The sequence below is a fragment of the Tenrec ecaudatus genome, chromosome 9 (assembly GCF_050624435.1).
Source record: "Tenrec ecaudatus isolate mTenEca1 chromosome 9, mTenEca1.hap1, whole genome shotgun sequence".
In the NCBI taxonomy this organism is placed as follows: Eukaryota; Metazoa; Chordata; class Mammalia; order Afrosoricida; family Tenrecidae; genus Tenrec; species Tenrec ecaudatus.
In genome coordinates this window covers 48,817,872-48,889,960 of record NC_134538.1, presented here as the reverse complement: position 1 = coordinate 48,889,960, position 72,089 = coordinate 48,817,872, and the positions used below count along the sequence as shown (strand labels likewise).

Genomic DNA, 72,089 nt, shown 5'->3' with positions numbered 1-72,089 from the left:
ATTTAGATAAAGAGGATCTGTTGAAACATGGACCAAAACAAAGAAAGAATTCACCAGCATTCATAAGAAAGAGCTTGGTCTGCTCTAGATTCTCTTTGCTCAGCCATTCAGTAGAAGAGCGATGAGTGACCGGCATCTATTGATTGATTTATATGCCAATCTTATTCCAAGAAAGATTTAGGTTAGCTAACCTGCAGCTATTCCTAGTCTATCCCTCATTTTCGGGTCCAGGAGCTTCCTAAGGGAGTCATTGGCAGCCTTTCGATTGAACCTTTGGCACTAGGTCCCACAGAAAGCTCTTCATGCGCTAATGAATCATGGGATGTGAGGATTTTCTTTAAAGCATCCTTGTCCCTTAAGTCTTCCAGACAAACACAGTCAAGACTGTAAAAATAAATAAATAAGCTCAAAGGGAAAAAAGAACGCACATCTATTTTTTAAAAATCCGCAGCACAAAAGAATGTGTCCGAACCCAAAGGAAAGACAATTTTAAAAAGTCAATCACACCGGTCAATGAACAGATCAGCGTCAAAGGAGAACGCAATGACATCACATCCACAGTAGCAGAAATTCAGTCTTCATTAAAAGCGATACAAGCAGAGTGAAAACTACAGAAAATCTATTCATTTAAATGGATGATGAATGCAGAAGAAAGCAATCAAGTATTCGAAATGAAGCAAAAGATGTAAAAACAAGCAAAGGATTTAAAGAACAGGGCACTGAATTGACTGCCAACTTTCCAGTGAAATATTCCTGAGAAGGAAGTAACTGGTTTCAAACCGTTGCCACTGTTCCCAGAATTCAGAGGGGGAAGGAAGAGGCAGCCTAACATGGGAAATCAAGAAGATTTACCTGATGTCAGATAAGATCCCCAAAAGGAAAGACTATTAGCACATGTCCCGTATTTTCCAATATCAAGGGGGGAGATCCCTGAGTGGCACAAATATTTGGCCTTCACCTACTAATGGGAGGATTGGCAGTTGGAGACTTCCCAGAGGTTCCGTCAAAGAGTCCTGGAGATCTGCTCCTGCCAAGATTACAGCCAAGAAACCTACGTGCACGGTGCAGTTCTAACCGACACCGTATGGAATTGCCATGAGTCAGAATTGACTCGATGGCAATGAGTTTTAAGCTAATAATTGGGGTTGAGGAAAGGTCATATTCAAAGTAAAGGCAAGCTTGCGTCAGCTATCTCTTTTGAAAGAATGTTTAAAGAAAAAGGTGTAAAGTCTAAAATCCACCAAGACATAAATGTGACAGCCAAGAATTCCATTCCCAGCTACATATGTGGGCTCTTCATATATGAGGGCAACAGAAAGACATTCTCAGATTTGGGAGACTGGAAAACATCCATGAGCTCAATGCTCTGTATGGAGAGGTACTTTGAAGCGAATTCAAATCAGGGGACATGGGGGGGGGGGTGTAGGGGAGAGTGAGGGGATTTGGGAAGCAAACAGTTAATGCAAGAGAGAGCAGGGAGCATTAGCACTGATTGTGATAATGTAAACACACTCTTTTTAAATGTGATTTAACTATAGAAGTATATAATTTGTGAATATTATCAAGAAAACTACTAAAAAAACCAAGAAGTAAAACTTGACCAATGGTTACCACGTGTGAAGGAGGAAGAGTTTTGCTCAGAGGCCATTGAATTTATGTTAATGCTGGTGGAATAATATGGAAAAGGATATAAAAAAAATGGTTGTACAATACAGAGCATAATCAATGCACCGAATTATACATGTAGAAGTTGTTGAATAGAGAATATTTTGTTGTGTATATTTTTGCCACAATTTTAAAGAATTAATTACATGAATAACAAGGAGTATAAGGAGGAAGAAAATGGTCTAAAATTGATCGGTGGTAAGATTGTTTAACTCTTTTTTTTTTTTTGGTGATCCAAATGGGTTTTTCTTAAGGAGAGAAGGTGATAGAGAAGAGAGGAGAGGAGAAGAGAAAGAGGGGAGAGAGGGGGGAGGGGGAAAGAAAGGATTGAGAGAGAGAGACCACAGCAAAAGAGCTGTTTAACTCTTATTGATATGATTTCATTAGTGAATTGTATGACACGTGGATGAAATGCCAATAAAACTGTTTTTAAAAAGAATTCAAACCATTGGGGTCATAAATAGGCAATGAGGGGTTGAAAAAGAAACAGTGATTGTCATTGAAATTAAGCTGTGGAGATAAGTATAAAATTCTACCTAAAGTTTTTACAAATAACAGGGGAAGATTGGCATTGATGTCTAAGACATTAACACAGACTGTGAAGCGAGGGGTAAAAAACATTTTGCGGGAATAAACGGGGGGTTGTACTGAAGTACACCACCTCTAAATGGTGTCCAGTGATCCCCTTATGAAAACCCCCTCCTCTTCAGTCGGGGCTGGGTCTGCGGCTGTCCTCTAACAAATCACACACAGCAGAGGCGAGGGGATGTCAGTTCTGACACGGACCTCCTCTTCGTCGCCATCCCTTGCTCCTCCCTGCTCTCTCCCTGGCTTGCTCCAGGGAGGCACTGCCATCTTGAGAGAGGCCCACAGAACAAGAAACTGATATCGCTGGCAAGCAGCCAGCCAGGACCTAAGGCTGCCAGCAACCATGTGAGTGAACTTGGAAGTAGAGCTTCTGAGGCCTGCCAGCAGCCACATGAATAAGCTTGGAAGACAATCATCCCCCGATTGAATCTTGAGATGTCCACAGCCCCAGCCAGCATCTTGATGGTAGCTTTATTAGAGACCCTGAGCAGAGGACCCCGTTCTGTGAGATATTAAATGTTTGGCTTTTTAAAGTCACTAAGTTTATAGATTAATTTTTTTACAAGGCAAAAAAAAATAGATAACAAATATATTTACTGTGCAATTAGGAGCCAGGTTGGCACAGTGGATTAAGCACCAGACTGCTAACTAAAAGGTTATCAGTTCAAACCCACCAGAAGCTCTGCTCTGCTTCTGTACGAGAGCCTTGTGGAACAGTTCTACTCTGTGCTATAAGTCTGTTATGGGTTGAAATCAACTTGACAGCAGTGAGTGTTGGGGATATGATACAGTGATAGTTTAAATTGTAGAAGAAGGAAAAAGAAGAAGGAAGCCAAGAAGAAGGGGACACAATTTCTTTTTTCCTGTGAAAGTGAATAAAAAGCTTTGATTAAGTACAAAAGGCCCAAACCCATTGTTGACAAGTCAATCCAGACTCATGGTGATCTTACAGGACAGAGTAGAATTGCCCCCAGAGGGTTTCTGTTTAGTTTGGGTTAATTAGAAAACCAAATCCAGGGACACTCATGTATGTGTAAGAAAGAGCTTTACATCAAAAAGTACTTGTATAGTAAGAAAATGTCCCAGTCCACTCCGGTCCAGCTCAAGCCCCTAAGTCATACATCAGTCCATAAATCCACAAAGACTCACACAGCACATGCAATGATGCAAGAAGCAGGAAGACCACAGGCCAGTGGGTACAAAGTCTTGTGGATCCAGTGGCAGTGGAAGCATCTCCAGGGCTCTCACAGGTCTCAGTGCGGCTCCATGTGGCTTGTCAACAGGAAGGTGAAAGCAGAGAGAGAGAGTGTGCCCCAACTGCCTGGAGAAAGCGAGGAAGTTCCCAGAATCCTCATGAGGAGGCCACCCTCCAAGGAGGCAGCATCAGGCTGGGACCTCATTGACAGGACAGATGCCAAGTTATCAAGTTGACATGGAATCATGTAACCACTGCAGCAGATTCCCTCATCTTGCTCTCAAGAAGTGGCTGGTGGGTTCAAACAGCCAACCTCTTACTTAGCAGTTGAGTACTTATGAGTTGTGCCACCGTAACTCCTAATTAAGTATAAAACAAAACAGTGTCAAGTGTTTTAGGAAAATTACTACATGTAGCTCATGACTTAAAACTGGGTTCCTAGGGAGAACCGATCTTGGAGATCTATGTGTAACCTCCTCTCTGGGAGATGGGCAATGGGGAGGTGGGTGAGGGGAGACGCCAGGGAGTGTAAGATAAGATATAATAATTATTTATAAACTATCAAGGGACCAGGGGGAAGGGGGGAGCGGGGAGGGATGGGGAGGGGGAAAAAAGGGAAACCGAGCTGATTCCAGGAACCCAAGTGGAAGGTGGATTATGAGAATGACAAGTGCAACGAATGTGTAAGGGTGCTTTGCTCAATGGATGTATGTACGGATTGTGATAAGAGCATTATGAGCCCCAATAAAAAGATTTATTAAAACAAAAAACTAGGTTCTGCTCTGACAACAACTCTGTCTTATATTAATTGAATGCTCCCCATTAAATTTTTCTCATTATTATTGCCCTTTATTATCAGCATCTTTAGGAATCTGACCGTTTGTCTGAAGGGGCTGCATAAGAATGAAAACATACGCACATTACACGCTGCAACACTGCATGTGGTATGACTTGAGTCCATATTACTAATAATGTACCCCAAAAAAAGAACAGTCATAAATATTGGAGACATAACTAAAATGTGTCCTCAGAGCAGGAGTACCTACACTAGGATTGACAAAATGGTGATTTACTTCCAAATAGTAAACAGAATCTATTTCATGAATCTACGGGAAAAACAGAAAAATGACATTGAGAACGTGTATGATGAAATAGTTGAAGTGTAAGCAAATGTAACAACTAGACCAGGTACTATTTTCGGGTGGGGGGGGAAGGAATCTCAGGTTAATTTAAAGCATGGAAACCAACAATATTTACACACTCAGTGAGCAAAATACCTGCTGAGCACCTACTGGGATAATTAGTGAACAGGTGGAGAACACAAATAGACAATGACAACACAAGACAGTTAGGGAAATACAAAAGCTGATTGGGTGTAGCCAGCAGCAAAAGAGGAACCACTCCTTCAGGCAGCCTAACACACACACACAGACACACACACACATCTCAGAGGGCAAGTCAAAAAGTATTGCTGCTGGGCTCCAGCTCCCGCATGCCCACGTTTCTCCTAAACAAACCGTGTTGAAACGTGTCCGGAATCACTGGGTGGCTTCCGAGCAGCTCCCTCAGTAGTGGTAGACTTGCCTTGGCCTCGTTAGGGCACCTTCAGAAACAAAAAGGTCCGATCAGAATAGTATCTTCTGAGGAAATCGACTGAGGCTGTTAAATTCCTGGCAGAGGAGTCTGCTCAGGTGCTAGTGACGGGTTTTCAGAATTTCAAAGGGGTGATCTTGATAGATATTCTTGGAGATCCCCAATGATCACAGGCGTATTAGAAAGGTGTTTTGAGAGCACTGAAAACTGCACTGGTGGTGTGCCAAAGAAATTTTTTTTTTTCCAGTTTGACAAAGCACCTGCTCCTTTATTGAGGACTGTCTTTTGAGAATTTCCTTGGGAAGCCTCACCCTGTTCATTTTACAGCCCTGATTCTGCCCTTTCATACTTTTTTGTTCTCAAAACTCAAAGAACATTTTAAGAGAACAGGGTTTGAGTCCCTCAAGGAAGCCAAAACTGCCCTTATGAAATGATGGAAATAGAAAGTGCAGACTTCTTTGGACAAGGCTTAGAGAGATAGAAACACTACCTTCAGAAATGTATAGATCTAGGTATGACATTTAGCAAAACAATAACTCCATTTTGATATTTTTGTTCAATAAAATGTTTGATAACTTTGTAGTAGTACTTTTTATTTACTTCCATACACACATATGCATATATACAAACATACAATATGTTTGAGCCCGCTGTTGCAGCCACTGTGTCAGTCCATCGTATTGAGGGCCTGCCTCCTTTTTCGCTGCCTCCACTTTACTGATTGTGACGGTCTCCTCTAGGGACCAGTCTCTCCTGAAAACGTGTCCAGAGTGTGTGAGGCAAAGTCTTGCTATCCTTGCTTCTAAGGAGCACTCTGGCATTTTGGTAAGCACCAAAAAAAAAGAGGGATATGAATAATATGATTTTAAGGTACAATTCATATATTATACTTTAAAATCAGAAACACAAATTATTTTCGTATGAGATCCTCTAAATAATATTGGCCATAATCTCTGTCACAACGTATGAAGGGAGCAGTAACAAAGAAAATCTAAGACAAATATAAAAAGCAACAACATGTTAATAAACTGGAAAGCCTTATAAGACACCCAGTTCAAAGAAAAATATGAATAATATAAGAACAGAAGTTATAGATTAATGATTACCAAAATATTTTATCAGAATAGTTTGGAAAAGTGGCTTAAAATACACTCAGGATTAAATTTATAGCCAGAAGTGATTAATAAAAAAATATCTCAACACTCAACTTCAACTTTGATTAAAGTTATTGAACTTTAAAATAGAAGTTATTTTAAATTAAGTAGCAGGAATAAATGAAAATATAGATGACTATCTGGAAATCTTAACATATCTAAGATGTTTTCCATGGTAGAAGAACTATTCCAGAACACTGGGGGCAATGGGAAGCTATCAATTGACTTTATAAATGAGATATGCCTATAGGCTTGAAATATTTTTGGCTTCCCTATGCAAACATAGGATGATTTTCCTTGTAGTCCTTCAACCATCCTTTGTTGCGCAGCAAGGCGGGGCACAAATGATAAGTAAATCGCTGTGTTTAGTGGGTTACACATTAAACTGCTAACTACAAGGTTAGCAGTTCAAAATCACTAGCCACTCCACGGGAGAAAAAGGAGGCTTTCTACTCCCAGTCTCAGAAACCCATACAGGCAGTTCTACCCGGTTCTACAGGGTCAGTAAGAATCGACTTGATGGAAAAATAGGCTCCGAGTGTCATGGGAAAGAAACTCATGAAATAACCATTTAAATGTGGTAAATGAATTAAGAAATAGATTCTCAGAGTATGGCACAGAGTGGATATCGGCTTGTTAGGGGGGAACAGAGCTGTCAGAAAACTGACTCCCAGAACGAAGTCGAACAAGTCTAACGGCAGAGTAGTTGTTGGCAGCGAGGCTCCACGTAGAGGGTGAGGCTGTTCTGGCACAAGAGATGGGGTTGATGCATGGAGGCAGGTAATGGTCAGGTGCTTCCAGAATATTAGTCTGCGCCTCTCTGGTCTCCCAGTCTGGGACGAGGCCTGCTTTCTTCATATTGACTTCACAGCGTCTATGCCCAGCAGGTAGATGTGGGGATCCTCAGCGTATAGTCGTAGTTGAAATCATCTAGCCAATGAGATCGCCCAGGCTGAGAGTGAAATATAAGAAAAAGCAGGGGGCGGCCCCAGACAGAACCTGCCGAACATGAGAGGGCGGGTGGAAAAGAGGAGCCCGCGAAGGAAATGGAAAATGAGCAGTGGAGAGGAATGAGGAGAGCCAGGAGCTGGAGCAGTGAGGGAAATCAAGGAAGGGGCGGAGCTGCAGAGAGAGTCAGTCTGATAACACAGCAGAGAGGATCAGAGGAACTTCAAACTTATTTTAATGGCATTAATCGTCCCTCGGGTGCTTGAATGAATAAACCCACTGCCACCCTGTCAATTCGACTCTGTCCCTAGAGGGTGGAGCAGAACTGCTCCCTAGGGTCCCCAGGGCTGTCAATCTTTACAGGGGCAGACAGCTTCATCTTTCTCCTGCTCAATGAATAAAGGGAGTGGTTAAAATCTTCCTGAGGCCTGATTGGAAAGACATCTGATATCTTTTCAAGGCACCTCAAGATGCTGGTCCTGTCACTGTATCCTGGCCCGTTTGCCAACAGTTCACTGGTTCCCCCTCTTTTCAAACAGTGGTCTCGGTGTTTCGACTCAGGAAGGAAACCAGCGCACGTGCACACCAGTACACACACACACACACACACACGTTAAGTCCTGACCATAATGTGACTTTTTCCACAGACTCCATAGGATGACAGAAGCGTTAATTAGCCTTCCGCAGAGCCGAACCTCACTGTTGTCCTTAGATGAAAATGAAATCATCGCCCCTAAACCCTATTTTCAGGGCTGGGCTCAAGCTTAAGGAGGAGGGTAGTGACATGGTTCTGCCCCCGCCCTTCCACTGGACCAACATTTCAAAGCTTAAAAACGTGTGGTAAATCTAACCAAAGATAAAGATTTGCAGGTGTTTTTTTCATAGAAGTCAGCATGGCAGATGTAGCTGAAACGTGCTTCTAAGCAATGGGAACATCTGTAACCCATTAGAGGTGTCCGAGGAGGGAAAGTGAGAGAGGAGGCCCGGGCAGGAAGCCTGCGCTGCAGAAGCACAAGCGTGAGGAGGTGTGTGGACCCTTCTATCAGGATCTGAGGATGCCGAGCTTCCACGAAAAAGGTTACCATTCCAGGGGTAAACTGACATCTCCGCCAAATACTCTAGTGCCGCCCCCCCCACGCCCCCACCTTGCTTTCGATCAAGTTATGTTTGAAACGTCAGTGTCTCCTCTTCATCCAAGCACACCTACATGTTTTAGTATTTAAGACTTGGCAGCCACCGCAGATAAGGAGGACACACCCCTCTGTGAGTGCGAGGACTCTCCTTTCCCAGAGCTCAGGGCGAGCGATCCATGTCCCGACTTGGCTTCTGCACACTCCCGTGGAACAAAGCGAGACTGTCACCGTGGGCATTACTTGGAGGTTACTCACTGGCCGCTGTGCACCCTGGTTCAGACTCCCAAGGAAACCACTAGCTTTTATGAAAGCGTTTGTAGCCAAGGCTGTTGCGAAACCCTCAGGGCTGTGAACGTGACTCTGAGGCGTGTGATTCCAAGGGCACTGGGCTATGGTACTCAGCAGGGTCTGCGCTCGCTCGGGGCATGCTGCTGGCCTCGGTTTGGAAGTCTCCCACTGAGCGTCAGCCACCGGGCCCAAGTTGAGCACCATATGTGACCAGCGTGCGCCTGAAATTAGTTTTCTGCCAGAGTAGAGGAGAGATCTGTTTCCTGTAATGTCTCTTCCTTGCTTGCTGGCCTCTTGATAAGCCATTAATGCGGGGGCATTTTGTTAATTACTAAATTCCTGGTGACAGACAAAGCTGGCCTGTTAAAACTTGTGCTGTAATTTGAGGAGTAAGAGCCACACCTCTGGGAAACACTGGTATCAAACTGATTTGGTGCCGGAGACACGGTGTTAGAAGCCACAGTTGGACAAAGTGGACTTCCAAGTGCAGTTAGCAATTACATTTTTAGAAGTCTTCAATTACGCCATTTAACAAGAAGGTCGTTTTAAGAGGCTACAAGTCAGGAATGTGCATTTAAATCTCTTCATTTACAGATTTATGGGTGATGCCCAAATATGAGACAGTTATTATGGACAGAAGCCCCAATGTGTTCGATACAGCAAAAGTCAACCATTCCCATGCACCAAATTCTCAAAGCCCAAGGACAAGAATCCTCTGCAAACAAACAAACGAACAAACAACAAAGTATGTGGTCAGTACATTTCTGGAGACTGTCAACTGTTGAGGGGGAAATCATGACGATGGCATCAGGGTACACTAGTTGGGAGAATTTCTATGCTTGGAGTTTGGGGATTAAGAGGCTCTAGCACTAAGGCCACACTTAGAAGGAATAAAGACTGTTGGGACAGAGGACAATGCTGTTTTATCTGTCCTCCAGCTCAGAACAAACTGAGCATTTTCCCACAGCCTACAAGCTTTTGATTGAAAAGAATCAAACATCCATCCATCTCAAGCTGACGTAAATGATCAAAGTGGTTGCTTTGCCCTTAAATCTAAAAAGGCCAACGTTGTTTGTTTTGTGATCCAGTGAATTTGGATCAGAACTTCAGCTGGGTTTCTCTGCAGTTCTCTACCCTTCTCCATGTATCCGCTCCATCCCTAGTCTAGTTCTCCTTCATCGGTCACAGCACCCTCCAGTGACAGGGAGTACATGTTTCCTCCACACCTATGAGGAGAAGTTGGTGCTCCTTAATCATCAAACACCAGTCCTGGGTTTTAAGCTGGTTCCACCACTTTAGAACCAGCCCCTGGTGGCTCAGTGGGTTCATCTTTGAACTGCTGCCCGCAGTTCAAACCCACCAGCCAGTCCCTGTGAGAAAGAAGAGGCCGTCTGTTTTTGTAAAGATTTACAACTTCAGAAACCCTATGGGGTGGTTCCACTCTGTTCCACAGAGTCACTATAGTCAAATTCTACTCCAGGGCTCGGGCAGGGGATGAAATCCACCTCTCAGTCCTCTGCGAGCTGATTGGCTCAAACCTGGGTTACCTGGACCAACCACCTCTGGAACTGGGGCTGAGAGGCTACCGCAACAAAGAACAGGGCCGCTAAACTCAGTAAGGGATGAGCGCTAGCTGAGGAGGCAATCACGGCATGGACCCTGGTTGCTATTTTTTTTTATCCAGTATCAGAGATAAAATTTGTCAAAAGGTATAAGATGGTTTTACTTTTTCCCAAAAGTTCAAAAACTTCAAAGCAGCTGTTTTTTTAGTCAAGGTTTGGCTTAAGGATATGTTTCAAAGTTCTATATCAACTTTAAAATCCACCCTTCGCTTTCCAATTTCCAAAAGCATTATGGTTGGATTTGGAACTCCCAGTACAGCAGTTCAAATATTTTAGTCTTGAACTTGGAATACAAAAGTAAAATAACAAGACTGTGTTAGAGTTGGTTCCGACCCATGGACCCCACATGGGACAGCGTAGAACTGCTCCATGAGGGTCCCTGGGCTGTCAAATCACTAACTTTGGGGCAAGCAGAACTCACCCACTGAGATCAGGCTGATTCTGACTCATAGCAACCCTGCCTAAGGTTGCCAAAACTGTGATCCTGCACAGGCTCAGACAACCTCCTCTTTCTTCTACAGTGCAGCCGGTAGGTTAAACTTTGAAGTCTGCAGCCCAAAGCTTCATCCACAGCACCGCCAGGACTCCTTTTAAGTTAGGAGTCAAATACAAACCATTTGTGGCCACCCAAGGACCTTGACTTGGGACAATGGGTCATTCGATTTACAGAAGACACATATATTCCAAGTTTTACAGACTTTCTTCTGAAACGTGATCAGCAACCTTATCAAACAGACTGCTTATCACCGACCACTTGTCAAACAGAACGTGTCCTGGCCCAAACTTATCAAACAGAACCTGACCTGGCCTCATAAAACAGACTCCAAGTGCACGAATTGGCTGCAAGATGCCTATCTCAGGTACACCTTTTCAGCCAGCATTTCTTCCGCCTTGAATGAGAAATAGAGTTCCTGGACTTCAGCAATGTAACTGAAGCACCAAATGAAGTATCTGGGGACGAGTGCACCTGTGTTGCTTGCTACCCAGTGCCTCTTCAAGGAGAGGATTTGCCACTGGGAAGGCAAGTCACAGTCTTCCTGTGGCCCCGTCAATTGTGAGAGCCCGTGGAGGACACACTCAACCCCACATGTACAAAAACAATGAGCGCCAAGCCAGCAGGATTTTCTCCAAGGATCTCACTTGAAAGAATCCTTCTAAGCCCTCAACGTGTGTGCACATCGGAATGAATATTCTTGCCTGATGGCAGAGGGGCCCGCTGAGGCTCACGAGTTGTGTTCCTGGCAGATGCCTGCAGGGAGGCAGCTCGGCCAGGGTTTGTTTTCCACTTGGAACTTTATTTCTCTGTCTTCCTCGCCGACAGCCCTCTCACTTCACTTCTTTGATATTTGGCAGTTCGGGCCACCAAAACCCAAATTTCTAGGCCACGTGAATTCCTCCCTGCAAAGTGAGACTCTCGGGAGCATTTTGGTCACTTCAGGCACACCCTGGCCTTGTGCGAGGGAGTGGGGGGACTGAAAAAAGGGTGAAGGTAGATATAGCAGGGTCGTTCTGTTAGCCCAGCCCTTGGCCACCCTTTGGAATGTCCTCATCTCCCCTCCCTCCACAGGGAGCAGCCCTGGGGCTGCAGGGGAGAAGTTGCGACACCTGGGCCAGGCCTGTAGCAGGCTGGCCTGCACCCCAGCGGGCAGGCAGCTGCGTGGGGGGGCCAGCTGGCCCAAATGAAGCTTAGTCAGGCTCCAACGCTGAGCTGAGCTGCAGATGTGCCCAGACCTGCCGCCACCAGGTGTCTGTGTCTGAGCCGGGAGGTGACGGCACAAAAGTGACTCTTGGCTCCTGGTGTTTCCCTTCCACTGTCCTCAGAGGAATGTGGGGGACTCAGGCGAGGCCACCTCACAAGGCTTCTGAGGGCTGCAGTTCTCTTCCCACTCCACTATGTCAGATGTCTCTGCCTGCCCTGCCTCTTTGGTTCTCACCCAGTCCTCCTGCCAATAGCCTTAGGCCTGGCCCCTCCTCCCGGCCACCAGTGAGTGGGCTCAGGTGGGAGGCAGCTGCCTCCTCAGGCAGGTTACCTGCCTGTCTGCCCCACTGTAATAGGATGATGTTCTCATCATTAGTGCCCAGACCTCCACAGCTAAATGTGTCAGGGATTTTGTTTTTCCCTCTTAATGCAGTGACATCATAATTGTATGGTGTGTGTGTGTGTGTGTGTGTGTGTGTGTGTGTGAAAAACTTCTTATGAGAATTAGTTTCCTAAGAAACAGTTATTCTGTACTTAACAGAAGTATTGACAACTGGAGTAAGCCTTCCAGGATGTGGATACTGGGATGGTTTATTAGTCGCAATATGACTTTTGAGAATTGTTTAAAATTCTGGAGGCCTGTGAGTCATCCTCCACCAGGAATGCACCTCTCCAAATGTTTCTTGCACCCCTCCTAGGTACCATAAGCCTTGGCCCCAAGAAGACATCACTATTTATAACAGAGGGTGCGAATTAGCAGCATGTTGGCCAGATTCAGCCCATGAACATATTTCGTTTGACTCACACTGTATTTATCAAACATTTTGAATTAGTTGCCAACTTTCAAGTATCAGAATCGTTCCAGCTTCTCTTAAAAACTCAGGAAATCTGGCAAAAGTGGGCCCACCTTCTTGGATTATGCCAGGCCAAGTAACAACTGCCACTTTGGCAGGGCACTGGCTCTGGGTTCACTCAGCGCCCACCTGTCCCATGGCCCCATGACGCCACCTTCCTGACACTTCAGCATTTGCTGGTGACCCTATGGATAAGCCTCACTCAGAGTCTCCATCCTAACCAAGCCCCTCACCTCAAAAGAGCTGATCCTTGGACCCCTTAGGAACAGAATACAGGGCTTTTGTTATTTTGTGTCCTGCCAGTTTTTCTCCTTTTTATTAAGAATTTTTAAAATCCCTGGTAACTAGGTTAGCAGTTCAAACCCAGCCAGCAGTTCCACAGGTGCAAGACCTAGCAATTTGCTCCTGTAAGACTGTTACCACTATGGGGTACATCTACCCTGTCACCTGGGGTCTCTAAGAGTGGAAATCCCTTGATAGCACTTCACAACGATGTAAAGTCAGGGGAAAAGGTAGATTCTTTGGGTTGTTCACTAAAAGGGGGAACTTGGTACAAGAGGGAAATGGCAAGGCTAAGGCAGAGAAGCAAAGAGGGGGGGCTGTGAGAGCTGGGCAGTCCCTTGGGGATGCCCCCATTTACCAGATGCAGAAACAAAGGCCCGGAGGGAAGGCGCTATTGAGGTGCCGGTGCTAGCCTGTAGGAGAGCAGGAGGATGGCCTGGATGGTCTGGACCCAGCCAGCACGACCATCTTTTCTACATGCAGGGCTGTTTCCTCTGTCCCTGTTTCTGCTTACATGTTTACAAGGAACGGCAAAAAAAAAAAAAAAGAAAAAAGCCCATCCAATGAGAGAGCGAGAGAAGGATTGATTTCCAAAGCTGCACTGTGACATCAGATACATGTTTCTAAGTGAACTGTGGCAGGTGACAGAGTAGGGCCGCCTCACAGGGTTTTCAAGGTCATTGTCTTGATGGGAGCCGAGCGCCAGGCTCTCCTCTTCTGGAGCAGCTGGTTGGGTCCCAATGGCCAACCTTTCTGTTAGCAGCCAAATGCTTACCTGATGTGCCGACAGGGGTCCTTAAATGAGCCCCCGAAAGGTTACGTAGCAATCTTTCATTTTTATTTTATTATTTTTTTATCAATCTTTCATTAAGGCTCCCGGTTCCCTCCACGTGGGTCAAAGTTGTCATAGACGAAGAAATGTAGCTGATGATCCTGGGGAGGAGAGAGGAGGGAATGTAAGGTCAGGCAGCCTGCTTCCACATTTTCAAACAATGTAGAGCTGAAATTCTGCTGGTGTTTGTAACCAGGGGCAGAGTTTAAAATACACTGGTCCCAGTATTCATTGCTAGTGGAAATGCTAAAATAAATATAATTTATTTGCAACAAACACCAAGAGACCAACCAAAGTCTTCAGGTTAAAGGAAGGGAAGTGTGTTCTTGCCTGGGATTTAGAAATGTTGGTGTATTTATAAGAAGTATGTGTGGCCAATCAATAAAACTGTAACCAAGGATTCCACTAGTAATAAGCCAAATCAGTCTTAGGCACAGCAACAGAAAGGAACAAAGACTATCTTTAGCCTTACCAACCTGGTGAAGGGCTGGGTTTCATACCTTGTTTTTATAGATGGAAACACTAGAGCCAAGAAAGTTAATTTCCTCAGCCAGCTTCCACTCACTGGGAACTGGCTAAGCCCACGCCATTCTAAATCTAAAACCTGACCCGTCTGCTTCAACTCACAGTACAGAAGCCACTAAGATGTGCATTGAGTGAAGGCAAACACACATCACCACCAGGCTCAGAATGCACAAGTACCAGGAGGAAGGCACAAACAAGCATGAGGGGTCAGGAGGGCAAACAAAAGCTCGGAGTTGATGAGTTCTAAGAGGACATGACATTTGGGTAAGTCCTTAAAGGATGTTCAAACAGGCAGAACAAAGAGGCAGGAGCAAGAACAAAAGACCCAAACCCCGGTGAGCAGAGGAATCAAAGGTAAGCTATACAGGCATGTGTCCACTAACATTCATGATGCAGCCCATGAAACAGGACGGTATGTGGTTTGGGAATGATGCAAACAACCATGTCGTACATACACAGCCCGATCCTGCTTTTTCTTACACTTTTCTTGAAGCAAAGGAGCTTCGTGCCTGAGTAGTGTGGAACTGGCTGCGAGCGATTCCGTTTGGGATTTGGTCCTCCATCCACCTCACTAGCCATTTCTCCACATTTGATGTAAGTAGGTCCCTCTAGCAAGGCTGTTAGGCTTGAAGGTTTTGAGCGAAGTCGAGCCTTACTTTAGCCTTTAAGAGCTCGGAGACTAATTTCTGGTTTTGAGAATTGCCAAATCTAACAGGCTTAAATCGAAGGCAACAGCATTCTCTGATTGCCCACCTCCATGTGGCCGAATAACCTTTTGTTTCACTTCCAGATAGATACTTCTCCTATGCAGCTGCTATACCTGATTTACACCTGGTTTTGCTGCTGTTTGGGCGCCCTGATTCACTTCGTGGTTATCTTTTTGGAGGGGGGAAACTAAACAAAGAGATAAAGCTACACCAACCAAGAGATGCACAATACAGGAAATTGGAATCTGCTGCCTACGTCATATTATAGTTATATGATAGTAAGTATAGTATAGTACATACATAAGCCAGTAGCAGGTATTTATGTCTATTGAGATGTCTGTATGCTTATATATGTACTGTACCATTATCCATCTGGCAACACACTCACTTGGTGTATAAGAAACATGAAATACACATGTTGTATGCAGGAAGCCGTTTTGTTCCCTACATCCTGTTTTCCGATAGGATTTCTCAATTCTATTACAACCTTATGGCACCATGGATTTCCACGCAGTCAGACTTTATCCAAACAAACATTATGTAGTATATGGTTTTATTTGGGCTTGAAGTTCACAGAGCAAAGCCTGAAATTAACCTGTCACTCACATGACCGCATGTGCTAGAGAGCTCTGCAGGGTCTGGACTTTCACCAGGGCTTTCTTCCCTGGTGCTGCCAGGTGGGTTTAAAACATGGACCTTTAGGTTTGTGCCATCGAGGGACCATGATGAATGTGCCCCACACCTGTTAAGGCAGGGCAGGGTCCTTCACATGAAGCCAGATGGCTCTGTGGACTCGGTCACACGAGACACTCACACTTTCCTATTCATACACTGGCTGACAGCGAGCCCCTGCGCTGTTCCGTTCTCATAGATTATGAAAGGAGAGACTCTGGTTCCTGTTCAAGGATTTCTATCTGTAGCAAGGCAGGTAGAAGGAACGAACGGGAAGAGGGGCGTGCAGGGCTTCCAGGTCCAGGCTTGAGAGAATCCTCGTAGGGAACGTTGAAAGGGGAGGCGAGCGGTCTGATTCACATCGGGCTCTGCGTTTGCCCTGCCCCAGGGGAGCGGAAAAGCTGGGTCCTCCTTCAACAGCTGTGGGCGATCTCTGTCAGCTCTGGAAGTGAAGGATCCCGCTGTCACCAGCCTGCGGCTCCGGGCAGGCCCCTCCCCGTGTGCTCCGGAGGGCTCCGTACTGGTTTCGTTCCCCAGCACATTTGGTGGATCTGATCCTTGGCACCCACTAAGGACAGTGAAATCAATCCCGCTTTACGACCGAGGCTCAGAGTGCAAAGCCACTTGTCTGGTAAAGTGGTAACGCTGGGACTGTAACGCACTGGAGTGTGTGTGTGTGAGTGTGTGTGTGTGCGCGCGCGCGTGTGCGTGCAAGTTTCCCACATCCTGGGACACTTCCTCCTCGGGGAACAAGGGGCTGCGGTGACCAGGGTGGCACCCCGAGAGCCAAGGCAGGGAAGGCACACTTCCCCCTTGAGACGAGCGCCAGAGAACTTCAGAGCGTTTTGCTCGTCCCCGGGGAGAGGCAAACACCGACACGTCTGGCGCTTTTACCAACAAGTGCCTTCAAGCCCGGCGGGGGCAGACACCTCCGCGCCGGCCGCCGGCGAGGTCTCCGCTGTCTGCGGGGGCAATGGCCTCGCATCAGCTGCGCTGATTTAATGCTCATTGGGCCGCCGGGGCGGGCGGCGTCTCTCCCGGGCGGCGCAGCAGCGCCCGGGGCGGCGGGCGACGCGACAGCCCAGGAGGGGGAGGGGAGGGGAGGGGAGAGGAGGGCAGGCAGGAGGGGGAGGGGAGGGGGCGTCCCCCCCCCCGGGGCGCAGGGGGCGGGCGTGCGGGCACACGCGGTGCGCGGCGAGCGGGGGCGGCCACCGCGCGGCGCGGCCCGGACGCCCCGGGAGCCGCCCACTTGGCCGCGTCGGGCCCCGACGGCCTGAGCTTGGCTGCGGGGCGGACGCGGGGCGGCCCGGGCCGGGGGAACGCGCCGGTAGCCCCGGCAGTGCAGCGGCCGCAGGATGGCGGAGGTAAGCGCGCCCTCTCCTCGGCGCGGGGCGCCGCCGGGAACCGGGGTGGCTGGGGGGCCACCTGCGGCAGCGAGCGTGGCGTCCAACGTGAGACGCCGCCGTAAGGACGGCGAGAAGGGCCGCCGCGTCGGGGTCGGACGGTCGCCCGCGATCCCTCAGAGCCCGGGCGGCGGGCGCGCGTCTGCCTGCGCCCCGAGCGCGCCGAGCCGCCTCCGCCCTCGCCCCGTGGAGCCCGCGCACCGCCGAGGATGTCCCCGGCCCCCGGCCTTGTTTGTCTGTCTGTCCGTTTGCTTTTCAACGCCAGCGCTCCGCCGCTAACACGGCAGACGCGGACCGGCTCTGCCCGCCATTCGCTTCCTGGGGCGCGGCGCGGGGGGCCGCGGCTGGCGGCGTCTCGGGTCTCCCGGCGCCCCTCGCAGTCGGGCGCGGCCATCGGAAGGCGTCCCGGAGCGAGCGGCGGCCGCGGGGTCGGGGCGTGCGCCCGCCCGGGGTGAGGAAGGCGGGAAAGCGCCGGACGGGGGTGGACCCGAGGGGGGTCCGCTGGGGAGAAGGCGACCCAGAAGCCGGGCAAAAGCAAGGCGTGGGTGGCGTTGCCAAGGCTTGCCCGACCACGGACGGGAAGCGAGCGGGTGACGGTGCCCGGCGATTCTGGGGAGCCCAGTGCCCGAGGGGCGCCCCCAGCCCGCGGTTTAAGCGCCATCCCCTGCGCGCCTCGGCGGTTCCCAGGGGCGACGCGACCCCCCGGGCTGCGGCTGGAAGCGGGGGTCCCCTTCGATCCCCGCCCCGGGCGCCGGCGGCCAGACCCCGAGCAGCCGGGCTGCGGGGCTGTGCGCCCGCGCGCGGGGATGCGCCCGCCAGATGTGCGCAGAGTGGAGAGGTGAGGGCAGGAGGAGATCTGATATTAATCAGTGCGTAGCTCCGAGCCAAACTTTCTCAAATGCGGTGTAGGAACACGTTCTTCTCATTCAAGGCATCTCTGTGGCCGTGGGGCCGCCACCGGTTGAAGTTTGACAGTTAAATGGAACGCCAACTAGCAGCCTTAATGGTGTGAGGAAGCTTGTCTGCGTATCAGACACTCACACTCGGGGGTTCGAAGTGTCCCCTGGTTTTATGGCGGGGCTCACCGCGGCCCTTGGAAGACGGCATTTAAATGGGGCCAGACGCCTGGTCTTCGCCAGGCCTCTGCTGTTAACACTTAGGGGCCCGAAGGAAGCCTCCCGGGCGTCCCAGGAATCCCCCTCAGAGGTGGGGAGAGTGTGTGTGCGCGCGCGGGCGCGCGCGCGCGTGTATTTTAAAGGGTAAATATATGTTGTTACTGCAGCATTAGGACTTTAGATCTGGCAACAGGAAAAAAATACATTCCCATCAGAGAAACAAGGTTTTGGTGAAACAATACATTAATTTTTTTTTTAGCAGATTATCCTTTTGTTTGCTGTGACCTTTCATTCCTTGTGTGTTTGAATGTGCTTTTAGATTTCGGGAGAGATTGCATAAGGTGTCTTATAGATTGCTTCATTTGCAAGGACAAGCTGTGTGTTAAAAGTTTTGTTCAGTCATAGATTGGCTTCTCGATGGCCTCTTCTCAAATTTATTGATAGTATTAAAACCTCATTAAAATTATTTATGTCAAAATAATTTTATATCATATAAAAGATGATCACTCCAAATGCTGCAAATTGCTCTGGATTTGATTTTTTGTTCTAAGGAGGTGTGACAAGATGACCACCACTTTTTGCAATGAGGGAATTTTGATGAAAATCCTTATTCTTTTGGGAAGACTTTCACATAAAGATTAGGGGTCACCATTCGAAATTATGCCTCTAATAAATTTGCTAACTTCATTTTCACCAAGAAAGTAAGAACTGTATCAACTCAACTTTGTGTTGGCTGAAGATGTCCCTGTTCTCGTTAAAGGCTGAGAAGTGGTGAAATGATCATTTAGCATCCGTGCTGCTCATACCGGGGATCTCATAACTGTGTTCCCACATTTACATAATTCAGTATATCATCTGTACCTGTGCAGCCCCTTCGGTCTATTAAAATTTAGTGACATATTCCTCCAGTCAGAAAGTGGTGGATTTGGCCATTGATATCCTCTTGGCTGTAAAACAACTGTTTGTGTGCCTGGTTATAATTCACATTAGAACTGCAACCAACATGGAAGAATGCCATGGAAGCATATGGTTTACGGAGCAAGTGTTTGTTTTGCTTTATTTTTTACATCTCCCCCCAATACGTTCCATGCCGCAATGAGACCTGCAACTGAGTTTAGGCTCACAATCTGTACCTCCCAACCAGTATTACCCATTTGTCGAGAATCAAACCTGGTGGATGAGGAAAACCCATGTAGACTTCCCAGTGGAGCAAATAACAACTGCCCCTTCATCACACTCTTGTCATTTATGAATGACATGAATGTCATTTATGAATAAATATAAGCAAACTATTTTTTAAGCTCAGTTCATTAGTAAAATTCAACAACAGTGCGGGGCGCAGACTAGACTGTCTTTTAGCTTTGACGTAAGACTTCAGAAGTTATTTTCACAGTGGCCATTGAAAGAGTTGCCCTGAAGGCTCCCCAAGGTAAATTACTTGCAGGAGGAGCGGAGCTTCACCCTGGGTTGAGTTTTCTCCTTCACAGATGTCATTTAGAGTGAGTTACTTTTGCCAGAAACAGCCATTTTAAAAAAGAAATACCGTACCTAAGGTGAAATATCGTTACTGACTCACCCGTGTTTTGGAAAAGGGGATGCAGGGAGTTGACCATTTATTCTCTAAGTTTCCTCATAGTGAGTATATTAATGCGAACCTTTTATCCTTGTATAGTATTTGGTTCTTTATTTTTATGACTTACGAAGTGATAGTAAGCAAAGATAGGGCATTTTTCCAAAAAAAGAGCATCTAAAAATTTTTTTAATCTCTTTACACCTGAAAGTCTTTCCTCTTATCTTATCCTTTGAAGTCCTTTTTCCTAATTTTGGAAATTCCAAGCTTTGGGTGCGGCCCCATTTCTCTGAACAAACACATGCTGATTTTTAGCTCAAGAGGGTTCTAAACAGCGACAAGACCAGCTTTGCTCTGATCCAATTTGGGACGTTTGCATACTCTCAATAGTTAGAAGCCAATGGGCTGTCACTGTTCTTGCACATATGGACTTGTTGTTACAAACCCAGCCGAGCATATCACAAGGTGTGTGTGTGTGTGTGTGTGTAAGTGTGTAAGAGAGCGCGTTTCACTTGGTTGATATGAGGCAAAAGAGAAATGAAGAAATAAAACAAAAAGGGCAAGTCCAAATGGCCCGTTGTGGTGGAAAATGATTATCTCAGACAAATGTCAATTCCGTCTTTCTAACTTGATTTTCCTTCATATTGCTATATTATTTTGATCAGCTTTCTCTTGCAAATGATGTGCCATATAGTCAAACATCAAAGTTATTTTCCAGCTGTATGTCTGTAGCCCTCTGATTGCTTATGTTATTCATCATGAAGGTAATATTTTTATTCCATGAATTCTTAACATTTCATGTGTATACTAATCAGAGTTTTTAGACCATGATCAGAATGACATCGTAACGAAGCCTAATCTTTTTAAAAAACAGTTTTGAAAATCGACTTCTCAGGAAATCCCTAAAAGAAATAGGAATTTTTACTTAGAAATGTTCACAATTTTATCATTATTTTGCGTTGGTAACAATAGCAAAGTCGCTTTGCATGTGTAACTGACCACTTTAAATTATCTTAAAGTGTTCATGCCTTGTTTATTTTTTCTGTTTTTCTCTCCATATTGATTCAACTATACTATTCAGAAGTTCCCTACCGGTATAATTAACAATTAACATTTCTGTTATCAAAAGTTTCTGAGAATTAACCTCTTAGGTTTACTAAACTTAAAACTAAAGGGGGGGAAAATCAATGATATTTATAGTTCTATATTGTTACTTTTTAAAAACAAATGTTTGGTTTGGTTTCAAAGCTAATATTTGCATGCTTTTCTATTTTCCATTTTCAGAAATGATACCTTAAAGGGGAAAAAAGGCACAGATGTTCAATTATTTTGGCACAGAGTTTATACTTTGATTTATAGAGATCAAAAGGATGACTATTTTCCCCATTGCCCTCTTTGAAGCTAATAGCAAGAGAACACTGCAAGTATGTCAGGCATACTTTCTACTCACAGGTAGATTCAGTCCAACATCTGCCACCTGTAGGGCTTCCCACCTGGCCTTTCCCTCCCAGAGCCTCTCTTGACATGCTCAGTCCTCTTTGACCTTTCCAATCAAGCCTATGTTACATCGAGGAACCAGATTCTGCCTGCTCTCCTTTAGTGGCTTTTATGAAGGTGAGTCAAAAAAAATTACTACTGGGGGGGGGGTTCCAGTTCATATATCATGGGTTTATTCCAAATAAAATGTATTAAACAGGCCTCTGTGATCCGTGGATGGCTGCAACCAAGCAAGTTCTCTAAGGAATATGAGGGGCTTTCCATTATCTTTTAATTCCATTTTTCTATAATCTTGTCTTAGTCTTTTTAGAGTGCTCAGGGGAAAAAAAAAGTCCAATCAGCATCTGAGAGGACCCACCATTGGTAGGGACCACTGGGTTGGTTGGGACTCATCTGTCCCTATGTAGAATAAAGTGAAACACCTTTCAGTCCAGGCAATCTTCACAATTACTCTTGTGTTTGAGCCCATTGTTGCAACCACAGCGTCAGTCAGTCTCTCGTTCAGGGCCTCCCTCTTTTTCACCAGCCTTCCACTGAACAAAGCACCGTGTCCTCCTTGAGGGACTGGTCACTGCTGGCAACATGTCCAAAGCACGTGAGACAAAGGAGCAGTCTGGTTGTACTTCCTCCAAGACAAGTGTGTTTGTTCTTTGGGCAGTCCACGATACTTTCAGTATTCTTTGTCAACACCATCGTTCAAATGCATATGTTGTCCTTCACCCATCCTTATTCGGTATCCAGCTTTCATCTGCATACGAGCCGATTGAAAATACCAGGGCTTAGTTCAGACATCCCTTACTCCTCGAAGTCACATCTCTGCTTCTCAGCACTTTAAAGAGGCCTGGTGCAGCAGATGTACTCACTGCAATGAGAGGACCAATTGGGCCTGTTAAATTTGTAAAACAGGTCATCTCAGAAGACGGCGGCAACTGTATTTTAGGCATTTCCAAGGGGTAATCGACAGCTTTTCATGAAGGACACAGGACCATCCCCGAGTCTTTACTGGGAGGAAGATTTTAGAAATGGGCAGAAGGGTTGTCCCCTATCTAGACAACACACTGACCTATTCTTGAAGGGTAGCAAGGGCTGACCCATGAGGCTTCCATTGGAAAACCCTTCAGAATTCATTTAGTTTCCCAAATGGGAGCATTTTAAGGGAACATGATTTGAGTCCCTTGGGGATACTGCAATTCATTTTGATACCGAGTGACTTGAACAACCCAGCCTTCTATACGGAAGAGTTCCAGAGATGGAATTGAGGGTGCATTGAGGAGGGTATTTTAGAAACACTAGCTTCACATTTTGATACATTTGTCTTAATAAAGGCTTCTATGATTTTTGTAACAATTTTTTACTTACCCTCAAATATGTTACTAACAGTAAGTGGATTCTGAGGCTCCCTAAGCCAGTGGTTCTCAACCTTCCTAATGCCATGACCCTTCCATACAGTTCCTCATGTTGTGTCGACCCCCTGACCTTAAAATTATTTCAGTACTACATCACTGTAATTTTGCTACTGTTACAAATAGGATGACCCCGTGAAAGGGGATGTATCCCCCAAAGGGGTGGAGACCCATAGGTTGAGAAACGCTGCCCTAAGCCCTCTCAGCTCTGCTTATGGTAAACAACATCACCCACTGTTCAGAACCCCAATAGATTCATAGCCATGTACCCACTCCCTTCTCTGCAAGTTGCCTTTCAAGGTCGGCACTCCCAGGGCCAGTAACAGCTGCTTTATGACCCAGCCTGCTCTGCTGACACACTTTTTGTCCCATGGCGAGTCTCATTGTGCCTGGGAGTTATGGCATGTCCTGCACACACTTCGAAAGGTGTGTCTGCTTCCTCCTGAGCGAAGCCTCCCTCCTCAGGTGTCTCTGTTAGTCATCTCAGTCCAACGGGAATTTCTGAGAAATGGGCATTCTTGGTGTTTCCTGAGATTTTTTTTTAATGGAAAGTAACAAGCCATCAGGATGATAATAAAGCCAGTGATGTGTGATTTGCAGGTTCAACAATGACCAACTTTCACACTGTCCGGTTTCAGCTACAATCCTTAGCCCGTTCCCTCCACTGTTGCCAATACAGAATTACTTTAGCTCAAACCCTCAGCAAAATTGTATGTAAGTATTGTAATATGTACCTCTGAAAGATGAAAGACTTACTGTACAACAAAAACGCCTAAATACAACCTCGCATATACCACATAGTGCCTAAAATTGTTTACCATCGCTCTTTAATGTCATTCAGTGTCCAGCATGTGATCACATTGCTTTGGTTCATAAATGTTGCTTTGTGCAAATCAGAATCCAAGGACGACTTTTACAGTATCTCTTTTAACCTGTACTTCTATTGCTCTCCCTTTTTTCTTGCAATTTGTTGGGAAAGCTGAGTCATTCGTTCAGTCTGGAGTTTGATGATTTTATCTTTGTGGTGTCATTTAAGTTCATTTGCCCCCGTAGTGTCTGTAAATGAGTTGATCGAGATTCAGGATCGAACGCTGGGGTGGGGGTGTGGGGGAAGGCTAACATATGTGTTGGTGTGTGTGTCCTTCTGTCCAGAGGCAGTAGGTCTCATTCTCTGTTAGCAACTACAGAACGGTGGTATTCTAATGGCTCTTGTTTAGTCACTGGGATAACCGTATCCTTACCCAGAACTACAGTTTGTATTAAAAAGGATTCATGTCGGATTATTACCCTTTATCAGGTTTCAGAATAATTAATTGGGCTCCAACCATTGTCTGAAGGTAACCGATGCGTTTTGAATTTGTTTCAAGTATATTTTGGATTCCTAAATTTTAATACTGTAACTGACTCCTGCTAATTTTTATTAACTATATCGTCAGCTTGGTTGTTTTTAACATGTCAAGTTGTATGACTTTTATTCTCTAATAAAGCCAGGTGCTCCCCTGGGGCAGATACTAGAAATTATTCATATTTGCATCCCCATGAGGTTTCCCATAGTTCCGGGACATGGTAATCAAAGGCACTAAACAAGTTGTTATACAGCTGAATCCAACTGAGTCAGCCCCATTCTGTCAGAGGACAATTGTGCCCCATAGAGTTTTCTATGGTAGTGATAATCTTTCAGAAGGCGATCCTCAGGCCATCCTGCCAGGGTAGTGCTGGTTAGACTCCAGCAGCCAACCTTTCCTAGGTTAGCAGCCAAGTACTTAACCAGGGACTTCTTAGTAGTACAGGGGAAATGCTTTTAAAAACAATCAAAAGGCAAAAAGATAAAGAAAAGGTGTGACATAAACAACTCTCCTTATGGAGTGGGAAGATGATGCCAGGGGGTGCTGAAGGCCTGGCCCACGTATAAGTTTCTCTAGGTGGGCTTTAGTCCAGCGCTGCCAGGAGCAGATGAGTCACGCACACATAAGGCCCTCATGTGTTTCCTTCTCTCTTCTCTCGTGGCCGTATTGCTCCTTTATCAAGTCCTTGGTTGTACCTCTGTGTGTTTGTGTCTATGAAAAATGCAGTGGAAAACCTAAAAAAGTGAAAAGGTAGTGGGAATTTAGAAGAGAGGAGACAACTGGGGAAACACCAAAAATTCCATTCAAATAAGAAAAGTAGTATGTAGGGAAAGTATCTAAAGAGGAAGAGGAACTTCAGAGAACCCTGCCCTTGAATGATGGTGTTCCCTGACGCTGGCGGTGAAGCTCGATAGCCTAGGATGGAATGACAACTTCCCCCAGGGGCAGAGAAACCAGCCTTCTCTGCTGTAGCTGCTTTGAGAGGTGCAGTGGTTCAGCACTCAGCTGCGAAGGGAAAGGTCAGTATTTTGAACCCACTAGCCTGCTCAGTCGGTCTGCTGCTGTAGAGATTCACAGCCTTGGAAACCGGTTGCGGTTGCTATGTGGCAGTTCTGCACTACATTATAAGTTGAAATCGCTCAACAGCAACAAGGTTTCATTGTTGTTGCTTGCTTTTGCCTTACACATCCTAATTGACATCCTTTTGAAAGGACCACAGACTGGCATTCATGAGCTTTACAAATAAGTCATTTGCCATGTGATTTTCATGTTGCAAGATCTGTGCATCAACTGTAAACTGCATTTGGCCACTAGGAAAAATCACGTAACTAAAACCACTGTCATTTAAAGTCACTTCTAACTCGTACTGACACTCTATAGGACAGAGTAGAACTGCTAGTAGTGTTCCAGAGACCGTAAATCTTTATGGGCGCAAACCTCATCTTTCTTCTGTTGGGCAGCTGGTGGGTTTGAACTGCCAACTTTGGGGTTAGCAGCTCAACTCATAACCCACTGTACCGTCATAGCTCCACTAATAAAAGAGCTCTTAAATAGCAGTCACCAGCTTCTCTACTCATCCATCCTTAGGACATGACTTCCAACTCCAGGTCCCCTGTGGTCACAAAAGGGTTTCTGAACACCATTCTACTTCTTATTCTAAGCTCCCACTTACAAGGCACTTTGTCTAAAGCTCCACACAACTTCTGCCTATCTGCTACTGGCCAGCACTTAACGAACTAGCTACTGCTAGAGGTCTAGCAATTAAACCGCTTTCACGGAGATGGACCTGGAAGAAGAATTCTGGAACAGCTGTTATTAGTATGCATGGTGCAACTCTCATTTATTCAGGCATTCATTTATTCTTTGCAACAAAATTGAGAGAAGGCTAACCAAGGAGCAGGCACAGTGCAAGCCACGAGACATCGATTTGGAATTTCCGTTGTTATCCTTGTCTCTTTCAGAAACGACTCACTGTGTAGCAACTTGTATGGAGTAATTTACCATAGATGTTTTCCATAGCTCTGCAAAAGCAGACCACCAGAGTCCAAAGGACCTAAAAACAAAGTATTATGTTCCCGATAGCAATTAAACCATCTCATTATGCTAATTGGGTTCTCCAGATGTGTGTTTCCTCATTAATGTAGCTCTGAGGGAGCAGGAGCAGGTATACAACCCATTTTACTACCTCCCACTGGAGGGCAAAGCGCCTGGTGACAATGAGTTCAATGATAACATAGGGCTGCTAACCGAAAGTCAGAGGTTCAAACCCGCTAGCCACTTAGAGAAAGATGAGACAGTCTCTCCATAAAGATTACAGCTTGGACACCCTATGGAACAGCTGACTTTGCCTCGATTGGGTCAATTTGAGAATCAACTCAACGGCAGCGAACTTGGCTTTGGTTTGAGCATTGGAAGGGTGTCCAGCATAGTGAGAGGGAAGGATCTTAGGCTCTCCAGGTCTACCACCAAAGGAATCTTTACAAACAGGCAAATCATATGCATTTCACACCTTCTTAAGCTTATCTTTGATAACATAATATCCATACCCCTCTTCCTGCCACTCAAAGCCCTAGCTGGCATAGCAGTACCCTCACCAACTCTACTCCAGCTACACTGGCCTCTTCTCTCTTTCCTGCCTGCCCTAACCTCTTCTTGCCTCACGGCCTTTGCACTTGGCTGTGCCCTCCACAGGAAACACCGTCTTCTCCAGGTCTTCCCATGACTGACTCTCTGCCATTCTCTTTACCCTGCTGTGAGTTAGTAATTACTCAAAATTATGAAAGATTTGTAATGCTGCCTCCTCAGAAGTCTCCCATGGTGACCGTAGATAAGATATATTTATTCCTACCCTACCCTCCACGCCACCCAGTGGCTTGGCTTTGGGTTTAGTTCTTTCATAGCATGCCCGTGACTCCGAAATGATCTTGTTTGTTCCCTATCTTCCTCTTGAGTGTATTCTTGAGGGAGGGGTCTCATCTGTGTGGTTCCACAGCTAACTCCTTGAGTGTAGGAAAACGCTTGCTTCCCAAATACTCAGCAACTGCGCATTCAATGAATGATAATCCTGCCCCATGTGGAAGGTAATGCCTACCTTCAAGGTTCCTGAAGGGATTGTTAGTGTCGAATATTGTTATTGCCAGATACAGCCCACCTCTGGTATTCAATATCCAGGTTTAAGACCACCCTGACAGCCTGTAAGAAAGAAGAGGCTTTCTAAAGTTCCTATAACGATTTACAGTCTCAACAACTGTATAAGGTCACTGTGAGTTAGAATCAACTCTGTGGCAGTGGATTCCCTTTGGGCTTTTGACAACCTGTAAATTCCTCAGTTGCTTATCTATGAAATGGGGATCATTTTACACAACTGGGATGATTATAAAAAAGAAAACAAAATATGAGACGCTTCGAACAAAAAATTTATGGAAAAATAGAGTGAACACATAATGGAATTGATCCATGAATGTTTGAAATGCCTTCATGTCTATGCATTGCTTAGCATGGTCCCGCACACAGAAAGTACTCTAAAAAACCTTACAAATGGTAACCTTGGGCAAGTTACAAACCTTACACAAATTTTAGGTTTCCTCAGAATAATCACCATCTCACAGCAGAATGTGAGAACTAAGTGAGATCACCTCTTGAACACAAGCACCAACCATCACACTGAAAGGCAGCTCCATCACACTCCCTGCTGGCCCACAGAACTTTATGTGAAGAGAGAAATGGTCTCTCTCTGTCCTGGGTGGGTGGCTAATAAGCACTTGTGTGTGATCAGTGTGACCCAAGAACTTTTTTAATTTGATCTGATTGTAATCATTAGGTAGCCACTTGTGACCAGTGGCTACCATCTTACAAAGTACAATCTCAGCGACTTGATACCCATTTCAATTTTGTGCCTGAGCCACATCATAACTGGCTCCCATCAGGTCTGTGTGATGAATCTTTAGGAATCCCCAAGTTCTAGAATTTTCCATTTCTCCGTCCACCTCTTATAGAATTGCTGCTAAGTGTTCCAACTCTCAGCAGCCCTATGGAACAGAGTAGAACTGCCCCCATGGGGTTTCCAAGGGCTTACAGAAGCAGATTGCCAGATCTTCTCTCCCCCAGAGCTGCTAGTAGATTCCAACCACTGACCTTTGGGGTTTGTAGTTGAGCACTTTAACCACTGTGTCACCAGGTGTCCTATCTAGCCCCCCAAGAAAATCTCCCTGAATTCATCTCCAGTGATAAGAAATATATGCATGTGCTAGACATGGAAACATCTTTGAAGTGCATGATTTTTATTCTCAAGTTCAATACCACCACCACCCCTTTCTAACAGAGGATGTCTGTGCGTCTGCCCCACTGCTAGGGATACAAGAACCCCATGACATCATCTCCCCAAGCTGAAGGTAGGACAGGCCTGTTCTGAGAATTGACCAGGGACCAGCAAATTTACCTAAAAACCAGCTCCTAACTTTCTAGCCCAGGACTGCAAATCAGTGAATCATCCAGAGCATACTAGGCGTGTCAATAAAACTTTTGGATGAATGAATGAGCAAACGATTATTAGCTATAGAAAATCCAACCAGAATTTTGAATGTTGATTTGTAACCTGTCAAAGTGGCTGATAACAATTTAAACAATAGTCTCATTAGGATGAGTGGATGAAAAGCAATGATCACGTCTTGATGAGTTTTGAGTGTCGTAAACATCTGCTTTATGTTTCTGAAGAATGGAACCAGTATTGGGGTACTAAAGGAAAGGATGGAAGTTTTTAAAAAGAGTTTTCCTTTTTGATTAGATGAGTACTTTTCATCCTGTAATTAGAATTTCTTGGTTTGATTTCACCTTCGATGTTTTCATTTGTGTTCAGATAATGGTGCTATAATTTTACTACCTCATGGAATTCTGAGACAGGTGGAAAAATCGAGACGCCCTATAGGGAGCTTTCCCTGACACTGTCATTAGGTTTTTGTTTTTTTAGTTCATAAATAAATTGCTGTGAGATTATATCCATAGATGTTTAATAAGCTTTATTAAACTTTATTCATATAGGTTCATGTAGAGCCCCATGAGTGTGGTTAACAATGCAGCATTTATATGTTGGAATTATAGATAACATTTCTTAAAATTCTCCCTCCAAACCAAAAGCTGCCAGAACTGTGAATGGTCAGGTTTGCTCAGTAGTTATCATGCTACTGAGTTTTGCTATTTGACAGTACCTGGAGACTTTTTTTGTGTGTGACTGGTGGCATCTGGTGGGTAGAAGACAGGGTTGCTGTTAAGCATCTCTCAGACACAGGACAGCCCCCATAAATGTCAGTAGTACTGAGGACGAGAGACTCTGGAGTCATGCAGAAGCAAGCTTCGAATCGCGCCTCCTACATGTGCTGTGCTGGACCTGAGGTAGGGCCTTCCCACCTACTGCCCCGGAGGCTTTTCTGAGCCGGTGACCCTGTAGGCCAGCGTAGAACTGCACACCGGGGTTTCTGAGACGGCATCTTTATGAGAGCAGCCAGCCTTCTCTTTCTCCTCAGCACCGGCTTTTAGGTCCAAACTGAGCAGCCCCAGTGTGTGCCTCTCTCCACCACTAGGAGTCCTGTCTAAGGTAGGGTCACGCAGGAGATCCTGGGATTTCGCATGATCCCAGGAGCCTTTTAAGTAGTCTTCAGGGAGTGGAGGAGCTGTGTGCTCAGGGACAGTCCTTCCTCTGATTGAGTAGGTCTCGTTTTCCAGGAAATGGCATGGGAATTCGTCATGCAGAGTTCCAGCATCTTTCTTTCAAAGAGCTAATGGCCAAGGGTTCATGAGGGAGGGGGAGCGGGGCAGGAGGGGGAAATGAGGAGCTGATGTCAGGGGCTTGGGTGGAGAGCAAAAGTTTTGAGAATGATGAGGGCAGCGAATGTACAAATGTGCTTTACACAATTGATGTATGTATGGATTTTGATAGGAGTTGTTTGAGTCCCTAATAAAATGATTTTTTAAAATAATAAAGAGAAGAAGCAGAGGCTGGGGGGGAGAGCTAATGGCATCTAGGGGGTCATATTACATGCTAAAAATTTCTCTTTTTGAAAAAAATTATGAAATGTTAATACCATGCCACACACTGTATGTCTGTTTATGTATGTGTGTATAGCTGTGCTTGATACATAAAAGTAATTTTCTCACCCCTACCTCCCCCCACCCAAGAACTAATTTTCAACCCTTTGTGGGTGGTTTTGCCCCTTTGGTACTGCACATTACTAGAGTAATAGTGCTGTGTAGTATGACTTTATAGAGAGCAAAAAACCTCCTAACACCTCACCCACACACACTGTCTTAAATCACAGTTCTCCACCACCTACAAAATATGTGTCTAGTTACCTCTATGACCCACCTCCACCTAAAATCAAGTTGTAAAAGATAAATCATATGGTTTTTAAGGTTACTTTAAGCACTTTCACTGACATACCATTCACATATCATACATTTCGATAGTTCAATCACATTCATAAGAGTTGTGCAACCCATCCCTTCCAGAAGGGTCGCGAGGAGGAGATGAGCCCGTCGGGGTGCAGTAGAGCACCGATGAAACATACAACTTTCCTCTGGTTCTTTAATGCTTCCCCCACCACCCCCACTATCATGACCCCAGTTCTACCCTACAAATCCGGCTAGACCAGAGCATGTACACTGCTACAGATAAGAGTTGGAAACACAGGGAATCCACGGCAGATAAACCCCTCAGGACCAATAATGAGAGTAGAGATACCAGGAGGGGGACAGGAAGGGGAAGGTTGGGGAGAAAGGGGAAACCGATCAAAATGATCTGCATATAACCCCCTCCCTGGGGATAGACAACAAAAAGTGGGTAAAGAGAGACATCGGTCAATGTAAGACATAAAATAAAAAAATGTATAAATTAACAAGCGTTCATGAGGAAAGGGAAAAATGAGGAACTGATACTAAGGGCTCAAAGAAAAAGAATATTTTGAGAATGATGATGGCAACAAATGTGCTTGACACGATGGATGGATGGATGATGAGTTGTATGAGCCCCCAGTAAAGTGATTTTTAAAAAGAAGTTGTGCAGGCATTACCACTATCAATTCCAGGATGTTTCTCCTTCCGTGTACTCGCTGTTAGCTCCCCGTGTCCCACCCGTCTCCCCTGCCACGTCCCTTTGAACTATTCATCCTGTTGTCTTTACATGTGGTTTACCTATCCTGGGTTTCATGTACCAAATTGTGTGGAGTTTAACCTGTATTTAAATTAAGCATTGTAGTTCCATGCTGTCGAGTCAGCCTGTAAAAAAGAAATTGAGAAACACTGCCTTAAATTCCAGGAAAAAATGTCAGAATTCCGAGAGTTGACTTGAATAGCAGAGTGACTGCCACATAGACCCATGTATCTAGACAGTGTATGTATATTGAAAAATCCTGAGTCCGCTGCCATCAAGTTGATTTCAACCCAAAGTGACCCTGTAAGACTAACTGGAACTGCTCCTTAGAGTTTCCGAGGCTGTAAATCTCTGCGGGAGCCTCTCTCCCATGGAGTAGCTGGTGGGCTCGCCCTAGCCCAGTACTTAACCCAGGATGCCACTCGGATTCCTTACAGAAGTGTACATACATATACAAATGTGTTAAAAATACGTGAACATATGATTATGTCTCAGTCTATACGTGGTATTATATGTGTTTTGAATGGAAACTAACGAGTAAAAATAAAATCAGATTGCCAGATGTTTTCCAAAAGTACGCCACTTTCCAATCCCACCAGCAGCCGTTTTCTAAGTGAAGACAGGTTACATGCTCCTCAGAGTCCCCAGCCAGATTCCCCCCTTCCCTGTGTGCTCCACAAGGCCACACAATCCCTGAACTGGCAGACTGCGGCTGAAACCCTTCATTGTAGGGCTTCCCCAGCCCCTCCTTGACACACACAGGCATTCTCCTGTTGCCAGACTCTCCTGAATCATGCATTCCTCGAAGGGCCTCTTCCCAGGCCGCCCAGCCGCTGCTGACAGAGCTCTGAGAAAGCATTTCTCGGTGCTGCTAGGCTTCATCCCCCGTTTGAGAGAAAGGCCGCCTTCAAAGCAGTTGTGGTGCTCTCTCAATACAGGGCCTCGGTGCACAGTGATCACCTGTTTTCTAGTTCAGATCGATGTTTGTGTATGCAACCATAACCAAACCCAGCCCTGTGATGTGTGTTTGGGGCATCTGTGCAGGGTGATCCAGCCAGCATGTGTTTCACACAGTCCAGTGAATAGAGTTGGAGAGCCATCCTCAGTGTAGTCAGTCAGCTATTACTAATTCTAATCCGTGGCAACACGGTGTGTGTCAGAGTAGAAATGCTCTGTAGAGCTCTCAAAAGCTGTGGTCTTTGTAAAGCACCCTGGTGGCATGGAGGGTTAAGTGTTGGAATGCTAACCTCAAGGTTGGTGGTTCAAACCTGCCAGCCACTCCATGGAAATAAAAGAGATGAGAGGTTATCTGTGCCTGTGAAGATTCACAGCCTTGGAAACTGTATGGAGCAGTTCTAGTCTGACCTATAGGATGGCCTTGAAGTGGAACCAACTTGCCGGCAGTGGGTGGGTTTATGATCTTTATGTAAAATTGCCAGACCTTTCTTTGGAGGTGCCCCTGGATGGACTCAAGCCTCCAACCTTTGGGCTATCAGTCAATCCTGTTACGGCTGTACCACCCAAAGACTCCAGTTAGCCATTGAACAAACAACAAACAAACCAGAAGCCTTCCAGCAGATTCTGACTCATGGTGACTGCGCATGTGGAACTGTGTGAAAGTTTCAGACTGTGAGCTTTTGGCGGCTGCTTGCCAGGCCTCTCTTCTGCGTTACCCGTGACTGGGTTTGAAGCACCAGCCTTTCAGTCGGGGGAGCATTTAGCCAGTGGTACCATCCAAGGACTCCGAGCTAGCCGTTACATGTCTTGTGATCTATTTAGATCGTCAGACTCACCGACATTGCTGGGGGAGGGGTAAGAACTCCCTCGTGTGGGTTACTGTCAGTTCGGGTGGTCTTTCCTTTGACTTGTTCTACCATGGCTTGCTTAGACGGGTGAGGACTGCTGTTTCTATCACCTTAAAGGTCTGGTACAATGGGACCGTTCACCCTTTCTGTGCACTTACTGACAGAGCCCAGTCTTCATTCCGCTTGTAAGCTTTCCTTTGATAATAAAAAGGCCCAGCACTTTGAGTCATTCTCACAGGTCGAGTGAGTGTGTGTGCATCTTCACCGTCTCCCGATGCCGGGCAGGCCGCTCGGCTTCCCAGGGCAAAATCCACCCCTGTGGGCCTGGCACACAGCGGGCAGGAGTTGCTCCGCGCCATTGCGGACTGGGGGACCGCGGGCATAGTGTGGATGCAGTGCGTGCCCACACCACTTCGAGCCCGGCACTAACTGCTCTCTTTCTTTCGCAGGCTATAGGCTGCACTCGGAACTGCAGTTGCCCAAGCTTCCAGCCAGGGAAAATAAATCACCGGCAGTGTGAGCAGTGCAGACACGGATGGGTGGCCCATGGTAACGCTGCTCTCTCTCTCTCCCCTCTCTTGGCTTGTACAGTTCCCGCCGTGCACTTCTAGCTACGCAGGGCCTGATTTATTATTGAAGCTCGGCAGCTAACATGTCTAAGTGACTGCCTTGTGCCAGGTAAACAGGCCCAGTGTTTTACATGTTATCATTGTTAATCTCACCAATCTTGTGGTGTTTCATTAGCTCTGATCTAAAGATACCAAACAGGTACCTCAGCCGCTGCTGTTTTACTGGCCCAGGGCTACCAGGGAAAATACAGAACATCCGGTTCAATTATCCTTTCAGATGAAACAATGAACGGCTTTTAGTATAAGCATATGCCACATTCCGATATTCAGGTTTAAATCTGACCGTCTCTGACACCAGCCACATGGCTCCTTAGTACTTAAAACTAAAGCTAACAGAAGAAGTGACTTTATTACTTTCATTAACATGGATATAAATTCACATCATCTTATGTGGCTTAGGACTGTTGTATTGGGTTCACCCACAAGCATGTCAGACCCTCTAGCCCACGCTCTTGACCTCCAGCCTGCGGTCTTCCTGATAGCCTAGCCTCTTGATTATCCACCGGCTCCCTGTGCTTTTCTCCCCTCTACTGTTTCCCAACTAATGGCCAGCCCACTGCTTGAGAGATGCCACATTCAAGGGGAAAATACAGCATCCAGTCTAGTACATGAATCTTAGCAGCGCCTGTGAATGACCTAATAGATATTAAATATTAGTCATATGCATGTTTGTGCCTTTTTTGTTGTTATTGTTGGGAGAGGCCCCTGAACGTTAGCTATCGTCTGCATCTTAATCTATGTCTTGTTTGGTGCTTCTCTTTCATGTGTAGCCTTTCAAATTATATTTCTTCTTTTTGATGTTTTAGCCCTGAGTAAGCTGAGGATCCCCCCTGTGTATCCAGCAAGCCAGGTGGAGATTGTCCAGTCCAATGTGGTGTTTGATATTAGCAGCCTTATGCTCTACGGAACCCAGGCCATCCCCGTTCGCCTGAAAATCCTCCTCGACCGGCTCTTCAGTGTACTGAAGCAAGATGAGGTCCTTCAGATCCTCCACGCCTTGGACTGGACCCTTCAGGATTACATTCGTGGATACGTGCTGCAGGTACAGGGGCTGTTCCCCTAGAACTTCTTATGAAGGCCCTGTCCAGGTGACTTAGGGAGCCCAGTTGCTGACCAGGACAGCCACCATTGGTTGTCCTTCCCTTTAATACTGCTTTTAGTGACTTGAACCCCTACCTCATCTTCTGGAGGGAAGCCCATGCTTGACCCAAGACTTCTGTGAAACTTCAGAGCGTGGGAGCTTTTTTATGGTCTCCGCTCCGGGCTTTACAAAGCCAGCTCTTCCACAGAGAGCCACAGACTGGCTCCCTCTCAGGGGCTGCCTCTTTTCCATGTTTGTTCCAAATGACCTACTAACACAGACTTCCTGGGGTGGTGCAAAAGGTGGTTGATACTGGAAGGTTGACGGTTTCATTCTACCTAGAGAAGCACTGTTTTTGGTTTTTTGGCTAAAAATTAGCTATGAAAAATCTGGAGTCCTACTCTGGCATATGCACCATGGAATCGACTCATTGGCAACTATTGTCTGAGAGCTAGGGAACCCAGACACTGTAGCAAATTATATCGAGGGTTTGGAGAACCTACCTCTTCTTTCTCCCATGGAACAGCTGGTGGGTTCGAACTGCTGACCTTTTGAGGTAAGCCGCTCATCCCTCTCCTCATGACTCCACCAGGGCTCCTCATACCATTAAGATGAGCACCGATGACAAACATTAACTAACAGATATCCTCACCTGGGCTCTTTCCATATCACCCTTCATCCTCAGTCATCTTATGAGCTAACACATATATGATCCCTGTTTTCAGGTTAAAGAAAACAGGCTCAATGCTTGAAATATTGCAGGAAGTCACTCAGCTAGTAGGAGACGGGCCCAGAATCAGAACCCACTTTTTCCTGGCTCTAAAAACCCATAGTCTTTCCCTGGGAACATGTCTGCAGCAAACATAAGTGAGTGCAGGGCCCCCAGCAGCTAGAAACCACCTTTTATGTAGAGTAGCATTATGATCTTACATTATGACACGGATCAATATTTAATGATCCTGATAATCTTGCTTTCCAGTGTTAGGATTAAAAATATGGAATCAATTACCTTCAACCTCGATTGCATGAAAAATGTATGATGCTACATTCCTCATCATCTTTGAAACTCTTACATGCACTGTGAAAATTCTCAGTAGGCCATCAAGTACATGTCCTGTGATAAAATATTTATTGTAGTTTTCAGGGAAAGTTAGACCTGGCTAGAGTCTGAAAGATCTGCAACACTCCAGTGTAATTACAGCTCTGCTTTGTGAAGCGGGCCGCTGATCGATACAGGTTCATTTGTTTTCTGATGTGAGTTGCTTAGGGAGATTATTAGACGTGTGCAGCAAATGAACACTTGAGCCAGAGCTAGACCCGACTGCTCGGTTTATGCTCTTTCGGTAAAGAGGTTACTGCCATTCAGGTTACACATATTTTCATGCTAGGTAGAACACAAAGTCACGGTGGTGGTGCAGGTGGTGAAGCGCTCAGTTGCTAATGCAAAGGTAAGCTGTGTAAGCCCACCGATGCTGCTCCTTGGGAAAAAGGTGTGGCAGCCTGCTTTCAGAAAGGTGTTAGCCTGGAGCCACCCCAATGGGGCAAGACTCCCTGTCCTATGGAGTTGCTCTTGAGTTGGAATGGACTCAATGGTGCAAAGCAACACAGCTCAATCGATTTGAAATTCGGTAGACAGTAAGTACCACATTCCTCTAAGTGGGACCTAAGAAATAAATCATTTCATTTCTCTCATTTGGATGACATGGAGGGCCACCACTTTACCTCCATGCAGCTTCCTCTCCTGATAGAGTTTCTGGTGCAGGGGAGTGGGTGAGTGGAGGTGGACTCATGAAACCGTGTGCTCATTCAGAAGGGGCACCTTTTTCTAACAGGCATACAGGTGTCCTGCATGCTAGTAAGGGCCTTTCCCTTAGGGGGCCTGGGAGACTAACTCGACCATACCATTTCATTCGGGTTTGGGTTTGGGTCTAGGATGCATCCGGAAAGGTTTTGGACCACTGGAGCATCATGACCAGCGAAGAGGAAGCAACCACCTTGCAACAGTTCCTCCGTTTTGGGGAGACCAAATCCATAGTCGAGCTCATGGCCATTCACGAGAAGGAAGAGCAGGCCATCATCATACCCCCATCTACAGCAAACGTGGACATCCGGGCCTTCATTGAGAGCTGTAGCCACAGGAGCTCCAGCCTCTCCACTCCTGTGGACAAAGGAAGCCCCAGCAGCACACATCCCTTCGAGAACCTCATAAACAACATGGCTTTCATGATGCCTTTCCAGTTCTTCAACCCTGTGCCCCCTGCTCTGCTAGGCTCACTGCCCGAACCGTTTCTGCTGGAGCAGAGTCCGGACCAGAGCCAGGACTCCAAGCAGCAACTCCACGAATCCTTCCCTGACAGCAGCTTCTTGACTTCCACTTCCAGCCCATTTCAGGTAGAGAAAGAGCAGTGCTTGAACTGTCCGGAAACTGCTGCTCAGAAGGAAGACAGCACCCATTTAAGTGACTCCAGCTCATACAACATTGTCACTAAGCTAGAGAGGACACAGTTGTCCCCCGAGGCCAAACTGAAGCCAGAGAGGAACAGCCTGGGCACCAAGAAGGGCAGGGTGTTCTGCACGGCCTGCGAGAAGACCTTCTACGACAAAGGGACCTTGAAGATCCACTATAATGCTGTGCACCTGAAGATCAAGCACAAGTGCACCATCGAAGGGTGCAACATGGTGTTCAGCTCCCTGAGGAGCCGGAACCGCCACAGCGCCAACCCCAATCCTCGGCTGCACATGCCCATGAACAGGAACAACCGGGACAAAGACCTGCGGAACAGCCTGAACCTGGCCCGCACTGAGAACTACAAGCGCCCGTGTTTCCTGGGGACGCCTCCAGACTGCAGGCCTCTGCCTGGCTACCCTGCCTCAGCAGATGACTCCAAAGGCCAGCCAGCCTTCTCGAGCCTCGGGCACAATGGTGTGCTGTTCCCCAACCTCAAGACGGTACAGCCAGTCCTTCCTTTCTATCGCAGCCCAGCCACTCCAGCTGAGCTGGCCAACACGCCCGGGATGCTGCCTTCTCTCCCACTGTTGTCCTCCTCCATCCCAGAACAGCTGGTTCCCAACGAAATGCCATTTGATGCTCTTCCCAAGAAGAAATCCCGCAAGTCCAGCATGCCCATCAAAATAGAGAAGGAAGCTGTGGAAATTGCCGAGAAGAGGCACGCCGCCCTCAGCTCAGATGAAGATGCCCCCCTTCAGGTGGTCAGTGAGGATGACCCGGAGGCCTGCAGCCCTCAGTCTGACCAGGCGCCCGAGGAGCAGCACCTGCCGTCGAGCTATGTGGGGAAGCCTCTCGCAGAAGGAGAGGGGCCCCACCACTTCAAATCAGTGATTGAGCCCAGGGGAATCATCCTCCGAGCTCCCGAGCAGGCCACGTACAACGTGGAGAAGGAGCCTGAGTGGAAGCCTGTGGTGACCTTGGTGCCAAGAGAGGGAGAGGACACTGGCTGTGAGCCCCTCCTCCCCGCTGGCATGGAGCCCCTCGGGACCTTTCCTGACTACGTCAAGCTGCAGCAGCGCCTGCTGGCCGGAGGCCTCTTCAGTGCGTTGTCTACCAGGGGAATGGCCTTTCCTTGTTTTGAAGATTCTAAAGAGCCAGAGCATGTGGCTCAGCATGCATTAGCGAGGCAAAAGAAAGACAGTCGTTTCCAGTGTGATATCTGTCAGAAGACTTTTAAAAATGCTGGCAGTGTGAAAATGCACCACAAGAACATACACAGCAAAGAAGCACACCCGTGCATGGTCGAGGGCTGCAGTGCCATCTTCCCGTCCCGCAGGAGCAGAGACAGGTAAGGTAGCCTTGGTAACCACTTCTTTTCCATGATGGGCCTTAAACTTGAACGTGCATCAGAATCACCTGGAGGGCTGCAGGACCTCAGTGTCCATCCCCCTCCCCTTCCCGAGTGCCTGCTTTCAGCCCGTCGGGGGAGGCCCACAGTTTGATTGTGGTGGTCTGGAACCACCAGCTGTATTGAGGCATACGGTTGGTTCTACAAGCCAACGGCAGAACCCGCATATACCCCCCTCCCCCCCCCCCCACGCACACACATCCCTGGACAGCAGGGCTCTTAGGAACACACTGCTTACCTTTAGTGAAGTAGATAGAGCACGCTGGTCCTGAGGAATCCCAGAGACTACCCCACTAGTGGACCAGCCCTTTACTTCCATCCTTCTAAGTGACAGGAGTGTCCTTAAGTCAGAGCTAGAAGGAGACCAGTGGGCTCTGGTGGCACACTGCTTAAGCACTTGGGTACTGGCAGAAAAGTCAACATTTTGAACACAAGCCGCAAGTCACTCTGCAGGAGGAAATGCTTCCATAACAATGACCGCCCTGGAACCCTATGGGGCAGTGCTGCTGGGTTAACACATGGTTGCTCGGTTGCTGGGGATCAACTCAGTGGCAGCGAGTTTCCTTTACAGGAAGACACCATCATCTTAGTGAGATTAGCCTCAATATTTATGGTACTGTTCTAGCCTTCTAAATTAGAAGGCTTATAGAATTCAAGGTACTTTTTTGATTTTTAATACTTTTTACACCCGGTTGTTGGACACAAGCTTCTCCCACCACAGAAAAACATCTGGCATCCTAAGTGAAAACTCCCAGGCGCAGTAGTACAGCACTCAGCATGCAATCACCTAGAATTGCCACAGACCTGGTCCCATTTAGATGGGGCTCTGTGGGCAGCTGGGGTCACTGCCTGGGCTGGGAGTCCGAGAAGAGTGTGTTGACATAAAGAATACTGGTTTAAGGCCTGGAGCAGCAGCTACTGCCAACAGCAGGTCCTAGGGCCCACCCAAAGGGGACTGAGATAGCACCCTGGATGCTAATTTATCCAACAAATAGGTACTGTGTCCTTTTCTATGCCAAATTCAGGGGCCATACCCCTTACCCTTAAAGACAGGCCCTCACTGTGCTGGAGACAGTCAGCAGGCCATTGCAGCTAGATGTGGGGAGTGCTGGGATGGGGCAGTGCAGACTGCTGTAACCCACCAGAGGGTACCTGGAAATGAGGGAAGGCTTCCTGGAGAAAGGAGTGTGTCTACACCAGTACTCTCAAATGTTTGGTCTGAGGACTCCTTTACAAATTCTTAAAACCCGAGGCCTTCCCACTATAGCTTTCGTCTGGGAAAATAGGGGAACAATCTGTTACCTTATAATTCAATTTTCCTATGAACTTTTTTTTTCTTTTTACCCTAATCATTTTTTTTCTCCTCTTTTCTTTTTTTACATTTTATTAGGGACCCAAACAACTCTTACCACAATCCATACATATACATACATCAATTGTATAAAGCACATCCATACATTCCCTGCCCCAATCATTCTCAAGGCATTTGCTCTCCACTTAAGCCCCTTGCATCAGGTCCTCTTTTTTTTTCCCCTCCCTCCCCTTTCTCCCCTCCCTCATGTGCCCTTGGTAATTTATACCTCGTTATTTTGTCATATCTTGCCCTATCCGTCCTATGAACTTTTTAAAGGGCCATCATAACTGCAAATATTTACTATTTTAGAAACTAAAATGGGGGGGGAACCCATGTATTTTATACCCTTGAAAATAATAGTAAACCTACTATATATTAAATAACATTTTTATGGGAAAATGACCACATTCTCCTAAGTAAAGATTTTAGTGAGAGGAGTGGCTATGTTTTACATTTTTACAAATGTCGTCTTTAAGTTCTAGCTTAAGCCCAGACAGCTGGAATTTTGAATCTGCTTCTACTTTCAGATTGTCACAATAGCACGACGTGTTGTTGCTGGAAAACTCCACTGTAGGTGCCTGAGAGAATGACAGTGAAAAAGGCATATAACATCTTTGTGTCAGTATGAGAGTAGTAACTGGCTTTGGGGGTGACTAGGGATTTTTCAGACCCTTGATCTCTACTTACTTAGTCGGAAGCCCTGGGAGTTTTGGAGAGAGAGGTGAGGTTGATGTGGGGGAGAGAGAGAGAGAAACAGGCATGGGACAGAGTGTTAGCAAAGTCCTGGAAGCAGGAAGCCTGCCTGGCACATGGTCCAGATGGCTTTTTCAGTTGTGGCAGTCACCAGTCTGGGGGGACATGATACCTCAGGATAAGAATTAGGTTGGGCTTTCAAGGCTTGAGGAGAGGGGAAAGAGAAGGGTCCTACAGCTTAGTTCTTGGCATTCCTAGGGCACTTGGGAGGTAGGCACAGGACAGCGGGGCCCTTTCTGTGCAAGGTTCCAGTAAATGTCTTGTCTGACTCTGCTTTTAACCACTTGTGTGAACTGGGATCCATATGTCAGTCTAGTGTCTTGGTTTTCTGCTGACGGGCCCCGCCCACTCCAGCCCCAAACGCTGACATAATCACAGGGCACTTTCCCGTTGCGAAGTGCTGCCTACAAAGTGGGTGATCTAGGAGTATCCTTCAGACTGTGGCCCGGACAGAAGGGGGGCCAGGGGAGAGAAGAGAAAAGTTAATAAAGAGTAGATTTTATACTTTTTGTAGATATATGATTAAGTTCCTCCCTCACACACACGGGTCTTAGGAGATTTCTGAGAAGAGAAAATTCAATTCTTATTTATTTTGCTCAATGTGCTTTTTTGGGTTTTTTCTCAGTTTGACCTTGGGCGTGTCCTCTGATCTGTATTTGGGGAGATCCATTCCTTCTTTGATATTCTCCTGCCCACCCCTTTCAGATTTTACCCCTTAGTAAAGGGCTGGTTTTTCCCACCTGACATTAGCCAGGGAATATCTGAGCAAAGTCATTGATGGACAAGTTATATCCAAATGATATCGTGTGAGTAAAAGGCTGGGGCTATAATGGATACTCATTATCTTACCTTCAGAAGTAATCATTGGGTAAAAGATTGGTGGTGTGCTCACAGTGCTGCATTTGCAAAACTCCTGTCTGGCATATAGTGAAGTGTTGCAGTAGGCACTGGACTCTGCACACGTGTGCATGCACACACATACACAGTTTCCAGCCAGTCAGATGTTCACCAACAGCTATAGAACTTCTGAGACTGTGAGCTTGCACAGACCTGCTCCTCAGTATCCCTGGCCAATAGAAACGTGATGCAGACTACTTACTTACCTTTGCATTTTCTAGAGGTCACATCAGAAGTCCTGATGGCACAGTGGTCACATCACATGGCTACCAACCAATAGGATGACTGTTCAAAACCACCAGCAGCTCTGACCTAGGGATCATCTGCTTCTATGCAAGCCTACAGCTTTGGAAACTCTGTGGGAAGTTCTGCTCTGTCCTTATTAGAGTCGCTAACCATATTTAGAAAAATCAAAAGGAACAGTGAAATAAATTTAAATGACTTTATTCGGTATATCCAAAATCGTATCATTTCAATAGATAACAGCCACACTTTTAAGTGCTCAGTAGCCATGTAAGACTAGTGACAAGTTATTTTGACATTGCACTTCTGGGAGAGACTATTTCCTGATCAGTTACCCAGTTTCCATGGAGTAGAGTGCTCGGGACAGCTTCGCATGTGTCAGTAGAACTGTCTCCATAAGGTTTCCAATGGCTGAGTTTTTTCAGCAGTAGATCACCAGACCTTTCTTCTGCGGCACCCCTGAGTAGAACTTCCAACTTTCTGGTGAACTCCACCTTTGAACTCCTAGCTGCATTAAAATGAAGTCTTGTCCTTGGTTTCCAGGAGACTGGCCAGATTTTTTTCAGGGATCTCCTGATTCCAGTGGCCGAGTGGAACTGGTCCAGTTGAAGTAGCCTAGCCATTCTTACCTGTAGATGAGACACAGGAAGTTGCCTGTCAATCAGATGGTAGAAAGTAAGGGGATCTGCATAAGTCCCCAAGTGTACAACCCATTGGTGTCATTGTGACTGCAAACTTCTGATGGGAGTCGGCTAGTGGGCACTAAATACTCATTGCATCCCTCCAGGGCCTAAGCCCCTTACCATCATTTCTCCTATCTTGAGACTTTTTCCTCATGTCTACTTAGTAGCTTCCTTCGCAGTGATGACTGTTGTTAAGGCAACAGTTTGACCATTACTGACCATCTTCATCTTTCAGGCACAGTTCAAACCCAAGCCTCCACCAGAAAGGTTTGACCCAAGAAGCACTGGAGAGCAGCGAAGACCGTTTCCATGCAGCCTATCTTCTGAAAGATGTGGCTAAGGGCGCCTACCAGGATGTGGCTTTCACCCAGCAAGCCTCCCAGACATCTGTCATCTTCAAGGGAACAAACCGGATGGGCAGTTTGGTTTACCCAATGACCCAAGTGCACAGCACCGGCCTGGAGAGCTACAGCTCTGGGCCCCCCAGTGAGGGCACCATCCTCGATTTGAGCACTACCTCGAGCATGAAATCAGAGAGCAGCAGCCGTTCCTCCTGGGATTCCGACGGGGCCAGCGAGGAGGGCAGCATGCTGATGGAAGACAGTGACGGGAACTGTGACGGCTCTGGCCTGGGCCCTGGGGAAGATGGCTATCCTATCTGCGTCCTGATGGAGAAGGCCGACCAGAGCCTGGCCAGCCTGCCTTCTGGGTTTCCCATCACGTGTCACCTCTGCCAAAAGACATACAGCAACAAAGGGACCTTCCGGGCCCACTACAAAACCGTACACCTCCGCCAGCTCCACAAATGCAAAGTGCCCGGCTGCAACACCATGTTCTCATCTGTGCGCAGTCGGAACAGACACAGCCAGAACCCCAACCTGCACAAAAGCCTGGCTGCCTCGCCAAGTCACCTCCAGTAGCGAGGTGGGAGGCCGAGTGTGCTTGGACGCAGGCACTCCCATTCAGGAACAAGGTGGGATCGAGTCCACTGCCCAAGAACTTTGTTCAGCGCCATCTGGGCAAACCAGGCTAAACGCATTTGATGTGATCTGAGTTTTCCACACTAGGGTGAGTGTGGAAGTTGGCATTGAGAGGCAGCCCTTCCAAGTATTATTTTTGTTAGCCCTAGAGGTTGTTTTGTTGTCTTTTTTTTCCCCCTCACCCCACGAACATAAAGAAAACTTGCAGAAACTCAGTTTTTCCCAGGTTTGTTTCCATGACCCCTGGGGGAGGCTCTAGGTCTGCAGATCAGCATTTGAGGGGCCAGAACCTGGATGGAAAGGGAAGCGTGCAGTATCACCCATCAAGTATGTGTCACGGAGGAAGTCTACAGAAGGGTGAGAAGCCAACCCCAAGGAGCCTACTTCCTGTTCCTTCTTTCATGACGATAGACACAGGTTTGACTTAAGGCGGGAAATGACATTTTGAGACCATTCCTCCATTTGGAGTAGGGGATTGCTTTGCTTTTTTTTCTTTCAATTCTAAAGGTCTCGTGTTACTCCAGGGGGTACTCAGAGGAAGCAGGTTGGCCTCTAACATGTTCCTTGTTAAACCTTAATCTGTAAACAAGTTCAAGCACATTTCATACATTTCAACAGTAGTCCTCTGCAATTTAATTTAAAGATACTCTGACACTATTTCATTTGTGTTGGTGCTGAGTGCGGGCAGGTGCGCGGCGGCATACCCACACTGTTGTCGAGACGGGAAACACCCATTAGTCCGGGGAAACAGCCGCCTCCTAAAATGGGGCATTAAGCAGATCTCAGAGCCTATGGTTAGTAAAAAAAATTGAATTTTGTATTCAGAGTTCAAATCCACTACCTTTTAAATTTATGGTTGATTTAAAGTCATGAAAACATTCCAGAAAAAGTTGAGGGTTGGGAGAGAGCTTAATCCTCTGGCATAAAGGTTTAAAAAGCCAGTGACCTACTGCCGATTATTTCGATTACTTTTTTGTTTGTTTTTTTAAATAAATGTGAGATCTTTAATACTTATCTCTGCTTGAAATGAGATGTATCTCTCAACTGTTTTGTTACCCAGCTGTTTAATATTCCAGTTTCCCCAAAGTCGAAAAATATGTATACGAATGAGTTTTCTATGATTGAATAAAAATAATATGACACACCTTGTTTTTGTTTTAAAAGGAAGCTATTTGTTACAGTGGCTTTGTCACCTGGTTCCTTTTGTAGGAGCAGGTGCACATAGATGTGTGCACGCCACATGCTGATGTTGTTGTTAGGTGCCGTCAAGTCAGTTCAGCCTATGGTGACCCTGTCCGTGTACCCCAGCTAACCCTTCCTGCCCTGCACCCCCCTCACAGGGTTGTGTTTGAGCCCACTGTTGACACGCGGAGCGTCATCTTCTCCTCGTTGCTGACGTTCTGCTTACCGAGCATGAGGTCTTTCTCCAGGGACTGGTCTCTCGTAGCGTGTTTGAGGTATGGGAGATGGAGTCTCTCCAGCCTCACTTCGAAGGAGCATTCTGGCTGTACTCTTCAAAACAGAATTGTTTTCCTGTTTTGGCACTCCATGGTACTTTCACCAACACCATCATTCAATTACATCCATTCTTTCATTGTCTACCAAGAATTTTACAGAGCTAAAATCCCAGGGCAGGGTGCCTGGTAGGCAGGCAATGACTCTGGTGTTTCTAGGGCTGCTTTAGCCAAAGTACAAGTAAATGGCTCTGAAGACCAGAAAATTGCCTCACAGAGACTACAAGTCCAACTCAACGCATTGGCTCTAGAAGAGGGTCCTTATTGGTAACTCTGGACAGGTACTGACTTGTAGCCAGGTCTTCACGTTACCTTCACATTACCTTCTGCCTGCCTTTGTCTTAAAAAACAAGATGTCATTCAGAAGGGATTATGTCTAGGATTTAACCTACTCTGCTGTGGCCTCTTTAGCATACACAGTAAACCTCCATCTCCACACAGGGTCATGTTCAGTGGTATGGGAGTGAGGGACTAGGGCTACCCCTTCCCTTGCGTGGGGGGTAGACAATTCCTAAAAGTAACTGCTCCAACCTCCAAGAAGTAATTACAGCAATAAGTTCCTAAAGTGACTATTTAAAAGAAAGAATATTGACCTTCCATGAAGGAAGAATATAAAAATTGATGTTAAAATATACTGTGCTATCAAAGGCAAATCTTCACTAATGTTCAAAAGAGTGTACTATTTAATCCTCTAACTTAAGTACATAGTGTCAAACCCTCAGACAGGCTGTTATGACTCAATCTGTTTTATATTGAAGTCATGATCCCATCTAGCCATTGCCCCCCACCCCCTTCAATGGTGACTGTTCACATGCCATTGAAAGGAAAGAAGTAACAGAGGAGGTGTCTCAACCTGTGGTAAGTCACATCCCAACCTACTCCAGGCCATGGAATCTCTTGCCTGAGTGACTACAGTGGCCACCTACCTGGTTTCCTTCCTTCCAGTCTTAGTACAGTGGCCAGATCTTAGGATCTAAGATGTCAAACAGGCCAAGAAATGCCCCAGTGGCTTTCCAGAACAGTACAGTACTCCGAAGACATGATCCCACACCTTGCTGATGCCTGCTTCCCTATCTCTTCCCATGACACCTTTTGTGTGTGTGTGTGGGTGGGGGGGAATCACAACCCATTAGCTTATTCCTCCTTTCCCTCCAGTAGGCCCACTTTCCACTTTGCAAGGTCTTCTCCAACCAGCGCCCCAGCCTAGCTGACCTTACTTCCTACTGTCAAGAGAATGAGATGGGTGTACCATCAGCTTCTCCATTGCCCCCACCACCTCCCTGTCAGTGGATCCCAATTCACCTCCATCCTGAGAATGTACTTCATGCCTGGCGATCATGGACTAACAGCTGCAAACCTCTGAGAGATCATGACCAATACTCTCCTGGCCCCTCCTTTCCATATGTTGGCCACACATCTGTCATGATCTCCCAAGGCTCAACATTGAGGGAGCTGTGTTTCCCTAGCACAGCCTTGCGGGTTTTACCCACGTGTGTGGGGTCAGCTATGTAAGTATGGTCCCCTGAGAAGCCGGCGCTGGCAAGACTAACAGGTTTTTTAAACAAGAGAAACATCTATGACATAAAAGCGGAACACAAGACTGGGAGAGCTGCCAGCCAGTGCAGATGTGACTCCGAGTAATGGAAAGTGGAGCAAGGTGGGGTGGAAGTGCCCAGGACTGCTGTACAACTGTCTACGGAAGGCTCAGCAAAGCCACCACAGCCTGAGCCAAGGTCAACCATCAGAGCAGTCCTGTGTTTTCCGGGGAAGCAGTTTGACTTAGAAATCCTCGGTTACTTGCTTTCAGCGGCTCAGGGCAAGTATAGCGTCACTGTAAAGTGGGGTTGGGGTGGATTTCAGAGCAGTTACCTTTAGTCAAATCTCACCTCTTTAAATCCCAAGTCTTGTTCAAGGTTGATTCACACCTACTTTATTTCCCACTGGACTCAGAAGAAGGATTCCTATTTTTGAAGGTTGACGTTCTCACCTGACCCCTGAAGCCTTCAGGGATATTGCTCCATCATTTCTTCCCTCGATCATTTTCAAACGCGACCCTTCTACTGGGGCCAGCCTGCAATATTCTCCGATCTCTCTCATCAGCAGGACTGAAAGAAAAAGCCTGCTGGGCCGTGCTGATTCCTTGGGGGATGATTCTTCCCTTGTAAAATAACCTCAGTATGGGAGGTGTTGCTTCTTTGCCTGTCCCCTAACCAATGAACTCTTTGTTGTTCCTGTCACCAAGGTTCCCAGTGACTTCCTGATGGCCATAACCAACGTATCCTGGTTCTTGTCTCACTCCTTAAGTGTTGGCATCCATTGGTCCCCACCCTGCCTTTTTTCTCCTCACTGCAGGCTGTTGTATTCCATCAAGTTCATTGTCAACTCATTGCAACCCCATAACACAAAGTAGACGTGCCTTGTAAGGTTTCCTGGGCTGGGAACCTTAGGGAACACATCACCAGGTGTTTTTCCTGTGGAGCCACTGAGTGGACTCAAACCACCAATCTTGAGGTTAGCAGCCAAGTGCTTAACCACTGTGCCATCTCGGCTCCTTGTGTGCGGCCACCACCAGCAGGGCTCTCCCAGAGCTGCCATTTTAATGGGCAACTGTCTACTGAATATCATGAAATCATCTTCCACAGGAATAACCTTCTGGGATCAACTGGGCCTAAACTCACTTTGTTACACCCCCTCCACGCCACCCCAAGCCAATATTCTCCCCCTCCTGTTTCCCTTTGAATGAGGGAATGATACCATCACCTGACCAACCCAGAACTAAATCACCAGGAGGCAGTATCAGGTCTGGTTAAGAACATGGCTCAAGCATGGCATATTGGTATATGATGGGGTGTTTGTGAGGGGAGCGAATCTACTCGTGAAGTGCTGGTGGCTTATGTGTTTAGGAGAAAGATGGGGCAGGCTGCTCCTGTAATACTGACAGGCTCAGAAACCATAAGTAGGATTTCGACTCTGTTCTATCTGGTTGCTATACATCAGAATCCACTCGACGACAGTACAGTTAATCCACCCATAAGGGGTCTTGATGGCACCATACATTAAGCTTTGGACTGCTGACGAAAGATTGACAACTTACTCTGTCCAATAGAGCTACCATGAGTTGGAATTCAGAGGCAGTGGGTTTGGTCTGGAGTAATCTGTGTGTAAAATCTACCTCTATTAGGAACGTTTGGGTCACTGAATCTTTCATCATTTTAACCACTGTGAAATATACAGTGGGTTTATGTTCTTGGAGTTGTGCAACCATAAATTTAGACTACTGCATCACCTAAAACAGATCAATACGGCGACACCCATTACAGTCACTCCTCTCTTTCCAACCTCTGCCCGTCACTTCCTGTCCATGCGGTGCCCATTCCGAGCACTTCATATCAATAGACTCCTGTGACGGGTGGCCTCTTTCACTAAGCATCATGTCAAGGTTCATCTATGTATCATGTATGTATCGGGTGTCAGTACAACCTTCACTTTACAAGTGAGTAATGATCTCTTGTACAGATGAACCACAACTGGTTTAACCATCCATCCGTTGGGTTGTTTGCACTTCTTGTTTACTAGGAATAGGGCTACTGTAAACATGCCTGTACAGCGTTTGTGCGCAGACTCCATTCTCATTCCTCCTGGGCAGACACCTAGAAATGGAATTGTTGAACCACACAGTAGCCCTCTGCTGAGTCTTGTCGGGAACTGCCGACTGTTTTCCAAGGTCACTCACTGATTCTTAAACATGGACCTGTGCTTTGCAATCTGGGTCCTGACTGACTTTGTTGCCTGCGCATGGGGAGTGTTAAAGCTCTCCACGTGACTCTCCCCGGCCTGAGCTAACAATGTCTGATAGAGCAAAAAACAACAATGACAACAAGAACAAACTGGGGTTGACTTGATTCCAATTCACAGCAAACTGTACAGACGGGCTTCTGAGGGTGTAAATCAGGCATCCTCAAACTATGGCCCACAGATCACATGTGACCCGCCAAGGACATTTATCCGGCCTGCCAGGTGTTTTTGCCTTCAAAATAAGATATGTGCAGTGTGCATAGTTAAAAAAAAAAACTATAGTCCAGCCCTCCCAATGGGTCTAAGGGACAGTGAACTGGCCCCCTGTTTAAAAAGTTTGAGGACCCCTCTTCTAAGGAGTAGTTGGTGGGTTTGAACTGCTAAAATTGTGATTATCAGCGCAATGCCGAACTCACAGTGCCCCCAGGCCTCCTTTTAATCGACCAGCTCTCTGAAGTCAGACCTGATTGATCATGAGACTCTCTGCTCTTTTCCTGGGTGGTACAGTTTGTACTCAACTACTGCCCTAAAGGTTGGTGGTTCAAACCCAGTCAGTGACACCATGAAAGAATGACAGTTCTGTCCTGTAGCACATGGAGTCACCACGATTCAGAATCAACCCCATGGCAATGGCTGTGTGTGCCATCGAGTCATTCTGGCTCATGGTGATCCAATAGGACGGAGTGGAAATGCCCTTTGGGGTTCCCAAAGCCGTCAATCTATGGGTTCAGACAGCCTCATCTTTATCCTAAGGAACTGCTGGCTAGGGGGTTCAAACTATTGATCTTTCAGTTAGCAGCCCAGTGCCTACCCCACTACATTGCCAGGGCTCCACTGTTCCACTGGTGGGTCTCAAATGGGACCTCAGAAGGTTTAGCATGCAACCAGGCAAGGTTGGGAGGCACTATATAAGATCCAAGGAGCCCTGGTGGCAGAGTGGTTATGTGTTGGGCTGCTAACTGAAAGTCAGTAGTTCGAAACCACCACCCATTCTGCAGAAGAAAAACGGGCTTTCTACTCTCATAAAGAGGTATCATCTCGGAAACTCTCAGGCTGTTTTACCCTGTCCTACAGGTTCATCAGGAGTTGGCATTGACTTGATGGCAGTGACTAAGATCCAAGGAGATCTGGCGATGCAGTGACTGAAACATTAGCCTAGTAGCCAAAAGGTGAGCAGTTTGAACTTTCCAGCTGCTTCACAGAAGAAAGATGAGACAGTCCGCTTCTGCAAAGATTTTCACCTCAGGAAGTTCTACTCTGCCCTAGTGGATTGGTATGAGTAGGAATCAAATTGCTGGTGGCTGAGGACTAAGGAGGCTGGCTGCTAGCCAGAGGGCTGACAGTCTGAACCTGCCAGCCGGTCGGAGGGCAAAATAATCAAGCACTGCTTCCATAAGGATTTACAACCTCGGAAACCTGCAGTTCTTTGCCTGATAGGGATGCTGGAAGTCAGAACTGACTGAACACGGGGGGTTGGTTTAGATGTTCCATCTGCACTTCTCAAAGAGTAGGCAGCTTATAACAACTGCGCATCCTAACTACTGCTACGAAACCCAAATCTGCACCTGGACAGCTCTCCGGGGATGTCTAATCACACTCAGATCTCAGAAGTACAGCGTTCCATCACTCATCTCAAGCAGTGCAATCCGGAAGAACTCAGTCATTCTAGAGCAGCAGTTCCTAACCTGTGAGTCGTGGCCCCTTTGGGAATCCAACAACCCTTTCACAGAGGTCGCCTAAGACCATTGGAAAACACATATCTCTGATGGTCTTGGAACCAAGACAGTGCTCCTCTCTCTGTCTCCAGGCAGGTCCGCCCACATGCAGATACACCCCCATAGGAGTACCCTGAGTGAAGACTGTTCCCATGCTACTCCATGCTTCAAGACAAAATTTCATTTATTTGTCATTAGAAATAAATATTTCACAATATATAATAATATATTGTTTTGTGATTAACCACTGCGCTTTAATTCTGTTCAATTTGTAACCATGAAAATATATCCTGCATATCAGATATTCACATGACAATTCATAACAGTAGCAAAGTAACAGCTATGAAGTAGCAAGGAAAATACTTTTATGGTTGGGGGTCACCACAACATGAGGAACTGTATGAAAGGGTCACAGCCTTAGGAAGGTTGAGAACCACTGTTCTAGAGCTTTCTCGGGCATTAGCATCAGCTGAAACTTTGTGGCCATTTAAGAGGGCTGAGGTAAATGGTGATCATTTGCATTTCTCATCAGTCCCCAGAGGGTGCTAAAGCTCCCGTCTGGGGGAACACACTTGGACTTTCTCAAGCCCATCCCTTGAAACTTGGTGGTCACTGTTGATATTTTTGTTGTTGGTGGTGTTGACATGGTAAGGGGCTCGGGTTACACCAGGGCTAAGCTCTGGATTGTTAACCAGTTACCAAGCTGAACCCACCCAAAGGCTCCCTGGGAGAAAACACCTGGTGATCTGGCACCGTAACAGTAACAGCCTGGGAAAAACCCAGGAGGCAGCCCTACTCTCTCACTTGTGTTCGCCATGAGTCCGACTCACTTGACGGCAGGTTTTAAAAAGGATTGGCATCGTGGGAGACTTTCCTGTGTGCTGTAGGATGCTTAGCCGTTTCCCCGGCCTCCCTCCACCAGATGTTAGCACCGCCCATGTGAAGTTGTGACTACCAGAAAGGTCTCTTCCAGATGTTGATGGCTAAATGCTGCTTGGGGGAGGGAAGGTAGAGACCCTCGTGGAGAACCATGGTCTAAGCATTCCCCAAAGAGAGGGGTTTTGAAACCGGCCCCTGACATTCATTCCAATCACAGGGAGAGAAGACTTGGCCATGTCTCAGCCTCTCCTCCCTCCCCTGGAGATGGTCCTCGGTCATAGAGGAACCAGAGAAAGACCCACACGTCCACACACACACCCCGGGGTAACACACACACACACACACCCTGGGGCAACTTTGATGCCACACTTTCCTCATCCGGGAAAATGAAGCCCCTATGCGTCTCTCCTTGGCAACAAGATTTCCCACCAATCATTCCCACTTTGGTTTTGACCAAGGATATAAAACTGGAACACAGGCAAAGTTCTAAAATTGGGGGGAACCAGACAACAACTAGAATGGGGGAAACAAGGGTCCAGGCTCAAAGATAGCAGCCAACCCAGGTAGCTTTGAACATGTGTCAGATCTCCACGGCTCTGCCAATAATCCAATCTCACGCCTCGGGCTCCTGAAATGGCTCGCTGGGCCTATTCCGGGGCTCCGACCCATTACTCCTTATTCCGGTTATCGTTCCTTCTCCACTCAGCTTTTCCATATTTGGGTCTGTTCTGGTTGTGCTTCATCAGCCATGACTGCATTGTTTGGACGGTTTCCAGTCCTGCTTGGCCATGGTGGAGCTAGGAGAGAAGGCTCCGAGTCTCTGGGCACTCGTTGTGAAAGTCTGCACACGTTGCACAGCGCTGTCACCCGTTCCACCCCTCGTGTGGTGTACGTTGAGAACTGATTCACATCAGATTTGTCCAAGAAAATCTAATAGTGACCATCAGTGAACTACATGAAGAGAGTAACGTCTAAGTTGCCCGATGTTTATAAAACTACACCATAGAAATCTGTATGGTTGATAAGTTCTAATTAGTTGGGATTGCTGTACATTTAGATTCTTTGCAAAGTGCTATGTACACTTCTTGTAAGGTCCTTCCTAGCATACAGATAAGGGCATGATGCCCTCTGCTGGAAGTACTTGGTATTGCACATGACATTGTACACAACTTGCGAGGGGTCCAATCAGACTCAGGTGTATTTGAAAAGTGCACCTCTGGACCCCATCTAGACCCTCGAGTACTCACATTATCTAAAAAGAAACCAGGTATCTAGAATGTTCTTAAGCCCACTTCTTGGACTTGAATGCCTTCCGTCCCTGGTTCAGTACAGCAGGCTTCCCTTGCTGCTCCCCATTCTGGCCAGTCCTTTTTGGAACAGAAGCTGGAACCAGAGCCCCTGCAACTCCCTGACCAGCCCACAAGTGGGGGAGGAACTTCAAAGGACACATTTGAACTCCAGGCTCTGGCTTCATCTTCCAGCTTTGCACGTCCCTGGTGCTTTAGACATCTCTCTCTAGGGAAACATCATTTCTCCATCTGTAAAATGGTGGTTTCAGATTGTACTTTGAGGTGTTCTGGGGTACCCAACAAGGAATCCTAGTAGCACAGTAGATAAGCCCCTAGTGGTTAAGCAAAAGGTCAGTAGTTTGAACTCTCCAGCCACTTCACCATAGAGATCACAGCCTTGGAAACCCAATGGGGCAAGTTCTATTCTCTGTCTCAGGGGGTTGTTCTGAGTAGATGGCACCCGGTTTGAGTTTTTTGGGTAGGGCACCTCAAAGGGGTCTCATAGATCATTTGGAAGGAGGAGTTGCAGCGGATATGTGGAGTAGTCAAGTGGGTAATTCCCACCACCATTAGAGCTCACGCCATGCCTATCTGATTTTATATATGAGGTTCTGATGCTAAAAATAATAGTTTTTTTAAATCATGGGATAGTCTCTCTCTCTCTCACTCTCTCTCTCTCTCTCACACACACACACACACACATATTCCCTCAAAGTTCTGTCCTCCACCATTCAGCTCAAATCTCTGTTCCTTTCTAGACCTGATTCCCCACCTGGGCATCCTTTCACCAACATCTTAGGAAATCTCTTATTTTACTTCCATGTTCGATTCCTGTTCCTGGGATGTATTTCTAATGCTTTCCTGGTTTCGTCAGTTGCTTCCTGATACAAAGCATATGAAAGCTCAAGTTTTTGCAACCTTTTAAAATATATAAATTATCTGTGTTTCACCTCATACTTTACCAAGGTATAAAATTTTAAGCTATAAATTATTTTCTCTAAAAAGTTTGAAGTTTTTGTGCCACCATCCTGTAGTTTTCGATGTTTCTGTGATAAGTCATTCTGGTTTCAAGTTCTTTATATGGCCAGTTTGTTTGTTTTGTTTTCCCTTACAATCCTCCCTTCACCTCTAGTGTTATATCACACTGGTGTGGTTTGGTATGTGCTTCAGTTGTGATAAATTTTTCTTTATTTTTTGTAATGTCTTCCTCAACTTTTTCCAGCTCCTCTGCTTTCATTTTATTTCTTTTTCTAAATAATTTTATTGGGGGCTCTTACAGCTCTTATAACAACCCATACATCAATTATATCAAGCACATTTGTTTATATGTTGCCATGATCATTTTAAAAAGTATTTTCTTTCTACTTGAGCCCTTGGTGGCAGCTCCTCTTTGGTCCCTCCTTCCCCACCCTCCCACCCTCGTGACCCCTTGATAAATTATAAATTACTATTATTTTCATATCTTACAATGTTTGCTATTTCCCTTCACTCATCTTTCTGTTGTTCATCCCCCTGGGGGGGGGTTATTTTATGTCAATCCTTACAGTTGATTCCCTTTCTTCCCCCCTATGCTCATGGTATTGCTACCCCCATTACTGTTCCTGAGGGGTTCATCCATCCTGGATTCTTGTGTTAAGAGTTCTTATCTGTACCAGTGTACATGCTACAGTTTAGCCAGATTTGTAAAGTACAACTGGGGTCATGATAGTGGGAGGGGGGAAGCATTAAAGAACTAGAGGAATGTTGTATGTCCCTAGAATGTTGTATGTCCCTAGATTGGATAAATAGCCCTCCCCCCTCCACCCAAAGGGGATGAATAACAGAAATGTGGGTGAAGGGAGACAATGGACAGTGTAAGATACAGAATAATAATGACAATATATAATTGACCAAGGGTTCAGAGGGTGGGAGGGAAGAGTAGGGAGGGGAAAAAAGGAGCTCATACCAAGGGCTCAAGCAGAAAATGTTTTGGAAATGATGATATCAACATATGTACAAATATGCTTGATACAATTGATGTATGTAATGTTATAAGAGCCCCCAATAAAATTATTTTAATAATAATAAATAAAGTAGAAAATCTCTCCCAAAAGAAGAGTATTGGGATTTTGATGGAAATTGGGTTGATTCTATAGAATAGTTAATATTGGCTACTTAACAGTATTAACCACCTCTACTTGTCAGTTTGCCACACGGCGGGGACTGTGTGTTGCTGGAAGCTATGACACTGGTACTTCAAATGTGAACACGTTTCAGGAACGCTTCCCAAGACTAAGACGACCAAGAAGGAATCCGATGAAGTAGCCGCAGAACCTTATGCATAGCTTTGGAAATGCCTTGAGCATCCCAAGACACTGTGGCCATGACTGGCCCACTTCTACTTTTTCGTGGTCCTTGCTTGATGTTGCTTTGTCTTAGGAAGGTACTGGTAAGGCGGTATAGCCATGTTTTAACAATGTTTTCAGAGGAATGCTTCAGCACTTTGATCCCTGTTTAAAATTTCCACCAAAAACTGCAGTTTATTGAAGTGCAGGAATTTGGGGACCTATTGACAGAAGTTTGCTGAACTTTAATTTTTCAATCAGACTTATGTAAATTGAATAATTTGAGATGTCCATGATGTTAGATCTTGTTTCTGCTGATAATCATTGGTCCTCTTCAATTAATCTTCATGAACAAGATTCGTTTCCTCACAAATTGATGTGTATGGTCTCTCTATGGGTAGCATCTTTAACACCCTTCTTAAAATTGCTGATTTCTTTTTTTTAATATTTTATTGGGAGCTTTCACATATAAGATTCCATCAATCACATAAAACAGTATTGTACAATTGCTACCACAGTCGGTTTCAAAACATTTTCTTTTTTTTTAAACATAGATGGCATATAATATTTTAAAAATACCATTAAACAATGTATTATTTAAGGTTAAGTATAATATGAGGGGATTTTTTTAAGTGTAGAAAAAAATAATTAAAATATAATGGCATCTTCCCACTTTCCCCACTTCCTTTTTTTAAAAATCATTTTATTAGGGACTTATACACCACCCATTTCGATCCATACATACATCAATTGTGTATAGCATATTTGTACATTCATTGCCCTCATCATTCTCAAAACTTTTGCTCTCCACCCAAGCCCCTGGAACCAGGTCCTCATTTTTCCCCTCCCTCACCACTCCCCCCTCCCTCATGAACCCCTGATAATTTATAAATTATTATTTTGTCATCTTGCTCTGTCCCACGTCTCCCTTCCCCCACTTTTCTGTTGTATATCCCCCAGGGAGGAGGTCAAATGTAGGTCCTTGAAATAGGTTCCCCCTTTCCAACCCACCCTCACTATTCCCTCCCAGTATCGCCACTCACTCCACTGGTCCTGAGTGACTCGTCCGCCCTGGCTTCCCTGTATTTCCAGTTCTCATCTGTACCAGTGTACCTCCTCTGGTCTAGTCAGGCTTGCAAGGTAGGATTCGGATCATAACAGTGGGGGGGAGGGGGGGAAGAAGCATTTAGGAACTAGAAGAAAGTTGTAATTTTGATCATTGTTACATTGCACCCTGACTCCCTGACTGTCTCGTCTCCTCCCAAGACTCTTCTGTAAGGGGATGTCCAGTGGCCTACAAATGGATTTTGAGTCTCCACTCTACTCCCCCACTCATTCACTATGGTAAGATTTTTGTTCTGATGATGCCTGATCCCTTGACACCTTGTGATCGCACAGGCTGGTGTGCTTCTTCCATGTGGGCTTTGTTGCTTCTGAGCTAGATGGCCGCTTGTTTACCTTCAAGCCTTTAAGACCCAGATGCTATATCTTTTGATAGCCAGGCACCATCAGCTTTCTTCACCACATTTGCTTATGCACCCATTTGTCTTCAGCGATCATATCAAGGAGGTGAGCACAAAATGATACGATTTTTTTGTTCTTTGATGCCTGATCCCTTCAGCAGCTCTTGGCCACACAGGCTTCACCACATTTAGTTGTTCACCCACTTTGTCTTCAGCGGTTGTGTTGGGAAGGTGAGCGTCATAGAATGCCAATTTAATAAAGAAAGTATTCTTGCACTGAGGGAGTACTTGAGTGGAGGTCCAATGTACCTCTGTTACCTTAATACTAACCTTATAAATATATGCACATAGATCTATTTCCCCATCCTCATGTATAAGTATATTTGCATATGTATGTCTTTATCTAGACCTCTATAAATGCCCTCTGCCTCCCCTCTCTTTCCTCTATTTCCTTTGACTTCCCTCCTTTCCCACTATCATGCTCAGTCCCCACCAGGGTTTCAGAAATTCCTCTTAGTTACCTTGCCCTTGATCATGCCCAACCAGGTCTCCCACACCCTTCTCAGCACCAATTTGGATCGCTTGCTGTTCCCTTGTCCCTGGGTTTATTAACACCACTACCTTTCCCCCCACCTCCCCATCTCCCATGTCCCCACAGAACTATCGGTCCCATTGTTTTCTCCTCCAATTGTTCATACAGCCTCTTATTTACACAGACCTGTGGAGATAGTAACATGCACAAAAACAAGACAGAGTACAACCAAGCAACAATATACAACAAAATAACAACAAACAAATGACAAAAACAAAACACAAGAAAGAAAAGCTGTAGTTAGTTCAAGGATTGTTTGTTGGCCTTTAGGAGTGTTTTCCAGTCCAGTCTGTTGGGGCACCATGCCCTGGCCCCAAAGTCCACCTTCAGCTTTCCCTGGGGACCTCGCCGCTCCATTCCCTTGCTATTCTGTTGCACCCCCTTAATGTTTTGCCTCGGTGTGGCAGATCTGATCAGGTGCAATTCCCTCACTGTGTCTCCGATGTTGTCGCCTATAGGGCTATAGGTCGGTCTGTGAGGGATGTCGTGTCTCATAGTGGGGCCGGCCATGTGGTCTTTCTTCTCTGTCGACTGGCTGTTCTAATTGGGAACATCGACAACCTGGCCTGGTGGGCCATGATGTGCTCCACTCTCTCCTCCTCCCCATTCCTCTGCTCCTGTGTGCTCGGATCAGATATGTCCCTCTTCCAGAGCTGTAAATACAGTGCCGTCCTTTGATATAAATTCTTCTGAGGAGAGGGGCAGATGTCCCCTTAGTAGTTGGGTTTGGGGTCGGCCCCCCAGACCTCTCCACTGTTTACTTACTCCACGCTGGCATGTTGCCTTCACATCTTGGAGCATCGAGTTGAAGTCTAGTCCCACTTTCCCTGTGGAGACACAAACAATACCCTCCCCTTTGATGGGTTAGTACCCTGTGCCCCCTCTACCCGTTTCTTTTTTATTATTTTTTTACTTTCCCCACCTCCTTTTTTCGTTTTCTACCATGTGTTTCCCTGTATTTGGTCTGATCCCTGCCATATTACCTGGTCCTCACCCAGGGATATTTGTATACCGTAGCTTTTTCCCTATGCCCCATTTGCCTTTTTTTTTTTTTAAAGCTTACTTCAGCAGCCTTTCAAGTCTTTCTATATTAAGTCAATGCTATCTTGAAGGCTGTATGTGGTGGTCTCTTATTTATGCTTGATAAGTGTTGTTCTTCTGCCCATACTGGGTTGGGAAGGATCTTTTGTAGAATACTATCTAATGTATTCTTTGAGTTTTTCCTTGTCTGGGAAGACTCTTACTTCTCCGTCTATCTTGATCCATAGTTTGGCTGGGTAGAGTATTCTTGGGTTTGCATTGTTTTCCTTCAATTTTTTGAATATGTTACTCCACTCTCTCCTCTTCTTCATAGTTTCTGCTGATAAGTCTGAGCATATTCTTATTTGGGAACCTTTATATGTGATTGCTTGTTTTTCCCTAGCTGCTCTCATGATTTTCTCCTTTTCCTCAAAGTTGGATGTAGGGAACTGCGTGTCCTCCCACCCTGGATTTAAGCCATGTACGACCTTTATGAATTTACTCTGTTTCCTGCCATACAAACTGCCCTAAGGTTTTACTGCCCTTTGTTCCTTTCCCGCCAGAGTGGCTGCCTTGACCCTTGCTAGGATTGGTGCTCTTTCACTAGCAGCTGCTATGCTCATTGGTCAATACATGACTGATGGCATCTGCCCCCTCCCCCAAGGCACCAGGTATGCTTCATTAGCATACTTACCTGTTTGCCTTATTTGGAGATGCATGACTATTGGCTACCTCAGCTGTACCTTATTTTACATGTGACCTAATGGTGTCAGTCCTTCTCTGGCTATTTAAACCTCTGCTCTCAGCTCAATAAATGAGGCTTGATCAGATTCCTGTCTTGCCTCCATCTCTCCACGCCCTTGCCCATCTTCATTCCCAGTTCCTCTTTCAGGTACTCACATTGTTGATGTCCCGTGGGACGGGACAGTTGGATAATTTAACTATTATGTGCCTTGGTGACTTCTTCTTGAGGTCCCATCTTCCTGGGGTTTTTTCAACTTCCTGAATGGTTGTGTGGTTTTCATTCACTAAGCTGGGGAAGTTTTCCTCCAAGAATTCTTTCACTGTTGTTGCGGATGACTTCTTTGTTGTGTCTTCCTCCGGTAAGCCTATAATTCTAATGTTGTTCTGCTTCATAGCATCAGACATAGCTCTTAAGTTTTGTTCAGCTTCTCTGATGATCTTATTAGATTTTTGTTCGTGTTTGTTAAAGTCTGCTTGGCTGCCCTCCATGTCACTGGTAAGGTTCTCTGATTCCTCCAGTTGCTTCTCGGGGTCCATGAGTGTGCTACTGGTTTTTGTTATCTCCTCTCTAAGCTCCTGTATTTCTCTTTGATTTATGGCTTTTACCTCTTCTATCATTTCCTCCTTTTTCTGTATTGTTTCCCTCATATCCTCTATGACTCCAAGTAGCATTCTTAAAATTTCTTTCTGTGGCAACTCAATGTCTGCTTCCTCTATGCATGTTATTATGTTTAGGACATCTTCTGGCATTGCCTTTTGTTTCTCCTGTTTTTTCATTGAGGTCGTTGGGGCTGATGGCCGTTTGCATTGTGTTGTTTTAGATGAACCAGGTGCTATTTTCCAGGGAGTTGAAGAGCACTGGCTCTCTCTGGGAGACTTGTAGGAGTGCTTCTTCGAACTGCCTATTAACCTACCACTTATCCTCCTGTGGCTTCCCTCTCAGGGGAGTGACCCAGAGGGTTGCCTGCTTTGGTGTTGTGGAAGTTGGGCAGAGGTTCCTGCTGCAGCTTGGAGCGTTGAGGAGTGTAGGCTGAGCTGCCTTATACCCCCAGGCACACAGACAGGAATTGCTCAGTAAGAAGTTGAGCAGAGCATCCCCTGGTGGGAGTCAGCAGAGCTTTTCCCAGCCTTGATAGCTACACAGGGTGGAGCTCACCTAGCTGGGTGTGGCACAGCCGTAAATGCCCTAGGCTAAGGGGAGTGGTCTGGAGGTTAGCAGTAGAATGTGAGAGACCAAGAAAGAGGCAAAGAGGAGACAAAAAAGTTAAAAAGCAAGCCTGATGAGCCTGAGGATTTTATTTGATTTTATTTGTCTCCCTGGCCAGCTAGAGTATACTCAAATGTAATTGTCTCTCAGAGTCACTGGGCTGTAGCTCCTTGCTATTTAAAGCTGACTCTTGTTATAGCGGGCCTTTGTTATGCTAAAAGCTGCCAGGCCCCATAGCTGAGTTCTGGCATTCCTTAGCTAGGTTACTTCTTATGCTGATTTATGTTAAGGGACTCCTTTGGAGTTGAACAACCAGACTTGGGTTTGATTTTTAAACCAATAATATATATTCACCCCTTTTTTATTTTTGCTTGTGATGTGCTCAGATTTGGGGGCTGTCGGGCTGGTCCCCAGAGGGGGAGATTCAGTTTATTAGGGGGGTTGCTTCCTTCTCGAACTAAATTTGCTCCCTGGACTCCCAACTTTCCACTTATATTCTCCCACACTGCGATCTTCCTAAGATAATACTATATATTTTTCTTTTACTCTAAATTATGGCTACCCGCCACCACTTCCCTGGCCGTGGGCTCAAGGCAGCCAACCACGCGAAAAGCTCCGAAGAGAGGTTCCCCTGGTGTCTGGGATTCTGTCCCCTCTCCGCCATCTGCCTGCAGAGATTGCTGCTCCCGGCAAGGACACTTTAAAGCGTTCTTGGTTTGCTGTGAGTGGATATCCCACACAAAAAGGAGTTCAGGAGAAACCTTGGTTTCCTAGTTCTAATTTCAGAACTCCACCTCCCCGTTTCCTTCGCCTTACCTCCCAATTTTCTTATCTGGCAGCAGGAGCTCTGGAGAAATGTGTCCTATCTGGTCGCCATTTTTTCAGAAGTCAAAATTGCTGATTTCTTTGGACCATTGAACACCCACCCCCACCCAAATTTTTTTTTTTTTGCAAAACACCAATAATTTCATCATTCTTCCACTCAAGCTTCACCATACATTTTTAAAATCACTTTATTGGGGGCTCCTACAACTCTTATCACAATCCATACATACATCCCTTGTGTCAAGCACATTTGTACACATTTTACCATCATTGTCAAAGCATTTTCTTTCTCCTTGAGCCCTTGGTATCAGCTCCCCTTCCTCCCCTTACTTCCCTCCCTCCCAAACCCTTGATAATTTATAAATTATTATTTTGTTCATGTTTTGCACTGTCCAATGTTTCCCTTTACCCACTTGTCTGTTGTCCATTCCCATGGGAGGGGGTTATAGGTAGGTCATTATGATCGGTTTTCCCTCCCCCCTCCACCTGCCCCTTCCCCTCCTGGTATAGCTACTCTCAATATTGGTCCAGAGGACTTTATCTGTCCTGTATTCCCTGTGTTTCCAGCTCTTATCTGACCCATGTACATGCTCTGGGCTAGCCAGATTTGTAAAGTAGAATTAGGGGCATGATAGTGGCAGGGAGGAAGCATTAAAGAACCAGAGGAAATCTGTGTGTTCCATCAGTGCTACACTGCACCCTGACTGGCCCATCTTCTCCCCACGACCCTTCTGTAAGGGGGTGTCCAATTGCTTACAGATTTGTTTTGGGTCTCCACTCCGTACTCTGTGACTCTCTCATTCACATTATGATATTTTGCTCTGGGTCTTTGATGCTTGATACCTGATCCCATTGCTACCTCATGATCACACAGGCTGGTGTGCTTCTTCCATGTGAGCTTTGTTGTTTGTCAGCTGGATGTCTGCTTGTTTATCTTCAAACCTGTAAGGCTTCACCATAAATTTTATGATTGTTTTGGGTTCAATATTAGCAGAGTTCATGTTTTTTCAACGAGCTCTTTTCAAATCGATGTCTTGTACTCCTTAGCGCTTCAAACTAGATCCTGTTCAGACATTTAACAAGTTAGTAAGAGTTTATTTTGGTGCAAAATATTTTGAAATCCATGCATATATATATATTTAAAACAATACCCATTTCTATGAACTCTTTGAAAAGACCCCTTCTGAATCTGGGGTGGAAATGCAAATTCTCAGCAGAGGCTTGAACCAGAATGAACCAGCTCAAAGTCCTGATTTAAAGAGGCTTTTAACCATTGGAGTTTGGAGACACCATTGTTCACACCAAGCTCATAGACAAAAAGTCAAGAGAGGCATATAACATGGAAGAAGACCCCTGTTTCCCTTCTCCTTTAAACATCCCCGGGAAGAGGTGTCTGCGTGTTAGATCTGTCATGTCACTTTCACTGTATGACTTTGTAGTTTAATCAGGAATTAAGGCAGGAGAATTTAGATCACATTTACAAGAATGGTGGCAAAGTGGCAGAAATTTTAGAAATTGACCTAGTAAATTACTGAGAGAGCCCGCTACCTAGTAGGAAAGGGGGTTATACAGAAGAAATAAAAACAAACCAAAAAACGTACTCGATAGTAGCAATTACAAACAGATTTTGGTCCAGGTCATCTGCCTTAAAATGTTAACTTTCTACTTAATAGTTTAGTGACTTAGACATGTTCATTCCTCTGGGCCTCGATTCCTCACCTGTCATATGCACACGGTAAGTGTTGTCAAGTCTGAGGAGGGAATGAGTTACCGTCTGTAAAGCCCTTAGAAGCGTGCCTGACACAGAGTATGTTTTGTACAAAGGGTTGTTACAGAAAATTAAAATAGATTGGGTTCCTAATAAACTCATTTTACTCACATAGCTACAGGGAAACAGGAAATGTAAGTTATTAGAACAAACAAGGTTTTAAGGTAATAAGTAATGGTAGGAAATTATGGTATAACCTGGACCTCGTGCCTTCATAAAATGGGCATCTATATCCGGCGTCAGCTGATGGTTACTGAACTGGAATGAGTTCCACGTGTTTCTATGGGTTTTATGGCTTTGAGAAGTTTGAAATTTAGCTTCTCATTTTTGGTTTCACCCTTTAAAATTTGATAAGTAATTCAAATTTCGAAAATGCCACCGGTAGAACAAAGGAAACATATCCATGGAATGGACGTGGCACACGGTGCTAGTCTGCACCTTGTCGGTCACTTGAGCTGGGTAGACCCTTTGTGGTGTTCAGGGAGTGCAAATCCACTTAGAAAAGGAAAAGGGGGGTACGAGGATTTTCTTTTTGGCTAAATTATCTAAGCTTAGTGTGTCCAGTGTTTAAATTTAAAGACTCTCACAAAGATATCTGATGGGCTTTGATGTCAAAGGGATAAAGTGGATCTGGTTGAAGAGTAAGAGCAAGGAGCCCTGATGGTGCTGTGGATTAAGCACTGGTCTGCTAGCCAAAAAGTTAATGGTTCAAACCTCCTAGATGTTTCATAGGAGAAAGGTCGCCTACAGAGACTTACAGCCTTTGAAAACCTGTGGGGGCAGTTTGACTCTGTCCTGTTGGGTCAATGCGAGTTGGAATCAGACTAAATGGCAATGGGTATGTGTAGCGTAGTTTAAAATATTATTGAACAGTAATCTTTTCAAGTGTACTGAGTAATGGATTCTTGGCAATTGTGGGAGAGGTTCTGGTGACATGGTTTCCATCTTTGACCCTTTCTGGCCAAACATACTTTGAGCATCCATTCCATCATCTTATTTCATTCATTTCATCGTCATCATTGATTTTTGATCATCATTAGAGTTTTTTTTCTTGGATTGTATTAGACATTGGCACAGTGGCTATGCATGGGGCTGCGATTGGAAATGTCTGCAGTTTGAAACCACCAGCCACTCCTTGGGAGAAAGACTTGACTTTCTGCTCCTGTAAAGAGTCACAGCCTCGGACGCCCACGGGAGCAGCCCTGCCCTGCCCTGTAGGTCACTATGAGTCCGCAGCGACTCGGTGGCAGTGAGACATGTTTACATTACATTGAACTTTTTCCCCTAATTTTTTAATTGATTGAATGGGATGATTAACATGGGATGATTCCAACTCCTGGGGACCCGGTAGGAAAATATGGAATTGCTCCATGGGATTTCCAAGCCTGTACATCTTTTTTTTCCCCCCAAAATAGAAAACTCTTTTAAATTTCAAAACCATGTCATTGGGAGCTAATATGGATAGTTTCCCATCCCATAGTTCAATCACATCAAGCAGTAGTGTACAATGGCTACCACAAACCGTTTTAAACATTTTCTTTCTTCTTGAACTCCGTGAGATCAGCTCTGCTTTATTCCCACCTCCCATCTCCCCACCGTATCTTCAGGACCCTTAGTCTACCCCACTCATTGTGGTCTCTATAGGTTCATCAGCCCTGGGCTTCATACACCAATAAACTGAAAAACACATAACAAAATAGAAATGTTGGTGCCTCTGCTACCCCTACAAAAACAGCTCTTCCTCATTTTTCTCCAAAATAACACTGTGTTCCACCCGAGAAACAAGAAGGACAGTTAATTGTAGTTTCCCAGGAAGAAGATGATAGGTGCTTTGGTTGGGGCAGTAGTTATGGAAAAAGCGAGAAACGGCAGGGTTGGGGATTTATTTTGTGGAGGAGCTAAGCTTTGTAGATGGATTGGGTGAAGGGTGTGAGAAAAACAGAATAATCCTGGTGGTCCCGAAGGACATGGCTGGATCCCCAAGTCTACATCTTTATGGAAGCAGATTAATATAACTTTGTCCCAAAGAGCCAGAGTGGTTGGTGGGTTTGAACTGCCAACCTTTGACTGTCAGGTCCAATGCTTAACCCACTGCCCAACCAAAGCTCCCTATTCTGAGTTTAGCGGGGATAAATAAACGTGATGATGTTTGTGATGGCCAGCATCCAATGGCCCAGCTTCCAGGTATCCACACCCTGCGAGTTTCCTCTCTCAATGAATCTGAGTTGGTGTTTGTAATCAGGGCCAGCGACATAGTTTTCAGGGCACAGTGCAAACTGACAATGTGGGACCCCTTGCTCAAAAAAACAGAAATAAGTCCTCATCCAAACCCACTACCATCAGGTTGATGCTGGCTCACAGTGACCCTACAGGACAGGTGCAACTGCCCCTTGAGTCTCTGAGACTGTGACTCTCTAGGGAGTAGAAAGTCCAGGCTTTCTTCCCCCAAGGAGCACCTGATGGGTTTCAAACTGCTGATCTTGCAGACAGCAGCAGCCCAACGAGTAACCACTGCACCCCCAGGGCTGCTAAGAGCTGATATTGAAGTACGTTGCCCCGTCCCTCTGTGGCCGCTCAGCTCGTCCTGGTGCTTTTTATTGTTACTTACCATGGATCTCCTCCCTGCCATGGGGTCAGTCCTGACTCCTTAGCTACCCTGGATGAGAGAGAACTGTCTATGATTCTGAGGCTTTCTCTCTTACAAGCAAGCAGCTCGTGGGGTAGGACTGCCTGTCTCTTGGTTCCTAGCCCAACACGTAACCCATTGCACCCTGAGAACTCCTTAATCTAAGTAAAGAAACATGAACTCAAAATATTTTACCACAGGTTTTGCCACTCATGTTTACACGATGCAGCGCCAATTTTATATGCAAATATTAGACCACAGAACCCCAAAGTGGAATATCAAAACTATAAAAATATGTGGAAGTAGAAAAATGCTCCCTTGTACTCTTTAGCTTGTACATGCATATGTACTTTGTTCTTACCCAAAGCAAAAATGGAATCCGCTGAAATGGAGTGGGTTCCGACTCACAGGGGAGGGTGGAAATGAGCAGCAGATATAAAGGGCTCAAGTAGAAGGCAAATGTTTTGAGAATGATGATGGCAACAAATATACAAATGTTCTTGACACAATGGATGTATGTATGGATTGTGATAAGAATTGTACGATCCCCCAATAAAATGATTTAAAAAAAAAAACAAACTTACGACTCCTTTAGAATTTTCTTTGTTTGTTTGTTTGCTTTGGGTGTAAAGGGAGCCGGTGTATCACAACTCCTCCACTACCCCATGGTTAGATTGTTTTGCAGTTTCAATTATCAAGTTATCCCTTTCCCCATGGGTCAAAGAGACTGTCTCTTTCGTGTCCCAGATTCCTCTCTGTGCTTGGGGTTAATTCTGGCCTCTCCACTCCCTCCCGTTGATTTGTTTATTTCTGTGGCAGCGTCACTCTTCTGTTTCCGGATATCCTGGACATTGCTTGTATTTCACTTTTGAGAAAATCATTTTGGGATCATTTTCCAGCTTCAAATAAAGTAGGTAAGTAAGTCAATATTCCTTAGTTATCTATGGCACCAAGTGAATGCATTTGAATGGCTCTTTCCAAGTGTGTAGCCATCTGTTTCTGTCAACATTGACACTCTCTGACACCCCTTCCCCTCTAGGGTCGCTATGAGCCGGCATTGACTCAATGACAGTGGGTTTGGGCATCACAGAAAAAGGTCTGTCTTTCCATGAATTCATATCTGTTTTATGTGTTTTTGTTTATGGTTTTTAGGGGGATACGGTTTTAAGACTTTTTTTCATTGAGGACGGTGTATTTCCTATTAAGTTTATTCCTTGGATTTAAAAAATACTGAGGTATAATTTGCCATATAGTGAACTAAATATATTCACGGCGTTTGGTTCTATAAATGTTACCAAAGTATGCACTCAGGAAAGCATCATCCTACTCACGGTGATGCACATAGCTGTCAACCCTCGTGTTCCTCTGGCATCACTGTACAGACAAACAGCCCATTGCCACCGAGCTGATGCCAACTCTATGGGACAGAGTGGAACTGCCTCTGGAGTTTCCAAGATGTAACCTTTATTTTCCCTTCTGAAACCATTGTATTGGGAGCTCTTACAGATATCATACATTCCCTAGTTCAATACCATCAAGCAGTATTGTACAATTGCTCTTACAATCAATTTGAAAACATTCTCTTCCTTCGTGAACCCCTTGATACCAGCTCCCCAAGACTGTCACTCTATAAGAGTAGGAAACCCCATCTTTGTCTCTATAATCACTATACTTATTTCAAAATTCATCTATGCGATTAACTGTATCCCTGGTTCATTTTTTATTGCTGATTGTTGTTCCAACATTTGACTATACCATAATTTGTTTATCCATTCAGTTATTGGAGAACATTTGGGCAATTTGCTTTTTTGGGGCTATTCCCAATGACACACCATGATTACTTATGGATGTCTTTATGTGGACATGCGCTTTCTCTTCTCTTGGCAAATAGGAGGCCAAGGATACCTGGTGATGCAGTGAGTTCAGCATTGGGCTACTGACAGAAAAGTCAGCAGTTCGAGCCCAGCCTCTGTTCCCCTAGAGGAAAAGGAGGCAATCAGTTTCTTTAAGGACAAACAGGGCAATTCTCTGTACTATGGGGTCACTATGAGTTGGAATAGACTCAGGCAATCTTTTTTGGGAGGATGGAAAATTCTGAAATCATACTGAAGGTGTAAGTGATGTTTTAAAGGAAACTGTCGATCTGTATTACAAAATGGTAGTACTATCTTACATTCCAAATAACAATGTATGTTTTTTTTTTAAGAAAAGATCTTATTTTTGTTATTCATTTCTAATTTCATTATGCTACAGAATGGGATCTAATTGCATTCAACTCTTTGGAAAATATATACTTGACTTTCGGCCTAGCAAAAGATTGATTTTTAAAAAAAATAAATGATGTATTGGTTCTTGCAAAGAAAGTATTCATAATGCTTTGGGACACAGATTCCAGCCTTATTGATTATATAATTTAGAGCCTTATTTTTGTCTATTAAATCTGTCAGATGCTGAAAGAAATTGATTACAGTTGCTTACCATTATATTTTCACCAGTTACTTCTATTTTCTGCAGTTTTGTCTTATTAATTTTATGTATTAAAAATATTCTTAACTGATTTTTATTGTTCTTTATATTGTAAACTGGCCCTCTGTTTTGCAGAATACCTTTTTCACCTAATTGAACTTTAATTTGATTTTAATATTAACCTTTTATTCATCTGCTAGATGATAAATTGACTACTGAAAACTTCAAATATGTGGAAAAGTGTGGCTAACAGTAATGAACTACACAGTACCTATTATCCAGTTTTAACAAGTATCACTTGGTGGCCTGTCTTGTTTGTATTTGCAACACTTCCCCTCTTGTTATTGTTAGGTGCCATTGAGCTGATTCCGATCCATAGTGACCTTCTGCACAGCAGAACTAAACACTGCCCAGTCACTCCTGCACCATCCTCAAAATTGTTTCTAAGCTTGGTCCCATTATTGCTGCCACTGGGTCGACCCATTGTTGAGGGCCTTGCTCTTCTTCACGCTACACTGACCCTCTACGGGACCAAGCTTGTGGAGACCGAAAGCCCATCTGTAGACAATAGGGCATCCCCTCACAGAAGGGTCACAAGGAAGGGGCAAGCAAACCAGGGTGCAGTATAGCACTGATGAAACTCCCTAGTCTCTCTTGACAACATGTTCAAAGTATATGAGACGAAATCTCACCATCCCTGCCTCTGAGGAGCACACTGCCAATCGTCTTCCACCACAGATTGGTCTGTCCTTTGGGCAGCTCCTGGGACTTCACTATTCTTCATCAGCACCACAATTTAAATGCACTGATTCCTTCTTTGGGTTCAGACATGCGGGGTCATGGTAGTGGGGATGGGCGGGGAGGAAGCATTAAAGAACGGGAGGAAAGTTGTGTTTCCTCGGTGCTGTACTGCACCCTCACTGGCTCTTCTCTTCCTTGTGGCCCTTCTGACAGGGGGTGTCCAATTGACTACTGATGGGCTTTGGGTCTCCACTCTGCCCTCCCCCTCATTCACGTTGATATGCTTTTTGTTTTGTTTTGTGTTTTTGAAGCCTGATCCCATTGACACCTCATTGATTACACAGGCTCGTGTGCTTCGTCCATGTGGGCTTTGTTGCTTCTCAGCTAGATGGCCACTTGTTTATCTTTCAAGTTTTTAAGACCCCAGACGCTATATCTTTTGATAGCCAGGCACCATCAGTTTTCTTCACCACATTTGCTTATGTACCCGTTTTGTCTTCAGTGATCGTCAGGGAAGGTGAACATCACAGAGTGCCATATTAGTTGAACAAAGTGTTCTTGCGTTGAGGAAGTACCTGAGTCAAGGCCCAATATCCATCTGCTACTGTAATACTTTATAAATAAACATTTATAAATAGATCTATTCCCCTATCATTATATATAAATGTATTTACATATACACATGCCTGGATTTAGACCTCTATAAATGTCCTTCCTCCCCATTCTTTCCTCTATTTCCTTTTACTTTCCTCCTGTCCCACTGTCATGTTCGGCCTTCATTTGGGTGTTGGTAATTGTTCTTGGCTACATTGTCCTTGATCAAGTCCACCAAGCATCCTATGCCATCCTTGCCATCAATTTTAGATCACTATTCTTCCCTTGTCCCTGGGTTTATTTGGCCAATTAATTTTTGACAAGAATTCAAAATCTATCCAATGCAGGAAAAAAATAGTCTCTTCCATAAATAATGCTGGGACAACTATGTCCACCAGAAAGAAGAAATGAACCTCTTCCACACAATATATAGAAAGTTAACTTAAAATGTATCACAGACCTAAATATAAAAACTGAAATAATAAAACTCTTAGAATAAAGCATAGAGATAATGCTTTCAGACCTAGTTTTTGATCATAGGTTTTCAGATATGATACCAAAAACTTAAGAAAAAATTAAATAATTCAATTAGATTTCATAAAAATTTAAAATGTTTATGTACCAAAGGATTTTATTAAAATGGAAAGGGCACCTAGAGAATGGGAGAAAATATCTGGAAAACCATAAATCTGATAAGGGTTTAATATTCAGAATATATAAATTCCTACAATTCAACAACAAAACACAAACGATCCAATTTAAAAATGAGCAAAGGACTTGAGCAAACATTTCTGAAAAGAAGTTGTACAAATGGTCAGTGAGTACATGAAGTGATGCTCAGTGTCTTTAGGGAAATGCAAATCAAAACGCCAATGAGCCACACCTTCATACCCACTGGGATAGCTCTTAATGAGGCCTGGTAGTGCTGTGAGCTAAGTACCAGCTGCTACCGGCAGGTTCGTGACTCAAACCCACTAACCACTCCCTGGCAGAAAGACGAGGCTGCCTTCTCCCGTAACGACTGACATTCTCCGAAGCCCTATGAGTCAAAGTCAACCCAATGACAGTGGGTTTGGAAGGTGGCTATTATCAGGAAAATGAAAAATGACAAGTACTGGCAAGGCTGTGGGGACATTTGAAACCCATGCACTACCGGGAATGGAAAATGCTTCCCTACAACTACCGACTAGTTCCTTAAAAAGGTCAGTAAAATTACCACATGATCCAACAAAACGATCTGATCAGTACCAAAAAGAAAGTCCTGGTCAGAATGAGAGGAAAATGTAGACTAAAACCCAAAATCATAAAAGAAGCCAGACTAGCTAATCTGATGGAAACTGGTAAGACCCCCAAGACTGGGGCCCTCAGACATCCTTCAAGCTTGGAACTATACTCACTCCCTGGGACCAACTTTCAGCCAAGCAACAGACAGGCCGACTGTTCACAGGCTTATAAAGAATAGCATTAGGAAGGGCCGTTTCTTTCAGAACAATCAACCTTACAAACCCAAAGGCAGCATTTTTCATGCCCCTCTCCCCCCAAAAAAACACACCAAAAAAACTCCAAAGACGGGAAAGAAGGAGTGAAGGACGATGGAAATGAGGACCGCAGAGAGGCAGTGGGCAGAGCGCAGTTTGTGGAGATGGTAACAAAAGTCACGAAACAATGGCCATTAGTTTTTGGATAGTAAACCAGTTTGCTCTGTAAACTTTCACCCAAACCACACCAAAAATCTGTATGTAAGAATGATTTAAAGCAGCGACTCAAATACTTGTAAATCACTGCTCATTGTATCACTTTGCACAATAACCAAACGATGTCAGCAACTCAAATGTCCCTCAACAGATGAACAGATAAACCAAATGTGGTACATGCATACAATAAATTATTATTCAACCATAAAGACAAATGAAGTTCTGATAGTTTTTAGGATATGGTTGAACCTTGAAGACATTCTGTGATTGAAATATGTCACCAAAGGACTAATAACATTGCATGATCCTATCATTATGAAATATTTAGAAGACAGGCAAATGCAAAGAACAAGATTTTAAGTGGTTACCGGGGACTTGTTATCAGAAGAGATCGTCCCTGAAGAAGGAAATCGGGTGTGGCAAAGTGGAGGAGCAGCACAATAGAGGCAGGCCCTCGATCCCAGGGATCGAGCCCGTGGCTGCAGCAGTGGGTTCAAGCACCACACAATTGTGAGGACGCTGCAGGAGCAGGCGTGTCTCCTTTGACAGCGGATGTGTGAACAGCGAGAATGAGATGCTGCTGAAGCAGGGATACGTTTCCATTTAGGGTGATGGAAAATTCTGGAAACCAATAGGGGTGAGAGATGCCACAGCCTGGTGACTGTAATTCACGTTACTGAACTGTATGCATAAAAATGTGAATCTTGGTATATCTTTAAGTAAAAATAATTTTGAATCTGTGCTATCCAAAGTTTAAAACTCGTTTGTTTTTAAATTGTCAGCAAACATTCATCAAAAGAAGAAGAAGAAGAAGAAGAAAAAGTTAACCTTTAAAAGTACTTAAATAACTTCATAGCTTCAGAGACAATTATTTTGGGTACCAAAAGAAACTGTGTGTGGAATAAATAACAAAGGGTGAATCCCAATAAACTGTAAGGAGTCCAGTTTCCAGGAACAAAGAACGTTTCTGTAACTCTGAAGAAGAGTCACCTACAAATACTCCAGAAACTAATTTCTGTGAAGAACACTTTGTTGCCAAAATTCATAGAGAGATCATTTTAAAAGAGAGATCTGAAGCAAGATACCACAAGCAAGCTATTGTTATTCTGGGTTTTGTACATAATGTCACAGTATTAACACATACTAAAGAACTGAGGAATTACTGCGTAGATCATTATGTCACTTTAAAAGCTAAACCTAACCCGCTGCCACAAAGTTGATTCCCACTTATAGCGGCGCTACCTAGAGTCCCCAAGGGCACCAGTTCCATGGGAGCACCAAGCCTCATCTTCCCGCCACTCTCTCTCAGTGGGTTGAAT

General features: G+C 45.4%; 1 protein-coding gene across 1 annotated transcript; it reads left to right on the top strand.

Annotated features, from left to right (window-relative positions):
- The first annotated feature begins 14,768 nt into the window (after positions 1-14,768).
- On the top strand, positions 14,769-43,454 carry BNC1 (basonuclin zinc finger protein 1). The gene is given in 6 exon segments (XM_075557305.1): positions 14,769-14,790; positions 17,036-17,121; positions 33,487-33,586; positions 34,473-34,708; positions 36,680-38,544; positions 42,770-43,454. Coding segments are annotated over 6 exon segments (2,994 nt in total).
- Positions 43,455-72,089: the final 28,635 nt, after the last annotated feature.